General features: G+C 40.1%; 2 protein-coding genes across 2 annotated transcripts in view; both read right to left on the bottom strand.

Moving 5' to 3' along the window:
• Window positions 1–17,253: 17,253 nt before the first annotated feature.
• MRPL3 (mitochondrial ribosomal protein L3) lies at window positions 17,254–43,777 on the bottom strand. Its single transcript, XM_082277811.1, has 10 exons — window positions 43,683–43,777; window positions 41,736–41,914; window positions 40,776–40,867; window positions 39,885–39,983; window positions 35,909–36,008; window positions 33,985–34,045; window positions 28,115–28,223; window positions 26,342–26,419; window positions 25,252–25,329; window positions 17,254–17,817 (listed from the first exon to the last, which is right to left on the bottom strand). The coding sequence occupies exons 1-10, from the start codon at window positions 43,751–43,753 to the stop codon at window positions 17,668–17,670; spliced, it is 1,017 nt and encodes a 338-aa protein (XP_082133937.1). The 5' UTR covers window positions 43,754–43,777; the 3' UTR covers window positions 17,254–17,667.
• Window positions 43,778–50,405: 6,628 nt separating this feature from the next.
• Window positions 50,406–72,089, bottom strand: part of CPNE4 (copine 4) — a gene marked incomplete at both ends in the record, with an annotated part of 190,701 nt that continues 169,017 nt past the window's right edge. Inside the window, 4 exons of the mRNA XM_082277487.1 lie at window positions 50,406–50,537; window positions 57,076–57,312; window positions 59,787–59,920; window positions 64,281–64,332. Coding sequence (XP_082133613.1) covers window positions 50,406–50,537; window positions 57,076–57,312; window positions 59,787–59,920; window positions 64,281–64,332 — 555 coding nt within the window. The remainder of the gene's footprint in view (window positions 50,538–57,075; window positions 57,313–59,786; window positions 59,921–64,280; window positions 64,333–72,089) is intronic.

The raw sequence follows: 72,089 nt of genomic DNA on the forward strand, positions 1-72,089 counted from the left end.
TACATACACCTCTTCCTCTTGGCTAAATCTTAACAACTGGCAAGAACTCAGATGCTAGAAATGTTTCCTGCTCCTATTTACTCAACCAAAAATAGCTGTGAATGTTAAACCACCCTAGCACTTCAACCTAGCACTTCTGCATTCTGTACGTGTGCATATATAAATATATAAATATATATATATAATGGGGGCATATTTTATATGTATTTTTATATACATATGTAAAACACATATGAAACAAGCATATGACATACAGATGTGTAGATACACACATACACACAAGTAAACACAAACACACACTCATAAGTGCTTTGTGGTGCTATTTTGCATGAAGCAGAACATGCAACCAAGAGCAGCCACATAAAAAAAATTCATGTATTATGTGAAACTTCCTCCAGAACTAATGGCTTATATGCATGGTGTTCACTCCAACTTCTGTAACTTTATAGAAGTTGAGCTGTCCTTTAAAGTATCTTAGACTAAGGTTATTAATTCCTCTCCCCCCACCTGCAGTTCCAAAGCAGCACTTGGTAAGAGCGCGGGTTCGTAATCATAAAGTATTGATGTCACAAGCATTTATTGCCAGGGTAATCAGAGGAGGAAAGGTTACTGTCTATGTATGTGCACATTCATATGTATGACTTCTGCCTATTCTTTGTGTCTCTCCCTTTGATTCCCCAACACATCAAAAGGCTTGTGGAGGACCCAGCTGAGCAGCCACCTGCAGCGGGGAGGCGCTTCAAGATAGTTTGCCATCTTTTGACAATGGCCCAGGGAAGGCAGGTGGTCTTCCCAGCTGGGCTCTCTGAAAAGGACTACCTAAAAGCAATTGTTTGAATTTCAGTGCTCCCCAGGAAAATGTTGAGCCCTTCCTCTGATGTGCCTGGGTTTGTTAACACACCATCCCAGGCTGCTGAGCAGTGCCAATCCTCTGTCATTTCATGCAGGCTCGGTGCTCATGTGTGCCTGCCAAGCACAAGGGTGCCCAAGGGCAGTGGAGAGGGAACTGGATTTGTCCCTCTGGTCCTGCGAGAGCCAAGCCTGGCTGTGGCTTAGAGCTGCCAAAGGAGGTGCTCTGGCCTACGTCCCTGGCAGAGCATCTCAGCGGATTTCTGTCCCACCCTGCCTTCATTTGTCCCATGTTTCTGGTCTGTGAGACACACACCACTGGGATTATCCTTGACCCTTCTGATTAAAGTCATGCCTCTTTATCAAGCCAGAGCATGACAGATCCTTGACCATAATGAATCTCAGACTCATCTCATTTTGCGGATATCCTAGGCCAAATGAAGGCACAAGATCTGGGGAGCGTGAGGGCGCCAGAGAGAACAAGGCAAACCAGGAGGGTTTTGTTTCACTGGGGTTAACATGGACTGGTGCAAATCATCCTTTCACATATTGTGGTCCAATGTAGTTGGTGACCCCAGTAAGATGATGAATACATCCTTCTCTGACTCGTCTTTATTCCTGAAGCCTCTTTTCCTCTAAACTGGTTTATGGGCTCTCTGTGCAGTTGGGTCACTTCTACAAGGATCACTGCTGATCCTGGCAGCCTTCAAGTGGGAGCGTTACTGTACTCCAGGGTGAAAACAAACCTTGCCTTGAAAAATACATCATCATGAAATAAAAAACCAAACCAAACCAAACACAATTATGTGAATCTCAGAACTGCTCTTCTTGAAACTGGCTTTAAAACAACTGATGATCACATCCAGAAAGTTTGTGACTGTAAGTTATGAGAATGGAAAAATTTCTTCTGTTTCAAGAAGTCCCATTCTCTATAATGGCCTAATGCAAAGGCTCCAGGAATCAGAGAGAAGTATTTACTGACTCTAATGAGAGGAAGGCAGAGGCACTGAAGGCTGTAAGGTAATATTTTTTTAATTTGACCCAATGAACTTAGACAAAGAAAAATATTTTTCTTTTAAGGAAGAAAATATGTGCATTATCTGACACAGCTGACTCTTAAACACTGAGCCACTGTGCTCAGAACCCATGCCATTATTAGTGACATGAATGAAAAACAAGAGCATGAGGCAGACATAATTCTCAATGATTTTTGCATACAACCATAACAACGGATGCATGGAAGAAACCTAGCCAGACAGAATTCAGAAATACCAGAAATACATAATTATTTCAAGTCTTGTAGAAAAAAAAGTTGTCACTCAGTGAAAAATAGTAACATCTCTGGTTTTGGTGGGGATAGGGGGTGGATGGGGGGCGTGACACACAACAGCCTCCAAAACTTCATCCTCACTATAAAAAAAATCTCTGAAATGCGTAAGAGCGAGATGGAAACACAAACCCTACTATCTTCAGAGACATTATATGGATTAATATGGTCTTTGAACCACAGCCCTACAACAGAACTCTCTTAAAGACAACCCTTCAGGCCAGTGGTCATCAGTCTGTCTTCATGCTCATCTAGATGAGCCTCTTCAGCAAAGTGAGTTTCTCTGACCTTCTGTCCTGAATGGGTGTGTTCCTACAACAGGGCTCTGGGAAAGATATCTTTACAGTCTCTTTCAGCTGTGTTTTCCCAGCTGTCTCCACATGAGTGGGATCAAATGCCATTTGCAAAAAAAAGAGGCAGAAGCCTATTTAAAAACACCCGAGCTCCTTAAAGGGCTGCATCTGCACCGACACAAACTCTGTCCTTTCTCAGTGACCCAATACCATTTAAAGAGTTTTCACTGCAGCTTTTTCGAATGTCACAACTGTCAACAGCTCTAACTTCAGCTCTGATTACAAGCCAGACTGAATTGCCACCAAAGGATGCAGTAAAATCAATCCCCACACCAAGCAGGTCCCAGTTAAATATGTGAAGGGAACATCATCCATCTCAGCAGACACCCCACAGCTGACTTCCCCAGGTACATCTGCATCCAGAGCCCTCCACTGACAATGGACACTTTTTAGGCATTTGCAGTGCACAAGGGTGGCAGTTGCTTGTTCTGAGATAGATGGGTGAAACCCCACTCTCATCTAAAGGAGCCTGGCAAAAACCTTGCAACGATCCCACAGAGCATTTCTTCCTTTAGGGCATCACAGAAGAAGGTGGTTCCTGAAGGGAGAAGAGGAAAAGATGAAATCCTTGGGAAAACATGAAGTATTCATAATTAAGCAGGGCGTTCACTAGCAATGACCGAAGTAACAGAGACAATTAAAGATGCCTCTTCAGAAAATTCTTTACAGTGCAATTTCCAACTAATCCATGCAGCAAAAATGCTTTTAGGATCAAGCTTTGAATACAGCCATAGTTTACTACCAATTTATTACCTGTTCCAGTGTGTAAGGTTGCACAACACATAGAAGAAGTTACTGTTTTACCGCACCAGGTCAGTGAGGAGGCATAAATCATCTGTGTTTTAATTATGTGTTGATAAGCCTCTTGCTCATCAATGTTTCTGTACTATGCAAAAATGAGACCATTTAGTCATATGCCCACCTCTCATCTAGCGCTAATAAAAGGCCTGGCAGCAGCACAAGACACAGCAAATCAAGGTTATATGTGTGGGGGTGGAGAGGAGCAGGGACCATCAGCTCCATGGTCCCACCCACTCAGTGTCTGGAGTAAAAAGGCACCCCTGGCACACACCAGCCCTGACACAGGGACACATCATAGCACCAGTCCCAGGTGGCCTCACAGGATGTCCCCTTAGGCACAGCCAGACTTTCCTCTCTGCTCTACCATGATTCCAGCTGATACTTTTGCATGGCTGAGCATCAGGAGCTTGTACCGCATGTTTGAGGTTCAGGTCCACGGGAGCAGAACATTCCCCAGGCTTTGGCCGCTCTTCCCTGGTGCAAACACAACCACCAAGAAGAGCCAGGGAGACGCTTCATTCCCCAGAGCCACACCAGGTGTCTGCCTGACACCTTCACCTGAGGTGTCCATCCCACTTGGCACAAATCCTTCGTGTCCCCTCAGAGCTTCGTTAGGGCCCCATGTAACACACTTCTGCAACCCCCTTCCAAACCCTCCATCTGGACTTGGCAGGAAGTGTATTTTCCTGTCGGACTTTGTACCATGTATATTTCTCATCAGGAACTAAAAGTAATTGCTATTTACAGAGCAGCCAAGCTGCAGAGGGCTTTTACAAACAACCAAGGATGGAAACACACCCACTCAAAGTGTTTACGGCTTTAGTTGGGAGTACACAAACTGTCTGCTGAGGTTGGCTGAGATTTTCTAAGGGGGGAACCAGTGTCCACTCACCAGGGCATGACATTTTGCTGTGCTTCAGGGCAATGGGTGCACTGTGGCACTCAACCTGCAGGTTCCCACATCATCCTCCAGGGCTGCCTGAGTCTGCTCTGCAAACCCAAATACTGCCCCACACCTGAACTTTTCTTTGGACTCTGCAGACAAGCTGTGGGGACAGGCATCTCAGCGCCCCCAGGCCCACCTCCCCAGCCCCCCACCCTGGCAAGGCAGGTTTTTAAAGAGACTTCGAAAGTGGCTTTGGTAATAATATGCACAGCAATGACTGAGAATTCTCTCTCTGCACCTCCGGATTGTAAAGCCTAAATTGTATTGCATTCTCCCTCTTCTGCTCATCTAAGAAGAATCCCAGCAATCACCAGCACAATGGTGCTTTCTGTTTTCTGATCAGCCTGTGGAGGAAGCTAAACTGCAGAATGAATGGAAATTTAGCATCCAGGCAGAAGAGTTTCTCTGCGTTTTTTAATATTAACTGTATTTTGATTAATGTGGCCAGATCCGTCCCACAACAGACAGGGGAGTGCTGAGCTGCACCAATGGAGCCAAGAAGCAGCAGCTGCCTTCCTGTTATTTCTATCTCTCTAAAGCCTCCCACACCTCTCATGCAGACATGCATTTGAACTCTGCTTAATTCACAAGTGTAAAAGGGGGGGAAATGGACTTTGACTGATGCTATAAATAGTTCACAGCCAGCTATGGGTGAAAATCAGAGAGAACAAATCTCCAGCTTCTGTATGTTAAGCTGAAGTGGTTTATCAGAAGAGGAAGAAGTAAACATTTGGAATGAGGGGGAGAAGTCGAGAAGATGGACCAGTGTGCTGACACTACACTGAAGACACTGAAGAGGTAAATGTCTGGGGATGGGAGCCCTCTCGCGGGACACTCACTTGGAGATGTTACCAGTGCTAACACAATACAGGGTGGCTAAGGGTGTATCCCAACAATTCACAGTGGCCCAGGCTTTGCCATCCAGCCTCACTCTGTGCAGTGCAGCAGGACTGTTCATGAGGGCTGTCAGGCCCTACTCCCATGGGGAAAGAACAGCTCTCCCTGGGGGAAGAAGCTGGTGCAGTGTCTTGGAACAAAAACTTTGGAGTCTGAACACAACTCAGGACTTGACAGCTCAGAGGTGACAGCTTATCTAAGGATTGTCACAGGAAATGATAAGTTATCAGTAACATTTTGAGGGACATATCTCATGGCATCTAGCAAAGAATTGCACACCTTGGGAATTCTACAGGTGTAAAAACCCTTAGGAGCTGCCCCAACCTGTACACACGTCCCTCCTCCTCAGAGCAGGAACTCACAGCAGCACCACTGCTCCCCTTCACTCACACATCCAATGAGCCTGGCTGGGGAAGGACCAATGAAAACCTGAAGACAGAACCCAGTGGAACAGGCAGATCCTTCAAGTGTTGCTGAACATTATTGGCAAAAACAAAGCTAACTTTCAGAATGAGTTTATGTTTGAAAACATGATTATACCACATGGCTTGCTCCAGTAAGAAACATAGCAAGTGATTAAGCTGCAGCTATAGTCAGGAACAGCAAGATTGGCTTGTTGGGAATGGACAATGCACAGCAAGGATTTTGATAATGCATTTCACTAAAACCCAAAATATTTCTTTTCTGAATACATAGTAGAACAAGTATTTGTGTTGTTTCTTTCTTAGCCATGAAGATCAGCTTTCTGCCTGTATTTGAAATATAGCCAGTCTAGGGTAGTTTTCAGAGTCCCAGCAATGTTGGCTGAGCACCACCGGTGCTCAGAGCAGTTCCACCTCTCTGACTCTTCCTCAGACACTGGTCTAAACCAGACATTTAACTTACAGCTTCTCAGTAACCGCTTCCAGTGTGGAGAAGTTTCTTCCTTAATGTCCATGCTGAACCTGTCATGCCACATTTTTTGGACATTATCCCAGCTCAGACAAGAGTTCTAGGAGCAGAATGCAAAGATCTAAGTCCAACAGAGCAGGCCAGACCATTTTTTCAAGACTGCCTTAAATTTCTTACATCTAAATTGTAGATATCTAAGTAGTCAAATCATTTAAATGCCTAGTGAGGTGTCCATAGTTGGAAAATAGCAAAACTGAATATAGGAGACTAAATTCAGGTGCTTACTGCAAATATATCAGTCACTACAAGCAGAATATGAAGTGTTTCACATTGTTCAGTATTTCCGTTCTATTGGGTTGCTTCATCAATCCCAAAACTCACATAGGTTTAACATCAGGACCTGGGCAATGCAGCTTTTCCATAGGAGCCACCAGCCTTTGGGATCCTTCTTCACTGACCAGTGGTTCAGCTCAGTTAGTTCCACAGAGAGGGGCTGACCAGCAAAGAGGCTCAGCTCCTGTGGCTCCTCTCTTACAGACTTTCATAGCATTTCCAGGCAAATATCAGCCCAGAAGTACAGCAATTCCAGGCAAAGACCACCCCAGAAATACAGTGAAGAAGGTCAATTTTCATTCAATACTGATGCTGCAGCTGTGATTACTGGTGAGACCAAATAGAAATATTAGGCTCAGAACAAGGATTTCCAGGGAAGACCCTCAACAAACAGTGAGCAGGTAGCTCAAATTAGCTTAAAAGCTCGAAAGGCAGAGGTATCCCTGGGTGAGGGAAGCCCATTCAACCTAAACAGCAGATGATGTATGAAAAGTGAATACTTGTAAACAGAGGCCCACCCTCTCCACATTGTTTTGCACCTCAGTTATACAGACATGATAAGAAACACAAGTGTGGTCAAACTGCTATAAAAAGGAATGGATTGATTATTTAGATCTGTTGTGATAATGAAGCTTGCAAATAGAGCTTGCCTCCCACTCTCTCATTTTCTTCCCTGGGATGCTCATGGGACTCTGGGACTAGGATTGGATGCCAGTTGCATTTAATAAGATACTTCATATGCTGTTTGGATTTCACAGTGTTTGTGCAAATATGAGATTAATTAAAAGGGAAAGATGGTGAGAAGGTGCTAACAGTTTACTTCTAAAAAAAAATAGTTTTGTATTCTGTTTCTTTCAAAGACTCAAGCAAATCTCCCCATCTAAGTCTATAATGGCTCCAGTGATGTGGTTCTGCTGTGGCATCAGCAAAAATCTGTTAGATTTTCCTTGTCCCAAAAGACTGCATCACTCCCTGCTCTGCTGAAGGAATTTGGATCCAGGGCATGAATACAGACAGTAGAACAAGCCTTCCTAAACACAGGCAGTGCAGGATGAGCTGCTCTGTTCACAGGGAGCACCAGCCTCCAGACTGGCCTGGACCTGCAGCACAGAAACATCTTGGAAGAGCCTAAATGGTTTGGCTGCCACATACTTGTTCGTTTAATGAAGCTGGTGAATAAGATAGCGGCAGCCAACCTTGAGAGAGCTCACAGGGCAGTGGGGGCCATTTGTGGGCTGTGAGGAACAGGAAACTGTTCTGAGCTCAGGGAAGGGCTGTCAGCACTCCTCATAAAGTCAGTAACTGGCAGCAGCTTCACTGCTGGGGCAGCAGAGCTGATACCAGCTCATGCACATCCCACCTGAATCATCACATGCTGAAACACTGGGTAAGATACAACTCATCTTGAAGGTTAAAACAGAGGCGAGGAAAATTTTCCAACAAGCACTTGTTTTCCTACTGTCACTGCCAGTGGTGCACACCTCATAATTAGATGACTTGAAATTTTTTGGCACTGAAGAATAGTTTGCTCTGACTTTCTGAATAGTAATTTTAAGTCCCTTAGGACTGGGTTGGCTTTGTTGCTTTGCAGTCTGTGCCACTGCAACTCGTTTAAAAACTACATTGCCTTAGCTCACACAGCAGAGCAAAGTACATACATGGGTCTCATGCTTTTGTTAGCAATATATTATCAGCAAAACTCTTTCTTTCTTTCTTTCTTTCTTTCTTTCTTTCTTTCTTTCTTTCTTTCTTTTCTTTCTTTCTTTCATTCTATCTATCTATCTATCTATTTATCTATCTATCTATCACAGAATATGCTGAGTTGGAAGAAAACCACAAAGATCATTGAGTCCATCTTCTGGTTCTGCACAGGATCATCCCCAGGAGTCACACCATGTGACTTCACCCAGAGGGTGGTCAGGCACTGAACAGGCTCATGTTCAACTTGTCAATGACCAGGACCCCCAGGTCCCTTTCTGCAGTGCTGCTCTCCAGCCTCTCATTCCGCAGTCTGTCCGTACACTCAGGCTTGCCCCAACCCAGGTGCAGAATCTGGTACTTTCCCTTGTTAAAAATCATACAGTTGGTGATTGCCCATCTCTAATTTGTTGAGGTCTTTCTGCAGGGCCTCAAGGCAGTTCACATAGCCTCCCAATTTTGTATCACCTCCAAACTTAGTATCCCTTCCAGTTCTGCATCCAAGACATTTATGAAGATGTTGAAAAGCACAGGGCCTAAGATGGAGCCCTGTGGAACCCCACTAGTGACAGGTGCCAGTCTGATGTTATTTTGGTCCAAAGGCTTTCCTGTGCCACAGCAGGGCGGCCCTTCCAGGATGTGAGACATTTGTGTCTGGAGGGCTTACCCCAGGTTGCACTGGGATCCGTTTTGAGGTTGAAAGCACAACCCTGCTGTCACCTCCTGGTGACAGGAAAGTGTTTGGCTGGAGAGGAGCACACATTCTCTGGAGCTGGAAGTACATGTGCTCCTGCAGTCCTCCTGTATAAGCCATGTCTTACAGTCACTGATTTCCCAGTCACTGCCACTTATGCCAGTCCCTCAGGTGAAGAGCTGCCTTGGAAAAGCCTGCCCTCCACCTTCCTTTGCTTTACTCTTGCTGTGGAGATGGTACATCCACATTCAATCCTTTCATGCAGGCTCCCTTGGTCTGACTTTTCAGAAGAACATGCAAAAATGTATATTTCTACGTACAAGGATTTTTTTTAAAAGTGTGTCTTTGCACGGATACTATAAGAAATTAGAAATTATATGTACAAGGTAAATTTTAGTTAACTTTGAATATGGTTACTTAGTCAGTGAACCTGGAGCTAGATTTTACAAAATCCAATGTCTAGCCTGTAAAATCCTCCAAGGTTGATCAGTTTAAGCTTGGCTTTTGAATACTCAAACCCGCAAAGTCCAAAAATGGTCAGATCCTGCCCTGCTGTTTCCTATTTTAAACACAAAGTAAAACTGAATGAAGTAGAGTGGGAAAAAGGCAGCTGAGGACAAGCAGGTTGCATTAATGTGAAATAAAATCTATCTTCCAGCTCTGCAACGAAGTAGCCAAGCATCTTCTGCTTCTCACAGGAGAAAAAATGCTAGAATTCCATGTGCTGAACAGAACCCAAGCACTGCTGCTGTCACACCAAACCTGCAGTGTCTGACAACAGGGATCACTGACCTGGCTGGCAGTTAGAGTGAGGTACTGAAGGGAAAAAAAGAAGGAAAGAAAAAAAAAGAAAAAAAAAAAACTGAAAAAAAGGAAAAATAATGGAAAAAAAGAAAAACCATTAAAACAAGGGAGAAAAAAAAAAAGAAAAAAGAGAAGAAAGCTGAGCTGTTTTGACGATATTATCACCTTTTAGAATTTTGTCTGTCAACAGCTTTCTGGAGACGTTAACACAACCTGTGCTGGATACGAACTGCCAGGAAGGCACAGATGTGATCAGTCACAGATCCTGTCAGGCACATGTTAAATTCCAAGTGAACCTCCAGTATTTCACTGTAGCTACTTTTGGGTACATACCAGATGCAGGATGAAGTTTTTTCTCTGTGCAACTCCTTCCACAAAACTTTCTTTTCCTCCACCAATCTAATGTATTGCACCCTATTTCTCTGCTTCTTGCTGGCTGTTGCACTAAGTTCACCAGCCATGACACACCCAGCAAGTCACTGGCAGTAATTAAGTTTGTTATTAAATGACTGGCAGGCCACTGCCACAGGGAGATGAAAGGAGAACACAGAGGCAGAGGTTGATGGACTGACTCCTCAGCATAGATCATCCTTGCATTTCAAAATGTGAGGTCTGTACATCCTGCTGGGCCCTTGCAAAATACTCTCAGTACCAAGAGTGCACAGCAGCAGACACAGCAAGCAGGGGATTACTTAAGACAGCTAAGGATGGGGCTTAAATTTAAATTCTGCCCTTAATCAGGGAATGAAAGCCTAGCTGCAGGCAGCCGGCAGGCACTTTCCTCAGGAAATAATTCAGTGCCTGGATTCCTCTTCTGAAGATTACGCACCTGAATTTCTTATTTCAAGAGAGTTGCTTATCTTTTCAGCTGGGTTAAAGCAGAATCACCAAGTGTGCGGGGCATCTTTATCTCCCCCATCTCCCTCCAACCTTGCTCTCCTGAGAGTTCATCTATCTGATTTTGTCAGGTCACTCTCTTAGATGATGCCCAAGCTGGATCCTTTCAATGCAGTCCTCAGCTGCAAACACTTCCTAGGTTTGCTACCCACATCCATCCTGGTTTTACAGCCTCTTCCCTTGTTCCCACCAACCTGCAGCACGAAGCCATGTCTCTCCTGTCAGAACTGTCAGAATTGCTTCTCTGCAAATTCCTCAGTGCCTCCTTCCTCAGTTGCACATCTCCACACCATGCCCTGTGCTGCTGGGCTGCTTGCACTCCTTACATACATCTTCCTCCTCACTCCCTCGTCGTTCCTCTCTCTCCATCAGTTTTTAGGTGTTGCCCTCAGTGCAGCACAACTCTAACAATGTGCCCAGGCCTCAGCTGTCAGGCGTTTACTCTCTTCTCCTCCAAACCCCTTTCTGAACAGTGCCTTCTTCTCCAGGACCTCACACACTCTTGTCCTGTGTCAAGTTTCATCTAAAGTCCACAGTCTGTGGGATGAATCTTGCAGCCTACTGACATCTCAGACTTGTGCTCTCTTGAAGCGGCTACCTACTAGTATAAATCTAAACACACATTAATAGCATTTGGAAAGGTAAGAGTCTGGTTTCAAAAACACTTTGTAAGTGAAGAACTGGGCAATAGTAATGCATTAGGTTTCTTACATGTGAATTAACAAATGAGATACTTTCATATTTATACAGCAATTATTTTAACCTGATGATTAATTACTATGAAATTGTTTGGTCAAAATCTCTCTGTGCTTGAAAACATGCAATTGCTTTTAAATAAAGCTCATTAAGTGATTCATAGAAGAGGACCAGTTAAGCACTGGCTTCAATAAGAACAGATGACACCACCTGGTATTTCCGATACAGTCTGCATTTCAGACAAGAGCAAGCTTTGTGTTCACATCAAAGCACATATTCTGGGCATCAGTAAACATGCTAAATCTTACTGGGGGGATGCATAATAGGGGAGAAGGCCAATGCTTTTGCTTAAGTGTCTACACTGAGGTTTCAGGACTCCATTTGATTCTTTTTCTTCCTTCAAGGAGTGCAGAGAACAGACTGTTTCACCAACTGGAGCAGTTGCACTGAACTGTAAACAGGTGATGCTTGAAAGCCTGTCACTGAGTCTCCTGATCAGAAATTACAACCAGCAAGCACTGGAGGACAGGCACGTACACACACGCAGTGTACACACCGCGGTGCTTGGGTTATTCAGCTGCTAACTCAGAGCTGGTAATAGTTCACAGCTCCAACAGCCACTGTGTAGGGCACTCAGCAAACTGTGCTTCCAAAAGAGCTCCTTGGCTTTTCAGTAGCATGAGGAGACAAATCCTCCCCCAAACACTTTCCACAGCGTGTGTAAGGTGGGGGTGGGTGAGTGCCCTCAGCGCAGCCCCTAACAGGCAGGATTCAGCAGCCACACCATTAAAGGGTCCAATAGCTTCAAATAACAAGGCTTGAAACATTCTGTCTCTGGTGCTTGCTGTGCCTGCAGGATGATAACCTTTGGGCTCACAGCCACGGCTATATGGATCCAAGATTGTGTGACAAAGAGCCGAAGGACATTTCACGGCACCTTGTCTGTAGGGGTGAAGTAGCAGGTTAGAAACCAACTGGCAATTTCACAAAAAACAATTGATTTTCCCTTTAAGTGCCATACAGGGAAACCATTTCTCTCTCAACTCGTGATCAAGGGAAATGAAAGATGAGGGAAGTGAAATAAAATGTTTCTTTCCTATCAAGTTATTTCTCATATGCAGCTCTAAAAGAAAGGAAATATTCCAACAAAGGAAAATTTCAGGCTAGCCTAAGGAACAACATGGTAACTCCAGAGAAGTAGCTCCCTTGGAAAGAGGTGGTGCAATTTTAGAACAAACCAGTAGACAAAAATGCCTTTCTTGCTTGCTGCAAATAAAGGCACCATGATTTTGGAATATGTACCATGTAGTAAAACTCTCATTGTCCACTGCCAAATTTTCATGCATATTTTGTGTGGTGCTGGGTAGATGTATATTAAGCAGGACTGAGGCACCAAAACTGTAATTTTTGCTCACTACCGCATGCAGCAACAAAAGATTTCAGGCAGGATATGGTGAGAATCTGTGGAACATCACTTCAAGAGAGGCCATGTGCAGAAAAGACTCTGATTCAGCAATGTTGATCTTTCCTCTTGATCTTTTAGAAATAAAAAAGGAACTTCTATAAAATGACTCTTGCCTAGGAATGATGAGTCATTCTGCTTTTCAACAGAGCAGCAAGTTGCCAAGGGACCCTCTTCAAGGTTTTGAGTGCCTGAATAAAACCCACATTTTTAAAGGTTTTCTACTACTTAGAAAGGAAGTGAGGAAGGAGATGAAAACAGATGAAAACTTGACTTAGCTGACTGTATGACTGTGTCACCCAGGGAAATGTGACACAAATTATACAGCACAACTTGGTTGATACGAAATTGGTTTAAGTCAATTTTTTGTTAACACCCCCCCTTGCAATCCTGCCTCTTCCAAAACCCCAAATCTGGATTTGTGCATAATTTGACTTCAATATGTACATCTTATGCCAGAAGATTTTACACACAGGAATTTGAGAAGCAGCAGGAAGTACCACAGCAGAGGGCCCAATCTCCAGCATTCACTCATTACATTACAGCAAATAATTCAAGCCATTTTCTGTGTTCACACTAAAAACTGCACTCATTTTCTCAGCTGACTTTCTCTTCTGGGTTCACTTGTAGTGCTCAAAGTTACTGCCATGAAAGTGATTACTAATTTAAGCCCCAAATGGAATTATTCCCAAGCAGTGATTTTCAATTCATGGGCAGTAGGTGCCACTTGGATCAAAAAGCAAGAACGCAGCTCAGGTCTTTGGTATTCCAACAGAAATGAGTCTATGGCATATCAACAATGCATAAAGGTGGCACACCATATGTAATACCTTACTGGAATGAGGAAGAGCTAGGATGTTATCACGGATGTTGATGCTGCTGAAAATCTTTCTTGATGCCCACTCCAGTGCCACATTCCCACTTACCACACACACACTTCTGGGAAACAAGGGGAGAGATGCAAGGAAGATGCACGGACAGAAGGGCAGGGGACTGGACCAGTGTGCTGGTCTTCTCCAGTTCACACCCCACGTGTTTCTGGGGGTACTTCATGAGGTAAAAGTCAGCAGCTGCATTAATTTGGAGGCTACCAGTCCTAAGGTACCTCTTTCCTACCTGACACCACAACTTGGCTGTGCACATTCCTCAGGAGAAACTGCCACCTGTTCTGCTGCCATGCTTCAGACACAGCAGAGCTGTACCCATTGAAAGGAATTCTTTTTCTGGCGTGAAAACATGAAGGTTACGTGTAATCAAATTCCTCCACCACAAGCTGCATGCTGTCTCCAAAACCAGTAAACACCCAAGGCCAAGGTCAGCATTCCTGCATGTTCTTACAGCTGTTAAGTGCCATCAAGCTGTTACACAAATAAATGCTATGCTACATGCTAAGGTGTGCAACAGAGCAGGGCAATTTGCTGCAGGTGAGAGATGCTCATTAAATGCAATTAATAAGCACTACCTGTGCACTGAAGGGCAGAGGAGCTAATTATTGGAAGACACTGTGTACAAATAATGTTTAGTTATGAAACCAAGACATTCTCACACGAAATCTCAAGGGGAGGGGGAAATGACATAAATCAGAAGAATGATCCAAGCCAAGCCATATCTACAAGACACAGCAATCCTAAAATTAATGAACCCCACCACTGTCCTCACTGTGGTTATTAGGCCTCTCTGTTAGTCAGATTTTATGAAGCACCCTAGGATAGGGCCAGCAACTTCCTTTTAGTACTCACTTTGGCATTCCAGGGAAGCCCATGCTGGAGCTCACAGGCATGGTGCTGGCAACAGGCTGCCAGTGGGAAGCCTCTGACAGGGGTTTGGGCTACATTCATCAGCCCCCTCACAGTTTATATCCTCATCAGTTTTCTTTCAATCACAGAGTCTTCAAGGCTGGCAAAGGCCTCTAGGATCATGGAAGTCCCCCAGGACTTCTAGAATTCAGCAAGGAAACAGTAAAGAAGGTGGAATTTTACACATAAGCTCTTGTCACCCCTTCGGTTTACTAGAATAATATTTCTTAAATGCTAACAGAGCAAACCACAATCTTCCACGTGAAGTGAAAATAGCAAATGAAAATGTTTATCGGTCTCACATAATGACAGAGCAACGATTTGAAAGTATGGTATTTCAAGAGAAACAAACTCTCCTTGTTTATCATCAATGGCTGCAATTATGTTGTCAAGTGATACATGAGTGTTTTGATTTCCTCTTCCTGCTGTCTTTTTACCTTCAACTTATATTGTAAGCTTGACACTGTTTATTCATGTACTATTACAGAACCACTGAGAAGGGTTATTATTGAAGAGTATTTATTTTTCAAAGCAGTCACGTCATGAAGCTGCAGATACAGCTAAAGCTTAACCCTACATCCTCCTCTGAAGCAGCATGGCCGTGATGTTAAAAACACCCCACTAACCCAAACAAAAACAGCATAAGGAGGGGGTTAATGACCACCTGCACATGCCGACTCCAGCTCAGTGCCTCACCCACAGCACAAGGGCATGGAATTAACCCCTAGAGTGAGTCCAGAAAAAGGCCACAAAGGTGATCAGATGCTGGAGCACATCTGCTATGAAGACAGGCTGAGAGAGCTGGGGTTGTCCAGCCTGGAGAGAATAAATCTCCAGGGAGACCTTGTAGCAGCATTCACAAGTTATGGCACTGGTAGCGGAGCTTGACAGCAGTTACTTCCTTGGGCAGCAGAACAGACCCCCACATTGGGTAGGATGTTGTCCTATAGGATTCAGACTCCAGGTAACATGTTCAGTTCCTTCTTATTTAATAATCTAAAGGTAATATGGAATAAGAACTTACGTGTGTTGCTGTTGTTGCTTGCCTGAGCAAATGTTGCCTGATGGCTCTAAACTGTCATTACTCAGCCATAGCAACAAAACACACAGATACATCTACTTGCAACAGAGCCCTTGGTTTGCCTTTGGAAAAAAATTAATACATCCTTTTGCATGAGAAACTGTTGGCTCATCTGAGACACCAGGACTTGGTATTTGCCTAACTTTGTCTCTTACCTGAAGCTTAAAAGTATCTCCATTAGCCACAACCTTCAGCCACATTGAAGAACAAATACCCAGCTCCAGCACCTTTGGTAATGTCTAAAAATAGTTCCATAAACACCCTTAGCCTTTTCTAAGAACAAACTTGTAGGTAGGCTTAAAGCATTTGGTGTCATTACACTTACGAACAAGTTTGCTCCTTGAACTAAATTCAGCCTGGCTTTCTTCTGCTCAAAGTCCCCTCCTAATCCAGAAGAGCAGAAAACAGAGATAGGGACCATAAGAAAACTTGAAACACCATAAGCCTTCTAATACCTGCTGGAAGAACAGGTGTAATGGATGTTTATGTTCCAACCTGTGTTGCACTACTCTGAGCTCACATCAGCAGGTATTGCCCATCTCATTCTGAATCTGCTCTGCAGAAAATACTTTGGGACATGAGTCTGCAGTTGAGCTATGAAAGCTCTTGTCTTTGGTATTCAAGCACTCTTATAAACAAAGATGGAAAAGGTTTCCCCTGCATATCTCAACAAAAATGAGACCTGAATAAGCAGCACCTGGAAAAAAACATACAGCTCACACCCAGCATGCATTTCAAAAGCACAACTGCAGAGACTACTGTGACAGAATGTTGGCTTCAACAGAAACTTTAAAACTGAACAAATGGAAGACAACATTAACCACAGCATTCCCTGAATGACTGAAGTCATTCCCTGGAATAGCATGATCAGATCATTGGAATTTCACTTTTTTATGCCAGAAAGGGAAAAGTTCTCTTACTGAAGAAACAGGAATTGAAGTACTTCATTGATATTCCCCCCACTGGGATATTATCTGATACAGAATTCACCTTAATGTGCTTCCACAAACCTGTGGCTTCCTTTGAGCTCACATCTTGTGATGAAGCTGCAAAGATGAGTAGACAGCACTGCCAGAGTATTACTGGTAACAGTGTATACAAATTCTCGAACTACTGCAGGGCTTGTGAATGCCCTGATGGCACTGACAGCTATGCAGCAGGTACTTCTGTACGTGAGAGGATTTACAGAACACAAAAGATCAATCTTATAAATAGTTAATCATGCAAAATGAGAAGTAGAAGGGGTATAATGATCCCAGCTACTATTGAAAGGTGGGGTAGAAGAAAAAAGCAAACACTATCATAAAGACAAACTCCTAACATCTGGCCTCTTTTCTTTGAAAAAGCTTTCCTGTAACACTGTAAGAATCCATTACAGAGACCATGGTAGATGCAGAGAGACTTCTCCAGAGAGCATTCAAGGGATCCTCGGTGAAGCTCAGAACAAGCTGTTAGCAAAGGCAACAAACAGGTGGCCCCTGCAGTCTTAGTGCTGCTTTGTTACCTGAATGTTTCCCACGTGACACCCCCTCACCCTACACATGGCCACCATCACCCTCCCTCTAGAAAATCTGGTATCTGCTACATTAAACTCAACACAACACAAAAGCAAAAGGAAGAAAAAAAGCTCTGGAGAAAAGAAGGAATCAAAACATGCTCATTCTGCAAAACAATGCTCAAGCATTTTCTTGTTTTATTTTGGATTAAGTCTTCATGGATTCCCCCCCCCCCCCACCTCAGATGCCAAGGCAGATTTGGAACCTTTTTCTGATTGATCACAGTTGCCCAGTATACTTCACATAAAAGAGAAACAGAATTTGTTCACGTTCAGAAAATGAACTGGAACCATCTTCAAAACAACAGTTTTTCAGGATTGTGTAGGTTTTCACAGCCTGAGGCAGAGGACAAAAGGTCACTGAAGACACACAGTTTGATGTGCTTTACAACCTGTCCCTCAGACTTACCTGTTGCTTTAAGTACAGGTTTGACACTGACAGTGGGAAATCTGATTACTTGACCAAAATGGCAATACCTGAAGTGTTTAAGTCAGTTGGCCAGACTGCAATTCATAGGCTTACTTTTATACATCATTGCAATGTTCATGAAAATAACAAAAGTGTGTTTTCAAAGATGCGAAGACCATTATGTGAGTTTGACAGATGGATCTTTGAACTGGAAAATCTCCTCATCAAAAAGGTCTTCTGGCAGTTCTTCATCTCCATCAGCAAAAAACGTAGGGAATGGAGGGTTTTTATTGCAGTCCTTGTAAGTAGGCAATTTGCTATCTCTGACCTAAAAAGCAGGAAAGGAGAGAGTAGGGTTAATAAATCTTCCAGAAGGTTTTCAGACAGTGATACACTAGAATTTAAAGAACTCAGCTTGCATGCATAAGAAAAAATCCAACAGCATTCACACTGCATTTATTTAAAGAATTCCAGGTATAATATCAGTTACTTTAACATCAACCCTAGCTATCGAATTTAACCTTTTGTACTCATCATTAAAAAGATTTTCAAAATCAGCAAAACTAAAAAAAAAAATCCAAAGAAAATTTGTCATTGCAGCGAATCAAAACCTACTCGTATGAATTCACTGCTCAATATTTTAAAACGTTATTAAAATAGAAGTACAGCTTGTTTAAGCAGTGCTTATTTCCCACAATATGTTCCTACCTGACATTCCAAGTTACATTATGCAGTGTAATCACCTCTTCAACAAACAAGACACGCATTTGTAGGTGTGATGCAAACTAATTATGGCAACTAATTTTGCAAAGATATGTGCATGTGCTGTATTCAATCCCTCTGGCTATTGCAGAGCTATTCAGTGACTGCAGAGTTAAACATCTGAAGTTCTTCACTCGGGAATCAGTACCTAAGTTTGTCCAACATGAGCCCTTAAGACAGTTCATTTGCAAGAACTGTGGAGCCACAGAGAAATTCCTTTAGTGACCTCTCTACATGTGGAAAGATTTAAAATCTAGCCCCTGAAACTCCAATCTCTGAAGCAAATTAGTAGCTAGAATTATCAGCAAAAAGCAGTTTGTCTGCAGTAGCAGATAGAAGGCTGGTATCTCTGAATAAAAAAAGAGCTACAAATTCTTCAGCAATGAAATTTGATTTAAAATTAAATTCTTCTTTTCTATATTGTTACATACGATCTTCCTCCTCCTGAGGTGTAATAATCCCTCTCAGGCACTATACTCAAGTGGATTAAAAAAAAAAAGTGCAAATAGATTAGACAAAATTTTAGCAGAGGGAAGATAAGCTCTTCCTCTTAGTTTTTGGTGGGCTTTTAAAGAACAGGACTCTTGTTCTTACTTAGCTGGACAAAGACCTCACATAGGGCAATTGTGATTTATGCCAAAAATTAAATAAAACAATTTTATGCCCACTGAATGCTCTCTTCTGACAGCACTATATTTACCACATACATATCTGTTATTACTTGAACCTTTCCCAAAGTCCATGAGGATTCCTGCAGATGGCATGAACAATAAATTTGACATTCCAATAGTTTTCTAAGGACAGGCTTGATAAACAAAAGAAAACCTTTTGCTAAGAATGAGGGTATGAAGGGCTCAACATGTTGCACTGGTTAGGATGGCTAAGTAGCTTTCCAAGTAGATCACTTCCCTTCTACAGAGGTGTTCTCTACAGACTCGTGAACTGCCAGACCTGCAGTTCCCAATTTACACTGTGTATCTGGATGGAATGAACTAGGCTGACGTCCAAGTCCACAGACCTTTGCTGCAACAGTTCCAGCAGCAGTGAATTCAGAAGAAACAGTCAGACAGCTTCAGCAATGCCACCTGAAGGATGGCATTTTCAGAGATGTTATCCTTCCCTTTCAACATGCCGCGGCCGTTTCTTTTACCATATGAAAACACGTTTTAATTGCTTCTCTGGTTATCTATTATTTCCCTTGCTAATTTCTCCTTTACTCTCTAATCCTATTATGCACCATAAACTTCTCTGTCAACAGCAAAACCCCTCATGGTCCCTACATGAGTGAGTATGAGGAAGATTAGAACAAATTATTTTATTTATGATAACTTACTTATTTCATGTATATCTTATTTAAATGTTTTTCATGTCTAGTTTTTGTTATTTTTGATTATTTTCATCATGAACTAGTATGTGCTGTTACATACAGGCTGTGTCATTGCAGGCAGTTCTGGATACCCGGAAAATGAAAGGAATTGACATGTTTGTTTTCCTCCTATTTTTTTTTCCATTTCTTCTTAAAACAATTTCTTATGACAGGATTTAGCAGTTAGAACATCTGCTCTTAAACTCAAGGCAAATCCAACAGTCTAATCTTAGTCCTGCATTAGTTTACCTAAACGAATTTCAGATTTCTGTCCAGACTTAACATTGTATGAAATACATATTAATGCTAAGGGGCATTTTGGAGATAGTATCTCAAGTGTGATATGGAGAATTCTTAAAATAGTTCTAAGATTCTCATGAAACATCTCCAACAGACCATTGTTGCTCTCAGAGGAGTACACTACTGTTTTCATTTTGCCCCTTCCAAACTCCTCAGAAGCTTGACAGATCCCAGAAGCACAGGCCACATCTGATATTAAAACAGTTTTCTTCTGATATGCTCTTTCTTTTCATTGGTATAATTGATGCAGTATTTCTTTTGACTGGTGAAACTACTGCTCTTTTTCCATCTTCTTCTACATTCATTGCTTTTGAATGCAATTTTAAGTAAAAAAGCACTATCTTAGAGTATCACTATCACACTCCATGAACCCCTTTCTCCTTGAAATTTAGAAAAGTTAGATATTATTATTTTATTACCAGGTATTATCATTATCATTCCTATTTAAACAAAGAACTCAACTTCATTCTACACCTGAAAGTATTGATTAGCAACTAAAATATGGTATATCTGTCTTCTCAAAAGGATTAATTACTCCCTTTACATTCATGAAAGGCCCAGCATACCAAAGGTTTCCTGTATCTATTACCTCAGATTCCTGAACCATCATTTCACGACAGTATAAAAGGATTCAATGGTGTGCAGCAGCAGCAGCTACACTTGTCTGTATAAGCATGTACACAGAAAAGAAGTGCAGGTGACCCAGCACATCTCTTCCTGTCCTCCTAGTAACCTTCTGAGAACATCCCTAATAAAGGAGTTAAGTTTTCATGCTGTGTTATTAAAATAGAGTGAATTTAGCTCTCACCCACAGCAGGAATCAAGCTCATAGTCCAAACTGTTACTGCAATCCATAAAAGCATTTGCAGTATAACTCATATAACAAATGCTTGGCTTACTCAACTGCTATATTAATAGCACTGTATATTACAGTAGACTGTACTACAGATAGATGGTATGTACAGATGATGGCATATACACTACAGGATATTCTCTGACAGGCCATTTTATTACAAAAAATTCTAGAGAAAGCTGAAATTGGAGCTGGTCGGTATTTTGTCACAAAATCCTTGGAACAGTCATGAAGGGTTTTGCAGACAATTAATAAAACTGCACTTATGTATGTCCCCTATACTGACAGCATAATGGGTAGCATAAACAAATACAAACTCAGAAATCTATCACCACAAAAAGCTTAATGTGGTCTTAAACAAAAGTTAAAAACTGATGCTTAAGTCACAACTCACACCTGTAGTTTTACAGGGTTTCAGGCTGTGTTAACAGCCACAGCAAAGAATGCAAGCTATTTGCTAAACAGAAAAATGTGTTTAAATATAGAAAATGATTAGAAATAAGCTCCCCAGGTGTCATGCATCACCTAACTCAGCTTCTCTGCTATTTTTGAAGCTAGACATGAAAATTGAACCCTAGAATTATATCCATTTCTGACCAGCCTTATTTTTTCTTAAAAAATAACCCAACCATACAAAAAATCCCCAAACCTCCACACAACTCTATCAATGAGGCCCAAGGCACAGGACATAGAATATGAAAGAATTGAAGGAATCACACTATTTCTGCGTGTCCTCAACTTTAGCAGAGTACACCCAAGCCAGGCATCAACAGCTAGAAACATAGCACAGTAATACTGGGAATTGTGAAATAAAATAAGAAGAATGCAAATCACTACAGACTTCTCTTAAAAAAAAAAAAACAAAGAAAAAGGAGCCAAACAAAAATAAGCTACCTCAAGACCTAAGTTACTAGATCAAGTGGAACATCATACTAAAGCAACTTGTATACTTCAATTTAACTCAGGTCTAGCATAGAAACAGGCCAGTTCAGTATCTGACTTGCAAAGCAACTCCTATGGGCTACAAGACTTGCCAGAATTTCTGTCTTCACTACAAATGATACACTCAAAGTGATCAATGCTGAATGTCCTAAAAAAATCAGGTGCCTTAAAATTAGGGCAGGTATAAAACACTATCAGAGATAAACTATAACATCCTGAATGATAATATACCATATTACAGTACCCCCTCCACTAAAAGGCATCTACTTAAAAAGGGAATTAAGTCCTGTGCATCTCTCTTGAATGACAGGAAAGAGAACTTTTTGGTAATATACTTGGGAGAGCAATCCAGAGCCACAACCTTTTGAAAGAGAAAACTATTACAGATGGTAACTATAGGCCCTGTGATCTAAGAAGATACCCCAGAAAGAAACAGGAGTTACCTGAGGTAGGCTATCTTGACAGGCCCAACACACAAACTCACAAATGCTTACTCTGCAATGTTACTCTTGTAACAGAAGAACTCTGTGCACTCCACCACACTGCTAAGGTTTCTTAATTTTATCAGACCTTGCAACTGAGAAAGACATCCATGCTAAAGTGAGCTTTTTTCATTAGTTTTCCAGTTAGCTAGAAACATTAAGTATGTCAGTTATTTACCTGCATACTTCAGTGTGCAATATCAAATGAAAGCTGATTCTAATGAAAACCACAAATCCATCAATCCTAGTACTCTGCAATTTTATTCTGCTGAAAAGAAAACTTGAAAAATTTAAGTCTTTCATCTCTGTCTCAATGCAGTGCTGATCACGAAGTTTCCAAAAATACAATATAAATAAATATATGCTTTAAAGGTGCACTGTGGTTTTAATGGTTACCAAGCAACACAGAGTGGGCACTGAACACAAATGCTTTCCTCTTGGAGACACACAAAGAGGAGAGTGTTATGCAATATTTCACTCTGGAGCTCAAAGACAGATGGATTCAAATTCCCTAGACATTAGTCCTACTTAATTACAGGCAGGTATTCAGTGGAATGAACAGTAAGTACGACTGTTAATATCCCGTAATTCCTCTCCCGAACTACAGACCCAAACAAACATACAACAATATATTGAAAGTCGATGTCTAAAACCAAACAAGAAAACATCCTGGAAGAAAGGCACTACGCAAGCTAAAAGCAACACAGATGATAGAGCAAGATTAAATGGAGAAGAAAGCCCCCAGAAATTAGAGAACCAAATAGTATTGCTTTGCCTGAGTTTATAATTAAAGTTTTTTCTACTCTTTGGAGATATATTTGTAAAAATAAGGGAAAAAAAAGAATGCAATGTAATTCATATGGCTTAAAAGGAAAAAACCACAGAATGGATCCACCAGCTCAAGGAACTGGAATGAACTGTTGCTTCCTACATACTGCCTTCAATCTCCAAATAAGAATGGAAGCAATTTTTGGAAACCTATTTCTTAATAGCAATAATACCTACTGCTTAGTCTTTATCTCAAACAGTGCTATTTATTATTAAATGTCATGAAAATTTGAGTCTGGAGCACTTTGGTCAAGATTTTTCATATACTCTATTATCTTAAGAAAGGAGCTCTAAGAGAAGAAAAGCCTCATTATTCCCATGTATGTTCTTCTCCAAGCACAGTGTGCAGTGTCTGATCAGCAAGTGAAGAACGATTTGTTTGAATGAGATCTTCATGGTGTACATAAGGATGTGCATTATTAACACACAGAGCTTTGTTTCTAAAAACAATTTATATTACAGGCATGTAATAAATGTTTGTTTTCTTAACTCACTTAAAATCAGAAATAAAAAAAATCAGCTTATTGAGTCTAGTTAGAATAAAAGTTATAATCTGGTAGAAACAGGTATGGTGTTCACAGGCTTCATAAGATGTTGTATCCTTACACATAAAACATGTGAGATGTGTACCAGCATTTGCCACCAAGTGTGGATTTTAACAGCATGACCAGGATAACTTGCTTAAAAAGAACTATTAAGATCAAAGAATTCAGTCTGGGCATCAAACATTTCTCATTTTTTCAGCTACATTATACTGCTTGTACACCTACATTATAATTTAAAACTAACATCCTAAAATAAATTCCCACTTAATTAAATTTCAGACTGACATAGAGCAATCAGGTTCATGCCTCAGGATTAGAAAAAATACTTTGAACACAGTTGAAGAAAAGGTCATTCAGTCCAATCTGTGGATGAAAAGCCAGCCAAACTACACTCTTAATTCTATGTAATTGATATCAGGCCCAGTAATTTTGCAGAAGTTGTCCTGAAAATTACATCGCCCGGACACCTCTTAACCAATATTCACTACCTTGGAAGAGAAACACACAATGTACTCTCCAGGCTTGGGTGGGACATTACAATAAAAACAGTTTAGAGACACCTCGCTCAGGAAAAAAGGCCTTATTTGCAGTGACAGAAACAAATTAAACTTCATTCTTCTGTGGGTAGAACAGCTATTTAACAGGTAGGATTGCTGTATGTAAAGCTCAGTAGCTGTGGAGTTCTGCTCCACAGTTAAGAAACAGAAACTGGATGTCCATAATAAAACAGAAGAAGACAAACTCTTTGGAAACATCTGAACTTGATGAACTCTTTAACTTTTCAAGTCCTGAATAATTTAAATCCCTACAATGTTTCCAAGGATTTAAAACTATCTATTAGATACACAGGTACATGTAAATTAAAATCTTTACAGTCCTTCATAGCAAAGACATTTGATACCCTGTACTCTGTTCAGTCAGAAAGGAAACAACTTCCTCCAAGTAAGTGGTGCTTGCACATGTGTAGAATATACCTAATTAGAAAGAAAAATATTTTTGAAAATGACCCTTAAAAAGCACTTTCCTTGCTTTGATGCTAATTATTTACATTGTAAGAACACTTACTAGACTCTTCATTGTTTCAAGACTGTCTATGGAAAACTGAAACAATCTCCATAAAATTTGAAATTAATTCTGTAAACTGCCACAGAAAATAACAGTGACACATTTTTACTGATTTCAAAGGGAACTCAGACCTTTATTGTGAACTCCAGCTGTCTCTTCCTGTACCTCAAATGCTTCTTGGGAAGGTAACTGCTACTGGGTATGGGAATGCTTTAAATAACCTCTAAAGCAAGACTTGCTGTGTATCTCTGCTCATGAATACAACCCTTAAATAATATTCTGGAAATCTCACCACTGTGCTACTGGCTCATGTTAGCATCCAAAGGGGAGGGACATAGCCTGGAAACACTTACCACAGGGTTTCAGCAACTGTGCTGGTGTAAGATAAGGTACATGGATGCACAACCTCAGTGCACAGCTAAAAAGGGGTTTAGAGCATGAGCCACTGCCCCTACTGATCACTCTCTTTCATGGAACTGATTCCACTGTCCTTTAATTCAACAGTACAAAATTCCTCAGAAGAAATGAAATTGCATCCTACCAGTGTTCTGCCATTTGTAAATTGAGTTGTAGAGAGCTTAAGAGCCACTAATCCCAGTATTGAAACTAGCAAACATACCTTCACCAGACAATTGGTGTGACCTGGAACAGATCCATTTACATAAATAATGTCATGTTTTGTATTGATCCTCCACACCTAGGAAACAGAAAAAAAAATTAGACATTGAGCCCTGTTTAGAGACTACTCCCAGTTTTATAAACAATAGTACAACAAAGCCCAAACTAATTAATTAGCTGTGGTACTCTGGGGAAAGAAAATGTTCTGCAGACTAAACTTGCCACAAAATTCACTCACATGCCACTTGGAGTGCAGAACCTCCTAATGCAAGGGGCTGAAAACTTTCAAAGGGCTGGTGATCAGGCTGTATTTGGTAAAGCAGCTCTTTGTTCAGTGTAACACCAACCAAAGCTTCCATGTGTCTTTTCCCTCTAACAGCAACATGGTGAAAACCACGAAAAATTGAAAACCATCACAGGTGACAAAATAAAATACATGTCCTCATGAAAATGTTCCTGTGACTGTATGTTAATTTCTTAACTCAATCAGGTGCTCAACTGAACACACATATTTTATGCTACAAAAAATTAGTTGTAGTAAACAGAGAACAGAAGCAGCACTTTTTTGCAAATTAGAGGTCAACATGCTTTTTGGGCAAACTGCCTTCAGAGACAGAGAAGAGTAGCTTTAATAGACCCGGAGCTGCAGCTCTGTACAAATTTGAATCTGGAGAGAAACTATAACCCCCTTTTTGCACATGAAAGACCACGATCAAGTTGGAGCTTCAAACAACCCAGATTTGGGTTGGGTATAAACAAGTGGAATAGGCATGAAAGCATTAACTGAAGTCACCAAAAGCCTGACTGTTCTGCCTCTTCAAAGGCAGAAGTCAAGGGACATAGTGAAAAACACACTAGTTGCAGAGGCATCACCTGAAATCCCAGTTCTCAGGGTACCACAAATGCAAAGGATGTTCAGGTAAGTTATTTGTAACCCATGCAAAGACAGGAGAACACATTTTCTGCTCTGGTCTCTCCAGCTTGCTTACTTCAAGCAGCTGCTGTCAGTATCCTGGCAGAGGTGACAGACAGGACACCATTGCTTGGCAATGCCACCACCTTATACACACACTGGTATACTCAGAACTCACCTTTAATCCAAAAGATGTCCTGTAGATGTTACCCATTTTACCAGGCATTTTCTTTCCGCGATAAACTTTGGCAGCTTTCTAGACAAAAACAAGGCCAAAACCACCACGTTAACTGCAAGAGGTAGTACACTTACAAACTGAGGAGGAGCACCAGAGAAAATATGCTGATATTTCCAATGTTGAAAACATGTAATATCAAAAAAATTGAATCCTGAGAAGCATTTTAAATACCTCCTGCTGGAGCTTAGGTTTTACTCTACATGTGTTCTGAAATACTTGACCTCAATCACAAATTTTTTATATCTACAGATGCACACACACTGTAGCTTCCCTCCTCCCCTAATCCATGAGTTTTTACTCTGATGTCAATCAGATCTTTTTTAACACATGTATTCTTGAGAATGGAAATTCTAATTCCTTTCTCTGCTATTCCTTAGTTTCTGAATCACATTTTTGACTGGCTGGGTATAAACTAGGCAACAAAGGGGAAAAAAGGTAGGAAAAGTGCAATAATTTTCAATTCTACACTGCTAGCAAGGGATTTGTATCTTGCACCTCTCTGTTATTCATTAATGTTTTCGGATTTTTTTAATACTTGTGAAAAATCATGATTTTACGAAATCAGCTGCAATGCAGTTCTAGGGAGAGGATTCTGTACTCAACAGTCCTGGATTACAAAAATGTCTGAGATGGCCAACCATAGATGGGAAAGTACTATCAAGGCATTGTTTTTCCCCTATTGCATCATTTCACCTTGTTTCCTTCCCATCATACCTATTTCCAATACCATTTTCATTCTATATACTTTGTGAAATTACATCCAGCATTATTGCTTAGGAAATTCTACTTTAAAGAAGAGTAAAGAGGGGTTATTTTGTAATGATTAATACCATCTGCTAAAATAGCATTTAGTGTTCAAATATTTACATTTTTCAGTCAAAACAAGTGCCAGGTGTAGAACTCTTTTTACAGCTGAAACTGAGGACTATAAATGAGTAATGCATGCTTTTATATTCTCAATTACTTGAACTTCACTGACCATTGCCTTTTTGCTTTTACTATTCTCTTGAGCATTATTAATCTCTTTTTTGTATTTTAATTTCTCTAAAAAATTTACAGACAGTTCAGTACTATGACTCAGTTGATCTTAATTAGCTCACAAAAAATTCCTCTTAGCTCAGTCTAGATACTGTACAGCCTTTATAAGACAAAGTCTGAAATTAGCCTGCTCAAAGAGCTTTTATACTAATATTATTTATAGTTTGAAATGTAAAAATATGACTCTGTACTCTGCTTAGAAATGCATAGAAGCTTACACACTTCTGGGAATAATTCCCTACTAAATTATGGGGATCAGTTCATTAGGCAGCTACACATGCCAGGCAAGGTGATAAAAGGAACCAGGGTTCCAAAGAACAGTACAATAGCTGCAGTATAAAATAACGAGCAAATCCTTTCCAATCTATAAATGCTGTGATAAAAGCTTCTTAGAATTCTCTTTAAAGTATTAAGACTATTCCTCTCACTATATTACAAAATATGCCAATTTGCTCAGTTAAAATATGTGCACTCACCATAAATACAGAATATTCATAAATCGAGGCCTAAGAGAACAGCATTGTTCCTTATACAGGTTTCTGAACCTCCTTTGCTGCTGGGATTCCCTGCTAGCACAGAGTAAATGTAGCAGCTAGCTGTTGTACATTTGTTCAGCTTTAGTAAGCTGTTCTAAAAACACTGAAGAATGTTTTAATGGGAAATGAGAATCCTCACATTGGTAGATATTGCTCCAGGTCGTCTGTGAGTTTTTGTCTGGCCATGGCTTGCAGGCTGACCTTTAAATCCCCACCTTTTCATGACACCTTGAAATCCTTTACCAATTCTGAAAATGAAAATAATTAAGAAATAAACCTGGGTTAGTCGGACATAAAGTTTCTAGCAATAACCAATAATTTCTGTCAGCCTCATGATTTTTTACCTTTAACAATGCTTAGCCTAGGGAAGAATATACTTAAGTAAAATCTGTATTTTCTACCATAAACATATTTTAGCACAATGCTTGAAGATTGCTTTACAGAATATGAAGCACTAGAAGAGAGTCAAACAGGCAAGAAGACTAACATAAAATGCTCCTTGCAGTGACTGTCTTCAATAAAAGTTACTGTAACAAACCTTTCACAGAGTGAGCAGCAGAACAAACAAACAACCCAATCAAAAACCCAAATACCATATACCACAACTTAATGTCAGGCCTAAGCATTGAGACAGGAAAGAGACAGCTAGAAGGAACATTTCTTTTCCATATTACAACAAACTCATCTCTTGAGAACAGCTTTGTGTATAGTGACAACATGTAATTCCTGTGATCCGTACTCATCTAACAAATAATGTCTAAAACACATTAACAAATCAAATATATTTTCAGAGTCCACGACCTTCATCTTTGAGCCACATGACAACATTACTGGCTTTGGAATTCTCTTTTTTACTGCAGGAACAGACTCAATAGTAAAAATCACCTTATCATTGCACAAAGGAAAAGCCAAATAAAGTGTGTGTTAAACTGGCATTGTCTGTGTCTAAAAGGAGAAGTCTGACCACACTGTTTATGGCTGCAATGATTATTTAATTTAACCTGAAATTAGCTCAGTTGGTTAGAGCGGGTGCTACTAACACCAAGGTTGTGAGTTCCATCCCTGTAAGGACATTTCACTTAAAGAATTGGACCTTATGATCCTTGTGGGTCCCTTCCAACTCAGAATATCCTGTGATTGATTTAGCAAGAGGATCCTTTTCCTCCGATTTACAGAAATCCTTTCTCTGCTAATGCACTTTACATTAAAAATAAAAATATATAGGCACTTTGCATCTGAAATAAAGCTGGGTATGAGCATGCACAGAGCACGCTCTACGCAGGAACTGCACTTGGCTGACTCCCTGCTCCCTGCCATGAAAAACTAGAGAACATACAAACACAGACAACACCAACATTCATGAAAACTTTCGTCTTCCCACTTGAATAACTCTCCTCTAACTCCTGTCCTGGTTGCCTTGAACACATCAAACCACAGTCAAAAACAGCCTTAAAGACTCTCTAAAGCTACAGAACTGCAACAGAACAAGAGCTGTGCAACCACGGTGTCTGTTTCCCGGTCTTCCCTTCCCTGCTCAGAACCTAGGGGTCAATCCCAGTTAAATTTGGCAAAGAAACATGTGTAATTGTTTGAATAAAGAAGTTACTGGTTAGAAGCCCCTGACTACTTTTTGCTCCTTACCTACGGCTAAGGAAAAGCTAAAACTTAATGAAGTAGTGATATCTTCCTTTGACCTGACAGCTGGCCAGGGATGCCACTGGTTGTCACCAGCAAGACAAGCCCTTCCAGGCCAGGAGACAGTGGTGGGACATGAGGATATGAAGGGGGTCGGGGCCATGGGAGGAAGCTGAATGAAGGCACCTGCAGGAGGGAGGACCTGGGTTACCTGGGATCAGGAAAACAAGACAGGAATCCAAAGGATGCAAGGCTTTGTAGCACCAGTTTCTGAGAGAATTAGCTTATTTTAAAACCTTGCAGTAGTAAACAGCAATAGTTGTAAAAAATGGTTTGAAAAATACACTTTTAAGAGAGGCTCAAAACTTGTGTTTTCATATTGCTAGGGATCAGTAACTATGGAATACATGCAGAAACTAAGCTATAGGAAAACTCCTATCTGTTCTGCCAAAATGCTATTTTTCTCTATAAAACTACCTATTAGTGGCCATGTTTTCCAAGTAGACTACTTCTGCCATCTCTAGCTAGAAGATGGACTTAGCAAAGTCTCCAAACCCAGCTGCAAGCAGGTTGCATAACAGCAGCTGTGCAGTCACCAGAGTGAGCAGGTAAATGATGGAGCATGAAAAATTCTTTACCTGCAGAAATGTCCTTGCAATTCAGAGAAAACCACACAACCACAGAAAGCTACCATTTCAAAAGTAAACACTACTGTCAACCTTAGTCACAAAGAATATATCTCTGATGTCATGAAACCAACATTTCACTCAGATTGCTCATTTTTTATCATGAACAATTTATAATACTGTAAGTTTGGCTTTAAAAAATTTAAAGCACAAATACTTTATACATGCAAGAGATGTATTTTGAAAAAAGAGTTTAGTACATCAAATATTATAAGATATTTTCAAAAAGAAGTGATTATATCACAAGATAAAGAGCTGCTAGTGTTAAATGATTCATGCAATAGAGAATGCTCAGTTGCTTCTTGGTCTTTCCAATTACATACATATTTTCTGTGAACAAAGACTCAGATTTTACAATATCGAAGCCTTAGCAAATTTACAGAATGTGTGACCAGACTAAAAAAAGAGCACTCTGGTAAACCTGAAAGTCCTCTTGCATCTGTTAATCTGGAATATGAAAACGAATCTTCAGCCTCTGAAATATTCTGCCTAAAGCCAAGGAAAGATATTGCAATGCTGAAATTTAGAGTATTTTATAATGTGCAATTCTTTACTACCTATCAAGGCTTTTTCACTGTATTAGTTCAATAATGTTTCAGACTAGTTTAACTTTTTGTTTGTAAAAAGCACTCAATTACCTACAAGGGCATTTTACCTTATGACTTTCTGACATTAATTTTCTATTCAATATGACACAGCCATCATGACTGAAATAACTAAATCAGAAGCAGCTACAGGTTTTTTTCATTTTGGCGCTTTTGATTAAAAAAAGGAAAAAAAGTGTAATGTTCTTTAAATATATGCCAAGAGGAGAAACAATTGCACAGTGTATATTTCTTACTCAACTCATGCTCTATCTGGAATAAAGCTGGAACCAGAATAAGAACTACACCATTATTTGAAACTTTACATTCAATCTGGATAAAGTAAGGAACTACTAACATCTGGTTTATAATAAAATTTAGAACTGGCCAACTACACAGTTGACCCAATATACCTCAAGCATTCTAAAGAACAGTGTTTTTACAGCCTAAGTTGATGTGAGTAAGATCTGTTTTCAGACACGTGGTGGATTTCTCCACTATATGCAAAAAAATTTGAGTAAATTTTCCATGATTCAAAATTTATCTGTAGTTCTAATGCAAAGATTTTACATTCTTCCCGTTGAATGAAATGCAAAGTGCTTTTGAAGCTAGTTTGTATCTTATTTAAACTACGAAGAGAACTTAAGATGCATGCTGTTCAAGACATACTATGGAAAAATCAGAGAAGGGTTTATACAGTTCACAGTTTTCTTAAACTTTTTTTATTCTGACAAAAATAATGAATATTATGTAAGATTATATTCCTGTTGATTTCTGAACAGACACCAGGTGTCAGCTATTAATATCACTCATTTAATTTCAGGTTGTTTAATTGCCCCCTTTGCCCTTTTAAAAAATTACTAGGTGTAATACATTCAGTGAGTGCCACCAATAAAAGAAAAATAATTATTGAAACTCAACATCAGCCAGTTGAACTTTTCAAAAAACATTAAGATCTGTCAAAGTGGAATGTTAATCCAGTACTATATCTTAACTTCACAGAATAAATAACTAAAATCCACTCAGAGAAAATCAAGTTATCTACAGTATCTGAAATACGATAACCAAGAACCTACACAGAAGTAGAGTGTTTGACACCCTACTTATCCTGTTGTGATACCATGCTAAGAAATCTTCTACTTGTTGTCTTGGTTTGAATCAAGGGCTGTGTGCTTTTGTTCTAACAGTACCATGAGACACCATATCTGAACACAAAACCCCACATGCACAAGACTTATAAAACTAGATTTGAAATGTGTAATGCCCCTGTTCTTCAACAGATGCCATTTAGTGACTTAGCTTACTTGGGTTCACTGAGTGAAGCATTACCTGATTCCCAGAAAGGAATCACAGGCAGCAATGATGATATGAAAAACTAAGACACACAAGAGTTAAATGAAAGGAAAACAATCTTTCTGTAGAGTTAAAAATAGAGTTTAATTACAGTTGTTCTGGTCTCACCAGCAGGAAAGCAGATGTTCAGGTCAACCACCCAATTTTGCAAAAAACCTCGTTTTCCAGGTTTGATACAAGTAAAATGCCAATACCTAATGAGACAACTTTCATTTAGAAAGCTGCTCAAATAAAGCACTCTAATTAAGCAACAATTTATTTTGCAAGTAACTCTTCAAATGCAGTTAATTTAAAAGACCATTATTTAGATGCTACAAGGGAAAAGTATTCCAACTACTTAGTCAAATCATTTCAGGCAAATGGAGTGCTCAGATTCAGCCTCAGATTACCCTATCAACTGAGCAAAACTTAAATAAACCATGAACACTCCAGAATCACCACTCAATTCTAGTCTGTTTCCAACAAAACTACTGTTGGCGTTTTTCTTGGGAGTGACAAAATTTCTGATGTTCCTCACCACCCTCACAGTAAAGAATTTCTTCCAAATACCTAACCTAAAGCTACTTTCAGTTTGAAGCCATTTATCCTGTCACTACATGCTTTTGTAAATAGTCTTTCTCCATCTTTCTTACAGGCTCCCTTCAGGTACTGGAAGGCTGCAATTCACTCTGTATTCCTAATGATCATGTGCTTTGTTTTGCAAACAAGCTATGGTCTCTTACAGGATGCTCACTGAATGCAACTTAGAAGCAGAATGAATAATTGCCAGATTTAAGTATTGCATAAGAAAGTCTGACATGGAAAAAATACTAATTCCAGTCAATTCCTTGAACTGCTTTTCTCAATAGGGTGCCCTCATAAAAGTAGTAAGGAGTATTAGAATTGCATACTCAGCTCTATTGATATGGCTGTTTTCCCCTTATATACAAAACCCTGTGAGTATTGGACTTGAGTCTCACACATATGTGAGATAACTGCAGTACTATCTCCATTGCAGAGAAAAGACAGCATGTAATGGAAAATATTATCTTTGTATCACGACACTGGAATATGCAGACAGGAGTTCTCTTGGTCAAGGGAAATCACAGATGTACTTCAAGAGCCATGACCATATCTTTGCCACAAGATGCCAGTTTTTCTGTTGATACCCTCTACTGCTTGAGCTCTAATTTGGCATTTGCAGTGGTCTGAGAGGAAATCATTCCTCCCACATTAAAGATCATTAGCCACTGCTGGCAAGGACATGAGCTGGAATATGAGAGAAAATGAGAAAAAAGAATGTGACAGCTCTGTTACACTGCTAAATGTATTGACTATCTTTTTGCTTTCCTTTCAGTCCACATCTCTCTTCACATCTCTTCACCAAATTAAAATCAAGCAGTCTTTTTGGGAACTGATGCCTTTCAGCATTTATTCTCCATTTTCACATACCAGAAATACTGCATTATAGATCTCTGCCTGTGCTAATCAAGTGGATGTGAGAGACAACACATGTGGCAGAACCTGACCCTTAATAGTATTAGTTGTCTACCTGCCTTGTTCAAAATCAAGAGTAAGCCTCATCAAGAAAGATACTTTGATATTTTTGACCCAATGAGTGAATGGGTGTCAATTTCCTGTCACCACCCTTGTAATTGGACTTCAGCTTTTGTGAGCCATGGGTTCAAACCAAAGTAGAGGGAGGAAAAAAAAAAAAATCAACTGGTCTCTTAGGGAGAGATTTAACACACATTAAATCCCCAGGAACCTACGTTTTTGCAGTAACATCCACAAACTGCCCGGGGCGGAAGTGAGCCGCATACAAAGGAGTACCTGCAAAAGAAGAGCAGAGATCATATTCAACTAAGTGCTAAAATCCTCAAACCACTAGCCAGTCATTATCCTCCAGGGTACATTACAGTCACAGGAAAGGAAACAAAACTTGTTATTTACATCTTATTTGTTCCTCTTTATGAACCTCACTGACTGAAATAGATGCTTTGTATTTACTATTTAAGCACACTTCTCAGGTCCTAATCCAATTTCAGATAAGTAGGAAGGAAGGGTCAAGGCTTTAGTCAGATACACTGCCCTTCATACACCACCAAAACCCAGTGTCTAATTAGTTAAGACTCATAATACACATGCTTACCAAGAAAACAGATTATGCTGCACTTAGAACTACTAGCACTTCACAAGGTTTTTTAAAAAATAAATCAAACCAAAAAAACCACAACCCCCCCCACTTACTTTAAAAAATGGGGTTAAGAATAAAAAAATAAATAAAATTTTGCAATGCTTCTATTAAGATGAAGCGTTTCCAAACTAAAGACTGTGGCAAAAGTACAGCTTCATCCACTGGGAAATTGTCTACACACTAACCTTTAGCAGAAACAGTGCTACTGTAGGTCAGTGACATCACTCACCTCACTGTAATTACACTAATTCCTTAAGTACTTGCAGTATCAAAATATTAATTTTAGATTTGTTTTGTCTTCAGTGGTTTTTTTTTCATCCAAGTGCAATATTCTTTCATTTAGCACCTTAAAAAAACCCAACAAAGCAAATCTGGTGACTTAGCTCATTATAAATGAACTTTAACCTGAAGATCCATGTGGCTGCATATTTCAGTTTCTATTTTAGTCTGTTATACATCCATTTAAAAAAAAAAGAAATTCTAATTGCTTCATGTTTTTTCAATTGCTTTCATGTTTTCTCAGATCTGTATGAATGCAAACTGAAATGATGTAAACCTCTCGGAAGTCTCAAGCATAAAAACCCTCACATTATTTCATGTTATATTTACACAATCCACACATTGGGATAACTGTCAACTGACACAAACCCATGCACATAAAGGATGTTATGTACAAAATACACACCCTGCAAAACCAGTTTATCAAAAACTTGCAATTCTGCTTTATCTCAAGCTATTGCTTCCATTTATCAGTCCAGACTACCTCTTTATGTCAGATTTGATTTTTATCTGCACTGTCTTAAAAAGGTCTTGCAAAAAGCTCCACTAATGGCACTACATTAGAATTTCCTGCCCTATATAAGTCTTCAGAAAATACCTGCAACTACCAAAAACCACAAAATAAATGCAACTTAATACACTACCTAATAAAACCTCAGAAACTTAAAGCTTTTCATTTGATCTCCAAACTTCCAGTACTGCTCTTTAGTGAGAATGTTTGTTATAAAACATGTTTCAGTATGTTTTATTTTACAACCTGTCAGAAAAAGCAGCCATCGTCCTACTTTTGAATGCAGCAAGAAGAAAAAAAAACCTGCTATTTCAGGGTCCTGAGAAACATTACCACAAAATTTTGTGTCTCTCTCATTAGGATAAACACAGAACTTCCTGTAACTGTATCCATATTTATGCCCAACAAGTCAGTCAAGGTTACAGACATTTACTTCTTAACTCAATGTTCAGATCAGTAAATTTGGATTGGACTAATTTACTAATCAATGGAAACACAGTATCCAGGAAAAAGCCTACATCTCAACTAGAAAGTAAACCCCATTTTCTAATTTTCCCTATGAAAGAAGTTTGCTTGTGCTTAATGACAAAGAATTCAGCAACTTCTATAAAAAACAAAACTGAAACACACATCGTAACTTCCTTTAGGTCTACAAGTGGCAGATGTTAAAGGATTGTGCACATAATACTTGGTAGCTCAAAAAGATTACCTGGCTTAATTATGGCATCATCTGTTACATTAAATGTTGTAACTTTCTGTTTCCGTGGCACTCCAGCTTCTTTAAAAATTTCATGTGCAGACTCTGGTTTCTGTAACAAAAAGCAGCCATAAAAAAGAAGTCATCTTAAAATACCCAAGGATCAACCTAGCACAGAAAATGATTACAGACCGTCAACATCATTCAGAGAAACAGATATATCATACCAGATTTCATCTTGAGGCTTGTGTTTTATCTCTCCATAAAATTTATTTTAAAACTCCTGTGTCTGTCTTTTATTTTCTCTCAAGTAGTCACCCTACTGATACCTAACATAAACAAGAAATATGTGAAGATATCAAAGATCAGGAAAGGGAAACCAATCATTTAGAATGTAGATAAAAGATACTACTTTCTTTTCATGGCTTACAAGGAGTTTTGTAGTAATTTAAAAGTTTGTTCTCTTTTTCAAAGCTTCTGATGACTTAGTTCCACACCACAACAAATAGAATTTATTTAACAAAGAAAACCATAGAAACAAATTCTCTTCTTGCAGAAACTTTTAGAAATGCTTAAACTTCCAGAGAAGAAAATTTTCAGTCTCTGGGCAAAAAAAGAAAAATTAATGACAACAAGTTTATGATCCAAGTATTTTTAAGATACAGCAAGTACACTCAGTGTCAAACCACTGCTGACTTACTAAAGCAGGGATCTTCTTTTCAGATGAGTCTGACAAATTTAAAAGTACTTAAAACTATTCTCAGCAGTTTTAAACAAGACATCTCACAGAACATCAGACCACTGAGATGAAACCAAGCAACAGAAACAGTGATGCAGGAAAATTGTGGCCACAGGAAAAAGAGTGATGCAGCTGATTTTCCTTCAAATGAATTCTGGTAGAAAGCAATTTAAGCATCTAACAATTCTGTCACACTTGGATAATCTCATCTCTGAGGTTTGCTTCTCTCCAAACTTCTGTGTAGTTCCCTCTCTCTCAAAAATTATTTTGTGTATTTTAAGACCAAATAGTGTGAACAACTTAAAAATGTTACTTAGTTACTTATTTGAAAACACAGTTTTGAAAATCTGCACGCAGTCCTTTCTTTAGTTTTCAAACATTTGTTGAAAAGTATTAAAAGAACAGAGGGAGTTTTATGAAGAATGAGGAAGCAAGATGATGAGGGGATCTCTGATTAGAAAACCCAGAAAATTTATGAATCTGTCTTTGAGAGCGAAGTGTTTTTCAAGAGGTTTCTTAACTTGAGGTCACAGTACAAAATACACCGAATACCTTTAAAAAACCAAAATCGACTACATAAAAAAATCTTTCCTAAGACCACAAATACTTGAGGGATCAGTGGAACAACTGTATTAATCTGCAGAACCATATGTGAGAATGAAAAATAAAGAGATGGCCTTTCTAGTAAGTGCCTGTATATCAATCCTTTATTTCCAGTTATGTAAAACTGCTGCCTTTAGCTACACCAAGGGGAGCCCTGTGCTCAGCATGGGTGGCTGGAAACAGCTACCACAGCTGAAGAAAAGCTGTGAAGTCAAAGGGTAAAATTCACTTACATCTCAAGAGTCCTACTCTAGGCTGTAGCCTTGCACTTTTCTACTGTAACAGCACCTCCTCTTCAAACAGTCAAGTCAGAGAGATGTATTTTCACAAACAAAACACTGCAGTCTTTACAAACCCTTCCTAAAAAGCAATACTGAAGAGGAGAACACTGAGTGAATTCTCAGATGCTCTTAATTTTTAAAAACACCAACAATATCTTCCAGTATTATAGGAAGTCTATAAAATATTTCTGGAAAAAAAAAAAGTTTATGCACTGACAGAACTGTACTTTTGAGCATAATTTTGAATTAAAAAGTCATGAAAAATCTGTTCACCTATAACAGAGTGACATACATCAAGCAAGAAAGGAAAAATAAAGCTGTTAAAAATGCAATACTCCTTATCGGTTTTTAAAGCAATTTGACACTCCAAAGAAATACAGGAAATTCTTTGTTAGCAAAATTACTGAAGGAATCTTTTGATTGACTTAATTAAAAATCACTAGCTGTGAGGAATCTGAGGAAGACAGATGTTCCTAGGAGGAATTAACAAAAGAGAAATTGCTTATGCTAATACAAGACAGTATCATTCACCTTTCTTTTAAATCTCACTTCTGACACTTCAGAGAGAAAAGAAACACATAAAAAGGCTGATAAACATAGGAAAACAATGATCAAATCTTGCAGCTGAACCACAGAAATACATCACTTGTTAGCACCTTAACAAGTAAAACTGCTTAGAATCAGCATGCCAAATTCTTCCTTAGGAATTATCTAGTTTATACAATGATGGTATCAAAAATAATAATACAGAACTCAGTATAATAATAATACACAGTTCAGTCTCAGGCCAGGACCTGAGATTAATCACCAAAGATTACTCAAAGGATATTTAATTAATTTCTTTACTAAAATGAGTCTAAGTTCAACCAAATTAATAGGAGCTAATGTGGGAAAAGTTATGCCCAAAGAAAGTCTTTAACATAACTCACACTACTAAAACATTCTTGAGTTGACTTTTCAGGTAGTTCTGTTTCAAAGAAGTTTTCTTAGTTCATAGTGGCTGTTTAAAAAGAAGTTTTCTTTATGCCTCTTTACTTCTGGCATGTTTCTACTCTGACAACATACTGGAGTACTGGTAACATCATCTTCATGAAAAGATCAACTCTAAGGAGTCTAATGGGCAAAATACAACTTGAAAATTATTATTCCCATGACTCTTGTATGTCTTAGACCAAAGTAACAGGAAAGAAAAAACACAGCTGTCATTTTTCCAGGAAGAATGTCATACCTGGAAAGTGGAAATGGACTGAAGTGACAGGATAGACACCTGAAAAGTACAAGCTGTAATAGTGAAATGTGGCATAAACCCACTGAATAAAAGAATGGTACCTTGAAGTATAAGCCTGTTCAAAATCAGTAGAATATATTAAAAAAGCCAACACATCCATCAAATGAAAAAACGTCCTTCTTCTCTCACCTCTACTAAAGCAGAAACAAGTACACAGATTAATTTTGAGGCCCTGGACAACCATCTGTTTGAAAAAGGGAAATCTATGTCCTCAAAAAGCCACAATCACGAACTGAAATGATCTGCTTAGCAGTCACAAGCCCTGGGATTTTTTTACTGGCCTAAATCAGACAAATGAATGTCAGGACACTGCAAGAAGTGACAAATTGTATTTTTACAAAAAGAATGCATCACAGAAACTGCTATCCTTTGGGGGAATGCTTTGTTCCTGCTTGATCTATAACTCATCCTGAGGAATGACAGCTCCGCTAGACAATCTCAGCCACTGAAGGTATCTGGGAATTCCACATCAAGCAACTGGGATGTCTAAACAACTGGGTGGTTTTGATATGGCTGGTGATGAGCTACAATCATGATGCCATCTAAGTTTTAAACTTACTTATTAGCAGAACTATGGGCAAATTCAACAATGTCAACAGACCTGGGGAAAAAAATAGCACTACAGCTAAAAAGACAGTACAGAAGAGTAAGCTAGAGTACATAGTCTTGTAAACAACTGATGATGCTGGGTAAGTTTACAACAGGCCCTTAAAGTGTGCATCTTGCAGTTCTCATCTCAACTGCATCTTCACAGACACGGTGAACACGCATTTCTACACTGCTAATGGTCCTTCAAACCCTTTCACCAGCATGGGACACTGCACATCAAAGCAAATTCCTAAACCCACAGCTTTCCTGGAGAATTAAGAGGCAAAACTTTCAAAAAGTTCTTCTTGCTATTCTCTTAACCAAGACTTTACACTAACATTAGGAAAAGGCAAAGGTGAACATGACAAAACATCAGTTCCAAAGCACGCTTGTCTGCCAATTCATCTTTCAGAGAAGTCTACTTATGCTACTTTTATATTGTAATCACAACAGAAACAACAAGCACAATACCCAAAGTGGTTCACTTACAGAAAAAGGAGATGCATTTTTGCCTCCAACAAGCAGCTTAGCTGTTTTTCCACCTGACTCTTCCTTTGAAACATATCTTAAAACATGGCAATCTTGAACCTGAAGAAAAGAAAAAGTGTTTCCTTGAGTATAAGCAGATGTGTACACTTTAAGGCAACAGTAATAAAGGAAGTCAGTCTCTGTTTTCATAACAGAAGATAAAGCCTACAAGTAAGAGAGTGTTACTTTTTACCATTGACATTGCTTTTCCAGTGAACTGAAGGCTTATTTTAGAAAAAAACCCCAGTAGAATGCAAACTAATTTCTCTAGAAGTGCTCTAGAAATTGAATAAACTTTTATAATCACCTTTTGCATGCAAGATCTGCAAAATCCCTATTGTAAGCATGCAAAGCATACAGTAAGAGCCCACATTTTAGACTCCTGCTCCTTTGCCTTGTAAACCTGATGGCCTTCACAGCAGTGGCTCCTCATATGGCAGCAACCAGTCAGCAAAAGGCTTCATCACAACAGCAGCTGCCAAAGAATATGAAGAAGCAGCTTCAGAGCTACAAAGGCTCAGAAACCAAGGTGAAACTAATCCCAACATGCCTGCAGGTGGAAAAATAAAAGAAGTGAAGTGGGATAGTTAACCCCAGATTTGTTGCATCACCTAGGTAACACCAATCACAGCTCTGCAGCCTTTGAATAGCTGAGGCAGCAGGCAGGCCACTCCTAGAAAGTTCATATATAAACAGAATGGGCATGGGGTACTAAACAGGAGTGAAAGAAATCTTTACTTTCTTTCAGGACTTCCTACTCTGTACAAGTACTAAGTTTCACTTTTGCTTGAAACACCTGGTTTACAATCTGAATACAGTATAGGAGATGAAATTCATGATGATTTATTTCACCTTAAGTAGTGTGACAGCATGTTTTTCTCCTGATTTGGTCCATATTGGCATCATTCCCAGTTTTACTGCAACAACACCAACTCTGATGGAATCTGTAAATCAAAACAGAACATGGATGCAAATTCACACTTAATAATTGAAAGAGTTCATCTAATAATCTCCAAAGTCCCATTACCTCTGATCTTTCCTAAGGAGGTGAAGGAGAGAAAACACCAGTAAGTCCCTGCGGGTAGGTGGGGGGTTTTTAATCCCACCAGCAGTAAAGTTCCATCTGTTTCAGCTGTGTTTGATAGAAAATGCAACTACTTTTGGCTTGGTTTTTTTTCAGAAATACAATGCCCATGTATTAGAGCCAACTAATTGGCTCTAATATTGAAATACTTGGCTCTAATATTGGCTCTAACTATTGAAAAGTTAACTGTAGGAGGTTCCTCCCACCCCAGTCTTTGCAAAGGCAACCCGTCAAGTCTGCCACACGAATGATGTGACCCTTTTGAAAGCTCAAAAACTAAATACTGTGCTCTAGCCCATAAGAACTTATAATCACAGACCTGAAGTGGGATGTATTATATACAACACTTTTTCTTTAGCGTCCAGCAATATTAACAAGAACATTTTCAAGTTCATATACTTTATATTCCAAGGAGATTTTTTTGACGATTTCTTAATTTATTAACTTGTTGTACAGCAGTGGGACAGGCCAAGTGCTGGACTAAAAGACCAAACTTAAGAACTAAAAGCTCTTAAAAGGTTCTTAACACCTTGTAGTATTTTAAATGCTTTTTAGAGAACTGACATATTACATTTACTTATTTACTTATTTACTAGGAGATGTATTGAATGATTGATGTGAAAGCCAAAAGGAGAATACTTCACAAGACACAATCCTGGTGTTACTGAATGCAACAACAATAATAATTTAAGCATGAATCTGGTATTTCAGAAGAGATACTTTCTCACCTGGTGTCCACTCGTTCAGTGGCCATGGCTCATCCTTCAGAGGGCACAGCTTGCTGGCTGTCTGAGCTTTGTACTCCTCTGCAGTTGCCTTCTTGAGGAACTCCACATTCTCTTCAGAAAGATGCTCATGCCACCATGTAGAGCTGTTGATGTGTCTGACCACAAAGCCCAGCTGCCCCCTTTCCAGTGGCGGGAAAAGGTTTTAAGCATCTTATCAGTACAAAAAATGTCTCATAACATGTATGTTACATCTAATTTATAAAGCACCTAATTTTTTGTCATTTGACTAAGTATTCTGAATTATACCGAAGGGGAGAACCAACAACAAAGCAACCAACCACTCATTTTAAGACAAAAAAACCCCCCAGCTAGATCCATGAATAAAGAGATAACAGTAGGTACTGTTTACCTTAACTTTAGCAAGACCTTTTAAAACAATCTCTTGTGGCATCCTTCTATCCAAGATGGGGTGTTATGGCATGGATAGGTAGGCTATCAGGTGAGCAAAAACCTGGCTGGATCACTGGGCTGAAGGAGTCACAGCTGATGGTTTGGACTCTACTAGAAGACCAGTTACAAGCAGATTTCTTCAAGAGTCTATTCAAGGACTTGTCCTGTTTAATATGTTTATCAGTGGCCTCTAAGAGAGGATGAGTGCTCCCTTCATAAGTTTGAAGGGAGCAGTGGATGATGCTCAAGGGTGTCCCTCTGGCCAACAAGGAACCCAATGAAATTCAAAAGCAGAAATGCACAGTCCCATTCAGAAGTGGCATGGAATAATTTGTGAGAAAGCTACTGACAAGATCAAGGCAGGCCATGCTCACTGAGGTGCATGCCAGGAGAATGAGAAGTGGTATAAAACCGAAAAGGGGAATTCAGATTTCACATAAGGAAACAATGTTCAGCCTGAAGACAATCAAACACTGGCACTGAGGTCTAGAGGGACTGTGCTGATTCAGTCCTTGGAGGCTTTCAAGTCCCAAAACCACAATGCCCTGACCAACCTCAGGGCTGGCCACATTGTGAGAAAGAACTCAGCTTGGAACTTGGCTCCGCAGCTCCCTTCCAGCCCCAACAACACTGCTAAACAGCTCAGTGTCCTGCCATAAATTTTATGAGGGCTAAAAAAGGTGTGAATGCTCTCCAGTCCTCTGCAACGCCAACAGAAGGGTATTTAATAATACAGGTAGTGAATGCACGTGGTCAGCAGGCCAAGATGACCCAAAGCACGACAGGTCAAGTCGATCACAATGCTGCGAAGATGCTTTGGAGGCGAACACGCCTGTCCTGCCATAACTCCCACGCAGGCTGGGGCTATTTCCAAGGCTGGGGCTACTTCTACGGCTGGAGTGGCCCAGCACTACCCACGGCACCACCACCTCTGCACGAGCAAAGCTTCCAGACCGCACACAGAGGCCTCTCCAAGGGCGACCAGAGACGGCGCCCAGCGGCAGGGAGAGGCCGCCGAGGGACAAGGGCCGCTGAGGTGCCCCTCACCTTCCAGTACCTGAAGGGAATTTACGGGAAACACGAGGCTAAACTACTTATAAGAGCATGTAGTGACAGGACAAGGGGGAATGGGTTCAAACCGAAAGACAGTAGGCTTAGATTAGATATTAGGAAGAAATTCTTTACCGTGAGGGTGGTGAGGCACTGGAACAGGTTGCCCAGAGAAGCTGCGGATGGCCCATCCCTGGCAGCGTTCAAGGCCACGATGGATGCAGCTCTGAGCAACCTGGTCTAGCTGAAGGCGTCCCTTCCCACAGCAGGGGGGTTGGAACTAGATTCTCTTCAAAGTCCCCTTCCAACCCCGGCCATTCTACGATTCTATTTACTCGGGGCTGCAACACGGGCCAAGCCACGCCCTGCTCCCCGCTCTTCCTGCCTCCTCTTCTTCCCCCCCCTTTCCCCCGCAGCAGCCCCTTCCCCTCCCAGCCGTGCCGCTACCTGTGTCCGGGAGCCGCCGCCGCCGCCCAAAGGCGCCCGCCGAGCCGGGCCAGCCGCCCCCAGCCCGCCATGCCGCCACCCCGGCGGAGCCGCCGCCGCCTTCCGGCCCTGCCGCGTCCGCCGCTGGAAACCTTCCGTGCTGCCCCGCACAGACAGTTCCGGCCCCGCGGGCGCCGAGCTGAAGAGTCGACATAAAGACTCCCGAATCACCCCAAAGGCGTGGGCTGCAGCACCCGTGACCGATTGAGCTACTCTGACTCGGGGGGAATAGCTCACCCAAGGGCGAGGACATGCACAAATAGCCATGGACAGCCTCTCCCCCCCCGCAGCCTTTCCATCCCTTCTCTGCCTGTATTCCAGCCGCCAGCCAGTAAAATCCAACGCACACGTGTCTAAAACGGGAAAATGCCAGCGGCTGGTGGGGTTTATCGCTGGCAAACACTACTTAGGCACACAGGGTTGCGGGACGATGGACTCAAAACCTTCCTGCGGGTGTTGAACAGATGCCTTCGGGGATGTGGTGGTGTCTGGGAAGAAGCGACTCTGCTGTGTCAAACCTGTGCGGGTCGCGGGGTTTAACCACGTCAGGTCTTTTCTCCCAGGAAAATGAGCGACAGGACGAGAGGAAACGGCCTCAAGTTGTGGCAGAGGAAGATTAGATCGGGTATTGGTGAAAATTTAGTCACGGAAAGGGTGGTTAAGCATTGGAACAGGCTGCCCAGAGAACGTAATGGGATAATGGGTGGACTCGATGATCTTAGAGGCCTTTCCCAACCTGGATGATCCCATGGCTCTATGATTAGGGGCTGTGAGCAAGTGGCTGGGCGGGAGGACAGCGTTTATGGGAAGTGTATTTAATAGTGTAGCCAGGGAAGGTTACGGTAAAGTTAAAGTAGGTGGGTCAGGCAGAGGGTTCTGGGCAGCCTGGCACAGGGATGGTACCTATGACATTCTGGCTTTAGGGAGGTCTGGCTTTCATCAGTATTCAGAATTGACTCACCCTTTTTTTCCTTTTCTGAGCAGGCAACCAGCACAGCCGAGAGAGCAGTAGATAGGATAGCAAGGATTCCCTTTTGGTGTTGGCGGAAATCTCTTTTTATAAAGACACATGAGCTTTCAGCATGGTCAGCTGGAATCTGTCCTTGCTTCTCTTTACCCCACTACTCCATCTTCTCCACCACTGAGGTACGTGTGTGGGTGTTGCCCTTGAGGCTTATAACTGGGTGCTTTTGGTGTTCACACCCAAAACTGTGATCCAGAAAATTACCAGTAGCTTTCACACACACTCCTTGTCCTGTGTTTACTTCTTGCCCTTTTAGGAACTAGCCACACTGTGTTCAGAAATGCATCTCCCAAGTTTACAGTCCAACTGACATTGCCTCTCTGAAGCTGGTTAATCTCCGCTATCACAGACATCACTGCATCTTTTTGCTCTCTCCCTGGCATCAAGAACAGCAACAGGGATGTTGCTAAATTTCATGCAGATGTGTTTTCTAATGGGGTCCATTGGTAGCTTATGCTGCTGCTCTGACAGAGACCGCTATACCAGGAGGAAGAAAGGGTCTAAAAATGATAAAGGTTTTATGTCCCAATTTCTGAATACTGTGGCAACCCTACAGTGGTGCTAACCCTACCAAAGTCCCCAGGAAGTAGCAAAATTCTATTTGTCCCCATTTCAGAGATGTGGAACCAAGGCACATAGCAAGATCAAGTAACATGCTCCCAATCAGACAAGAGGGCTCCCTTGATCCTAGCGAGCCTTGTTGCTCCAGAATGATGCTTTTCTCATGTAGCATCCTGCACAGCTGAGGTGACACAGGATTTCATGCACCAGTAACTTGGAAGTAATAAATGGGGGCACACATTTTTGAGAGAAAAGTTTCAGTGCTGTACTTTTCCCCTTTTTATCATGATGCAAAATCAACCTTTTTGTTTGGTTGGTTGGTTGGGTTTTTTTTGTTTTTTTAGGTGCATGCAGCTTGTCATGGTGCTAAAGAGGCATGAACTCGTCAGGTGTGTGTGTGTAAGGGGGAGTGGGTGTAGCAAGATGGCTGCAACTCTGGATGCAATCAGATGGCAAACTGCCTGCTCTAATCAGTGGGACAAGAATTCAAGTGCCTCCTGAACACAGCAGTAAAAGGCTTTCTGCACAGCAGTGGAAATGGCTACCACTTTTTTTGGAGGAAAGGAACAGAAAGGTAGAGCACCTATTACAAAATAACCTTTCCCACCAGTCTGCTGCCTTGGGTATTACTCAGAACTGCAGTAAGTGGAAACACCACTTTTGAACTGGCAGCCTTCACAGGAAAGGTCACCTGAGTTTCACCTGATCTGTTTGGAGGGTCTCCCCAACTTTGCAGTGAAAATGGAAAAAACAAAAAAGAGGGGGTGGGAGTGCAGCCAGCTGATGGTTTGCAGTGAATGCTGCAAGCAAACATGCAGCTGGGGTGACTGTTATCACTCATATAGCTCTCTAATTGCTGAAATTGTCTGTGGCATAGTGCAGCTCCTCAGCTCAGGACTGCAGGTACAAATAAGACCTCTGTGTGAAGGAGAACAGGTGGTGCTATAAACTCTGTTTTTCTTGTGGCAAAATGGCACTTCTGCAAATAAAAGGAAAAAAAACAACCTGAGAAGTGTAAACTTACCCTAGGAATCTTCCAGCTCATCCTTCCCATTAAAAAGAAAAAAAACCCTCAGTGAATATAAATGTAGCAATACTTTGTGACTGAAATGTTCATGCTACTCAGGGGTAGGGGGAGTTTGTCTAGTAACTCCTTCATGCTGGAAAGACTGCACATAGGGTAAGATTTACATAGCAGGTGTGACTGCAAGACCCATAATCCCAGGTGAGGAATGTCAATCTGAATAATGAGTTGAGTTCTTTCTGGGAGTTAGCCATGACCTGTGTTAGCAGCCAAGAGCCAGACTGAAGGATGGAGCTCTGTTTAGCTCACCAGCAAAGACCCTAGGGCAATACAATAATGAGGCTCACTTTAGCCACGTGCTGTTCTATCACAGTATTTGGTGTGTGGGTAAACCCAAGGGATGCAGTTGAATATTGCAGAGCTGCAGGGCTTCTGTCAAGCAAATCTGCACAGAACTGGGGCCTTCCCTGTGTGTTTGTTGGAATATCACCTTGGCAACCTGCAGCAAGCCTTGGCTTAGACCACTGCTCCCCACGACCCACAGCAGGTCTCTAAGATACCAAATTGTAAACACTTTAGCTGTCTTAAGTTATGTGCCTTTGATATCTGGAGACTAAGAGAAAAGATATTTTAAAGTAATACTATTATTATAATTTCCCTTTCATACCTGTAGACCCTTCCATCAAAAAAAGAGAAAAAAAGTAGAACACTGCATTGTTCATCATGGTTTTACCTTAGTGTAATAAACACTTAGCAGTGTATTAGTCCTTTTTAAAACCTCTAGAGACTTAGTTTCCCTTACAAACTAAAAATACAACTCATCCCAGTATCTGGCTCAAGAATTATAGATGTTAATGTGTTTTGGGCTAATAGGGATTATGAATCTCTTTGAGTTTTCTGCGATTTTTTTGGGTTTTGAATTGGATTTGAGATAAAAAGGAAGGCAGGGTTGTAGTTGGCAGAGAATATATTTTAGATCATTGGTTATCTCAAAAAGACAAGATGTAATTTATTTTAAAGGAGTTTTCAGAATTTAAAATGATCCATTGAAAGGCACTAGAAATTTAAATTTGCATTAAAAAATCTGCAGGAGAAATTGATGGCAGTTCAGCCTAAAGGCAGAATGGCCTAGCTAAAACCTTAAGTAGATAAAATAGGAGAAAAATATCCCATTTCAGAGATATATTCATATACTTAATGATGTTACCCTGCACAAAGTCCCTAGTATTTTATTGCAGAGAATGGCTTGGAGCAATGAAAATAACATCCAAAGCCTCATTAGAAAGCCTTTACCATATGGCCAGTTTTGTCTTCTGTGCATCCTACACCAACTCACCACACTATTATGTGTTTGTTTTACATGCTGAGATCTGTACAGACTGAAGATTTCCAGTTGATTTTTCAATACCATGAAGGTATCTTTCCAAATACTTGAGGGCTGCTACAGAATTGCTGACTTATATCAACCACCGATAATGATTTGTTTTTAAGTAGACAGCATTTATAATCAGGCTTGTGTAAAGTAAACAGAAAGATCTGCAGCAGCTGGGGTTCTAGAGACACTTATATAGACCACCTACACACATGAAAATGACTGATGGTTTTTATAGCTCAGCATACAATAGCCTGTTGCTTTCTGCATTTTACATGGTGCTACATTACAGAAGCACCTTGTAACACCTCTGGTAATGAAGAGCTGTAACTGCCCCATTCTATGTAACCATAAACACTTCAGAAATCAGTGTAGTCAAAGATCACATGTACCAGAAGAACGATTTATGTGATTCCTAATTTTTCTTGCTGAAAGCTTTCTTTTATTCTTTTATTTCTTTTATTCAGTCTGGCAAATGATAAAGAAAAGGCTGAACTTCTCAACTGCACATTACATCCCTAAATGCTGGTCCCAGGGTAATGTAATACTCTTTACATGGCAAGAGCACCATCATGCCTCTGAGGAAGGATCTCAAATCACTTCTCAAGTATTAAAGTCCCCCAGTACTATTGTGAGATATGTATGATACATGACAGTGACCTTCATTCTACAGATGAAAAATCTGAGGTGCAGAAAATTTAAAAAACTTGGCCAAGAAAACAAAATGAGATACTGGAGGAGAAAAGAACAAGGAGCCATTGGTTTTTCAGTCCTGTGTTTTAACAGCTAGAAAACGCTCCTTCTGAGAATAGGGAAGGAAAGAAAATAGGGGGGAAGTGGGAATAAGAAACTAGAGGTGTGGTATGTAAGAATTAAGATTCATCGGCAGAGTGGTGTATGACATGTAAGGGGAGATCACAGTAGCTTCTGGATGAAATACACCCACACAGGGAGAGATGTGCAGCCTGACAGAGTAAGCTCTCAAATGAAGAGTCAGCCATTTCATGGAGATGTGGATTTGAGATCTATCAATTTGGACATCTCCAGACAATTTATACCCATAACCAAGTAATAGTGGCTGCTGCTCAGTATCTGATCCGCTGAAGAAATCTTTACAAGCAAGTGTGAATGATGGCAGTGCAGGATAGAGATGGGGCAGAACTGAATGTGCTGGGGAGACAGCCCCATGCATCTTGGCTATCCCACTGCCTTCCTTTAAGAGTACAAAATCATCAATCAAAGCTGATCCTATGGAAGTTACTTCTAAAGAAGAATCAGGGAGCTAGACTACTACATTAGCAGCAAACTCATTTAAAAATATGTATTTCTAAACCAAAACCCCTTGCTCACAGGGGAGGGTTTCCAAAATATTCAGCGCTGGCCCCAAACAGCTTCTTCAGGAACTAGCAACAAGAATGTTTTCAAGTCAGTGGGAGCACAACTCATCCAAAGCTGTGCCTTTTGGACAATCACACACAGATTACTTTTTGTCAAATTTTCTTCTTAGTTTCTAACAAGTCTCCATTCTTCACAATTGTTTTTTAGCTAAAGAAGCAGCCAAAATTCGAACACAAAAAGTAACATCGATCTAATTTCTTCATTTATATACATAAATATTTCAATGCAAAGTGCATTGAAAAGTACATTCCATTCTTGTGTGTCTTCTTCTTTTTCTTTTTTTTTTTTAGAAAGGTGGCTTCAATATTCTTTTGGTAAAAAAACCCAGTTCTTCAATCACACACAGGTGATCTGTGTGAGGATGAAGTTACAAATGACTGCTTGTCACAAAATCAGGCAGTGCAAAATTTCTTTTGGAAAATGTGCCACACACATACTGCATGTGAGATTAAAAAACACAAATGAAACAAAGTAAGAATTCCCAGACAGAAGAAATTATAAATTTGGATAGCCAAAATACATCCTGTTTGAAAGCCAGCCAGACTGTTGGGATTAAGTAGGCATGTTTTAAGACATGCAATCCTGATGGATCATGCTCTCCAAGCCAGATCTGTTTACAGCTATGGTCTGGACACTTCGTGACAGCTGGGTTTGTCAGGCTTTGGAAAAGTTACTACTCAGGCCACAGACTGAGTGGGCTTGTTTGGTGCCCATGCTATAATGTGCTAACATTAGAAATGCCCATGCTTCAGGTATCTCTTGAAACACTTCATTACCCTTTCCTTGGAATATGGAAGTTGAAAGCAGGCAGCCTTTTGGCAGAGAGAGAAATAAAGACAACTGCAAAACTGTGTTGTTTTTATTTTAAACATGCAAAATACAGTTCATGCATCTGCCATTTTGAAAAATCTCTCAGTTCATAGCAGATTAAACCAAAGACATTTTGGCTATCGACTCTCAATAAATATTTCAAAATGCTTTACAGTGTAAATATAAGAAATTTAGCAAAATTTCAACAAACCTGTATAAAAACCAGATACAGATAACTTTTTATTTCAAGGCAACATGCTGTAATGTAAAGAGTTCACTTTTTTTTTCTGGATTTTTTTTCTCATAAAAAGTTTTCAACAATACGACCGCTTAACAGATTTAAGCCCTTAGGCTACACATGCAAAAAAAAAAAAGGTTATTTTAGTTAAAAATCACCAAAACGTGCTATTTTTTTGTTTCATTTTTTTTTTAAATACAGTAGTTGTAGACAGTAGCATTTTTCTTTTTTAATTTTGTAAAAGAGTGCAGGCAGGTTCATGGAGCTAGTGTCCTGGAAGACTCGTACTCTGACACACATTTTGGTTTTATCCCTTTGCCATTGTAATAGTCCACGACTTGGTTTGGAACTTCAGCCAAAACGCTTTTTGCTAGAGCAGCTGGGGATGCCTGCAGGAAATGGTAGAAAACACAAGCGTTAACCTGGCTCTCTCCTACAAGTGCCATGGGTTTTAGAGGCATTGGTGCCATGAGATCAAGGGAGGAAGTATGGTACAGAAATGGAAGGCAAAAAAGACTCAAAAGTGAACCATACTATTGCTGGAAACTCACTTTATGAGTCAGTTTAGGTATGAAGCCGTAGCTGCCTAAAAGTACACTAAAGCCAGAAGTGCTCTGTGTGACTTCAGGTCCATTTGGACTGTTTTAAGTTCAGGGTAACTAAACTTCCCTGCACTCTGGGAGAGCACCATATCACAATAAAAGGCTGCAAAGACTTCATTCATCAGTGTTCAGCAAGGAATCCTGCAGAGCTTCTAGCTGAACATGAAAGGACAACACTATAAAAGGGAGGCCTTCATCACCATTCTGCTCTTCAGAATCTGGCATGGTGTTTTAATGGCTGGGAAAGTTTTTAATTCAATAAAAAATACTTTGTTGTTATTGGAATTAAACCATAGTTACAAGAAAGCTTCAATCCTAGGCTTGGTGGAGGTTTTAAAGCTCTTCCTGCAATGTAAAAATGGCAGGTGTCAATCAGATTTAAGAACTGATGACCCTGAAAGGTAGAGATGGATATAGAGATCGATATAGAGATGGCCAGTGGCTTTCACCCCAGGCAGGGAGGTGCAGTGAGAAACCCTGCCCTCCATCAACCACACAGAGTTACTGCCTCACGCCCTGACATTGCTTCATTTTAAGCAGAGGGGCCTGTGGATGTTTTGTGGGCAACCAGTACTTGCGTGTGCTGCATGGATATTCCTCAGCCCCTGAATTCAGCAGTGACAAAACTGGACTCCTGTTCTCCCATGCACACTCTTGCCCCATGTTTTAGATTAGATTGTTTCTAATGTTTGGGGAGAGCTGGTTCCAAGTCCTCCGGAGCCAGCCTGCTTGGCCATGTTCCCTTTGAGCCCAAAATGCAATAAAAATGCAAATACTTAAATGTCATTTTGAGAGGTTTAAATTGATGTGTTTATCTCCAGAGAACGCAGACTGCAGATCAGATGATGCATGGGAACTCAACTGGTGGCTGGATTACATTTCTTCTGCACACCAAGTACTTTTTCCCAAATTAATGAACACTTTCCTCCTCACTGTCTGTTGTGTTATCAGCCAGGTTTCAAAACTACCATGTCACAAAGCAGTTGTATTGACTGGTTTTTGACCTCTTCTGTTTCATGGGGTGGCATCCTTATCCTTACAGAGTTTAAAAATTTGGTTTAGATAGAATGTAAATGGTAAACTATTTGTAGGCATGCTAATCCAAGGGTGATGAAAACACCAGGCTATTAGAAATTCCAGTATCAAATGTTATAATACTGCAAATACAAAGATAATGCTAGCAAAATCAGACACAGAATTTTTTTTCTTTTTTTTTTTTTCTTTTTTTTTTTTTTTTTTTTGTATTTTTGTATTTTGACTCACGCATGGGATTAGTAACAAATAAAATGAACTGCTATTTCCCTACTGTGACATTTATACCAAAATACTTGTGCAGGCAAAAAAGCCTGGAACATTTCTGCGTGAACAAACTGGCAAAGCATAGAGCATACTTTGTGTGACAGTGCAGCAACTGTTCTAAGGTGTTACACAGTAACAGAACCCATTTATTTTAATCCTGAAAAGTGAAATGCATGGTTTTACAGAGTTGCCCTGTTCTTGCCTAAACTTGTTTTATAGAACCATGGAATGATTTGGGTTGGAAGGGACCTTAAAGTTCATCTAGTTCCAGCTAAAACAATCAGAAAATACCCCTTGGAATCATACAAATGGCTTATTTCTCCAATGTTATTGAAAATTACTGGTTTTTTAAATCTCCTTCCCAGTCTATCAAAGCTGTACATACCTTAGCCTGCCTCTGTGCTATCTTACCAAAAATACAACCCTACACAGAGGTAAGTGGGGGAAGAACCTTGGGCCAGCGCTGCACACACGAGCCGTAGCAATCAGGAAACTTCACTCTGCTCTGTCTTTAAAAATGCTGGGCAGGAGCACTGGCCATCAGCTTCTCTGGATCCGTGTGATTGACATGTCAGAACACTGGGCCAACAGCACCCACTGCTGTGCATCATCCTCCCTCTGCCACCTCCCTCTTCTGACACCACATCCATTCCTCCTGAACGAAGGGTCAGCCTTTCAGAACAGGCTCTGTCAGGGCTCAGATGCACAGCTAAATCACTGCCACTTGAAGAGCCCTCAACTGAAAAGCCTTTCATTGATGTTTAAGCTAAAATATTTACTGTGTCCACAGGCTCACAGGCAATATGTGGCTCCACACAGGGTTGTCCTGGGGTAGCTGGCTTGACTCTGTGCTTCAGTTTGAGCATGGGCAACTGTTGCTTTACTGAGTTTCATCATGCCAGTGATGTCTCTTGGTCCTGGGGCTCTTTCCAGCAGGGAACATCCCAAAACCAGGGTTGGGGTGAGTTTCCTCTCTGATGATTTGGACCACCTGTAACTTACATACTTTTTGTGGTGGTGAAGCACTCTCATTTCAGATGGTGCAAAGCAGCATTTGTTTAAGTGAGAATTACAGTCAGTAACTTTTAAGCTGAAACACAGACCCAGTTCATCAGTGTTGTGTAAGGATTACCTTTGCTGGGTCTTTACCACAGATGGGACATCAAATTAATGATTTACTGTATTACCTGTATTTACTGTATTATCATAATTAATGATTTGCTCCACTATTTAACTGCTTGAAGAGCATCCTAGCAATAAGCACCTCAAGATGAATAGTTCTCAATTGATAGCTAAAACACAACAATTAGATCACTCAGCAGCAGGAAAATGATCCCCTATGATTCCATAATTGGTGTGTACTACAAAAGACTGTTGGTTCGGTTCTATGGCTTCTCAATGCTTAACCTTTAACTACAATGCACAGTGCAAAACATTGCTCCTTGCAGTGGTTATGAGCTGTGCTTTCCACACTCCTTTGTGATGTATGTGTTACTAAGTCAGAGCTGTTAACCTTTATGATTAAATACAATGCAGAATGGAATACAATCTATCCGTGGCATCAGATTTGTGCCCAGTAAATACATCATACGTCCCCAAGGCAGAGAATTTAATCTCTTACAATATGACTGTGAATGGATTGAGGCAGGTGATTTTCTTCAACTGCATTTCAGTGACAGAACATCACTGTTCTACAGTTCCAGGTGAAGGACACTCACATTACTGGGGTGATGATGATTACAGAGAGAAAAAAAATCACTTAGGTTCAGGGAAAATAAGTTTCCTTTGTTTTCACCTTTAGTGAATGGCATATGTCACCCACTATACAATGGGAAATTTTTTTTTAAGCACTAATGGTTACCTTGATTTTATCAAACCTCTACAACTGCAGGATTTGCCAAGAGTCACTACAGTTGCTATTATTATTTTGATGGCTTCAAAGATATTCCTTAAAGAGAGAGAAAGAGCTTAGCTGTTTTACTGAAGTACTTCTGATGCACTGTATTGCGTAGGAGATTAAACCCCTATAACAAACAGAGCCTGCTGTCTACACTGAGTCTTAGGCCAGTAAAACATTGAAGTGAGTATAAGATTTTAGGTATGTGAGTAACTAATTGAAATGTGTTGAATGCCTGCATGAGTGCTGTGCAGGCTCAAAACCTTCTCTGAAGTCAAACTTACAAAATAAAAGGGATTTGTTCTATAGATTATTTTTACAACTTCTTTCTCCCCACCTTCCATTTTCTCAAAGCGGAGGGTTTTGCACAGATTATTTTTGATCTCTTTGTATAGATATGAGATTTTGAGTTCCAAGCTGACCTGAGCATAGAGGTAATGAAAAAAAAATATTGCTTGGGTTGACTACAAGGGAATTTTGGTTTACTCTTCCAGCAAAATGAAAAATAAATGCTTACACAACATTTTCATCTCTCCTGTCATTAATTGATATAATATGGATTTAGGAACAAACAAATACTGGATTTATCAGAAAAACCTATAAACCTTACACAATTTGATTTTTAATCTTTCTAAAAAGATCCTTCAACTTCTTTTTCTACTTAATAAATTAACACAAGGTACCATTGACAAAAGGAATGGGATTTTTACCTAAATATATATTTTGCTTAAAGCTGTCAAAAGTTATATGCTGATGTATGTAAATTCTTATGCTTGGTCAGAACTGATCTGACAAAAATCTCCCAAATGTGTAAAATCTGCATTTCCTCTGTGGGGAAAAATAAGTTTGAATCAAAACATCACACTCACTTCTCCCATGAAAAATTATTTCACTAGCTGATGTATGGTCTTTTGTTTGTGCTAAGTAAGCAAGGAAGCTGTGAATGTCACTTTGTTGATAGAGAGAGATTATTTAGGATATGACAATAAAGAAATTAAACCAGAAGTGGCTATTTTTATGAGCACTCATCTGTTACACTGACATTTGTTGAAAAGCTGAAAAATCACAATAAACAGACTAAATATCAGGTTGCATAAGATATTTTGACTTCTCTGATAGAGCAAATACAAATCTATCTCTGTACCTATATTATCTTTGCTACTGAAAGAGGGAAAAAAATATCACTATTTAACAAGAAATATACATTAAGATTGCTTTCCTCTCCCAGTACTGGGGAAGTTAATCTAAATCAGCTAAAAAGATATATGCTTGTCATTTGACCAATGCTGGCAATAACAATGCTACAAATACAGTCACAAGTTAACACCAGGGGCACAATATATTTAGAGCCCAGAACTGCAACTGTCAGTGTTAATCTATTAAATCCAGGATGATTTTAGCTTTATTATAAAATACAAAGTGAAACTAAAAATAACAAATGTAGCTGGCTCTGCCAGTTCCTTGCAGAAACATGTTTTCACCTAGTTAAAAGTAACTCTCCCACTAACCCATAAATAGCTCTGGACACTTTTCCAGTGACTACGGTGCAGGACTACGCACTTGTGATTATCTGCTGAAGGAATCACAAGTTATGAGGTGGTCGTGCTCATACTTTGTTTCAGCAGGTAGGTGGCTGTGTGCCACTGTCAGCACAGAAATGTGTGTATCTACAACTCTGTAGTCAATCTGCAGCTATTCAGCATGGTGTCACCAAACTAATAGCATAAGGTGAGTTTTCCCTCCTGTCTGCATCCATTGTTTACATAAAGAAGAAAAAGAGGAACAAGTTTGTTTCTCTTGCTCCTCAATAGAGTTTTTGAAAGTAAGAAGTGTGTCTAGATGTAAGACAAATATTGCAAAATTGGATTTTGAAATGAGAAAAAAGAGCTACTCTTGCAAAGAGGAAAATGAAGGTATTTTGGAAGTAACAAACAGGAAAAAAAAGCTCTTGTGGTGACAAAAAGCCCAGAAAAACTAAAAGAGAAGCTAAACTAAAAAAGAAATGTAAGCAGTGCGAACCCATATGCAGATCAAAACTAGCCCAGAGCTGAGATTTTGGCTGTGACATATCCAAATCTAAGGATCTCTAGTGTATGGGAGCAGACTGAAAAGAGCAATCTCATGAGGAGAATGAGTCAGTTGCACTCTGAGGTAAAGAAATTTTAAAATCAAATACTGAGGATATCCTTCCTAGACAGAGCAAAAACCAGCCTGGAGAACCATGTAAATGTAACAGAAGTGAGAGGAAAGAAGGGAGAGAAAAATGTAAAAATGGAAGGAAAGGAATGTGATCAGCATTGCAGAGGAACATAATGAATGCCTCCATATGGAGGAAAAGGGCTCTGAAAAACCCCTCTGTGCGTGGGAAAGCCCCTTCTGCTGGTGAACACTGCCCCTACCCTGCTGCTGAAAAGTCCCTGGAACAGATGATGCAATGTAAGGCAGGTGACTGAGAAAGTGCATGACCAAAGCTTTACTTTAGATTTGTCAATTTAATGCTGGTTCTGTTCCCTCCTTTACTACAGAGTGTCTTCTACATCACACTGGCTTCAGTCAGGAACAGCTGGGTGAGGGCAGAGGGAAGCTTTCAGTAATGCCACTTTCTTGGCTTTGTTCTTGTACCGAATTTGGGAAAGGGTTTGGAGGCAACCAGGATGCTGTGGGTGGATAACCTTGCATTTGAGAACTCAGGGACCTAACTTCAATAAGGAAACAGCCTCCTAGGGAACACTGTGAGGACAAATTCACAGCCATTCATCTGCCTGTGGAAATGAAGGAACGGAAAGCAGAGCACAGTAGTCCTAATAGAACAGATGCAAAAGAGAATGAAGAAGAGACACCATGAAAAATGAGACAGGGAGGGTAACCAAATTAAAGCAGGGAGAAAGTGGAAGCAAGGACTGGCACCACAAAAAGCACATGTATTCTGCCTCATCTCTTCCTTCCCCACCCTCACCAACTCACTAATGGAGCACATTGCATTCTGATTCCTTTTTTTCACTATTTCTGACACAATAATGCCATAGACTTACTCAACACCTCATGCATATGCAAAGTTAAGCCCAGCCCCGTGAATCATTCACTATACACATCCACACTTCTGTAGCAAGGATGGAAAAATCAGCTTACATGTTTGAAGTTCCTAAATGGCACAAACTGGACAATGTCTCGAAGCACAGGCTCGCCCTTGGGAGACCTCAGGATGCCATCGTCACCATCCAGCATCTGCATGTCACTAAAGTCAGCGTTGCCCACCCCGACGATGATGACTGACATGGGGAGGTGAGAGGCGTGGACAATGGCCTCTCTGGTGTCAGCCATGTCTGTGATGACACCATCCGTCAGGATCAGCAAGATGAAATATTGCTGAAGTTGTTGGACAAGAAATGAAAAATTATGTCATTAGTTAATATTCCAAAGCTGCTTCAACTTTTGCAGTATAAAAATGTTTCTGGTAACTCATTCATGGACCTTTTTGAAGAGAAAAGAGCCTTTATATTGACTATATATAATTTTTCATCCCAAACTCCTCAGCAACTAATTTCTCCTCTTCTGGAATTTAGCTCTGGTTCAGGTAATTTCCAGGAGCTGGAGAGAGCCAAAGATCCCAGTGTAGAAAAGGGGGTGTCTAGCTGCTAGGGCTGGGAGAGTCAGATCTTGGGCTGAGAAGTCTGGAATAGTCCTGAGATCTTCACTAGCTCTATCTTCCACCTGCTGCGCAATCACTTCTGACAGTTTCCATTTACCTTTTTTCCCTTTGGGAACCAGTGGGAGGCAGGGAGGAATGGGCCACTGGAGCATTACAGGCCTGTAGCAGATCTGCCAGGGGGTTATGACAGCTCTCTGCAGAGGAGCTTTGCTAACAGGCAAGATGGGTGGTTGCAGGTGTCTGCAAACTGGGGGCTGACCCACTGCTGCCTGTCGGGGAAGCACCACACCATGGCAGGTCTGCTGCGCTCTGCAGAGTAATGGGGTCCCTGAGGAGAGCAAGGCAGGAATGTATCCATCTTCATGCTCTTCATACAGAGCCCAAAAGAGAGGTTTTCTCATTCTCCAGAGGACAGCAAGCAATTTGGTGAACTTGTAATTTCTCTCCCAAGTCTCCAAAACCCACTGAACTGGGATCATCAGCTGTGACATATTTTCACTTGGTAAAGGTGAAGAGTGGCCCTTACTTGGATCCTTTATGAATTGTTAGGCAGCTGGAGTTGTTTAACACATGTGCATTAATAGGAAAAATGAACAAATCATAGAATTTGGTCACTCTGCATGAGCAATACCAACACATTAAATATCAATAATGTTTATGTATATACAGCTGTATAAACTCAAAGTGATCTGATCACACTGTCCTACTATGACTAAAACAAAACATGCAGGGAGAAAACTTCATCTTGAAGATTCATGCTATAAATTGTTTTTCAGACAGAAAGGGGGAAGCTTAGGTATAGAAGAATGAAGGAACTTATTCAGTATGGCATATTAGATCAGAAGCAGCACCGGGAACAGAGTGAGCCACCTCAGGATTAGGTGGGTATGGAAATTCAAACATAGCAATTCCGCATTTTAGGACTGGGACCCTAAATACTATCAAGGTTCTGGAAACAACAGTGGAATAACAATCATACAATCATAGAGTGGTTTGGATTGGAAAGGAGCTTAAAGATCATCTAGGCCCAACAGATGATGAGGCAGGGACACCTTCCACTAGACCAGGTTGCTCAGAGCTCCATCCAATCTGTCCTTGAACTTCCAGGGATGGGGTATCCTTAGCTTCTCCAGTCAACCTGTTTCAGTGCCTCACCACTCTCACAGTAAAGAATTTTTTTTTCTAATATCTATTCTAAAGTTGTCCTCTTTCAGTTTGAAGCCATTACCCTTTGTTCTGTCACTACATGCTCTTGTAAATATCAGTCAGAAGCCCAGACTCATGAACAGAAATATTTGGGAACTGCTGCCCTAATAGGACTTTAAAAAGGCCAGCACATGAAGAAAGCTTAGAGAAAGCTCCAGGCCTGGTGATGAAACACACAGCAATGCACAGTTCTATTCTGTTCTATACATAGGCACTTTTCTTGCTGCAGTACACAATGTCTCTCTTACATCCTTCACTCCCACAGCGCTTCTCTTGTAAAGGGTTCAGACCTACTCGCTCACATATTCCCTCCAATTCTCTTGTCCTCCCTTTCTCCCATTCTGTCTTCAAGGCAGGATCAAAATAAACCTAATGCATCTCAAAGATGTACATTTAAAATGTGATCTATGTGTAAGTCTTTTAGCCCAAGAAACCTGTCCTGGGATTTTTATCAGGTGCAGGCTAACAGACTTGTCTTCCGGTTTCTAAAAGGCACAGATTACTTCATCAGTAATAACAAGCTGAAAACTGTATCCTTACCGTTTTCAAATGAATGGTTGGAAAAAATCCCCTAGGTGAACAGAAAAATTTTAGTGCAACCTCTGCAGGAGACATGAAATTGAGTAGTCTGAGTAGGGAATCATTTGAACTCATCTCTTGGTACAGCCAAGACTTTCAGGGCTTTGATGCTCAATTTTTTAACCTTAGTAGTGCCATTTCTATCTCCACAGTGAAGAACTGGGTGTGCTACAGTAAAACAGCCCTAAAAGCAGGAAATAGATCAGTGGGGAAAGAGTTTAAAGTTGTGGCAATAGAAGCTATAAAGATTGGATACACTGTTCCAGCTGACACAGGTTAAAGCTGCCTACTGTGTTAATAAAAACTGTGAAGGCACAATCTGCATTAAAAGGTCTTGTTTTGATGGCCTATGAGAGATCCATCATAAGACAAGAAAAAAAGGCAAACACAGCTTTTTTTCCCTTACCGAGGCCTCCTTGGTGTTGGTCTCCTCTGATGCAGATTTTGCCACTTTCTGGATGATGGGAGCAATGTTTGTCGGTCCGTACAGCTGCAGCTTGGGAAGGCAGCTCTGATAAGCTTCCACAACACCTTGTATTCCTGGCATGAAAAACCACACAAAAGACAAATAAAAGTGGAGCACATTGCCAATATCAAGTTTGTTTTAAATGTAAATGAAAGGTGGCTTCTTAAAGAACAAAAAAAAAAAAATTTACATGATTAGCAAGGACTAGAAAATTCAGATAATTTCCAGGAAGCTGTCTGTAGGTGCCTTGAATCTAGTTTGTAATATGTAATTCATTACACCATGCTTCTCCTTCCCAGCAGCTTTTAATGTCTATTTTTCATGTATGAGCTTGCAATGCAATAGCTTCCATCTTCTTGGTTTAATATGTGATGACTTCCTGACCACCAGCTAAGATTCATGCTGAAAGGCTAGACACACATTAAGAAACACTTCAACACTTCTTTCTCCTCTTCAGAGAAATATTTTTGTTTATCATGGCAGTTGCCAACAAATTTGTCCTTTGTACTTATGTGCTAAAGCTGTTAAGGAATCCAAACATCTTTTCAAATACCTGACTCCCCTGTGCTAAGAAAATAATTTTTCAGGGTTAATTTGCATACTCGCTCACAGGTTGAATTTGACTATGACCAAAAGCTGTGAAATCTTGGAAGAAACAGCAGGATGCTTTGCAGCCTACAGAAAAATGAGCTTTAGCTGAGAAATTTTGATGGAGAGCTATTTTTGGCTTTTTTCATTTCAAGATATATAGTCAGACCAGGGAGCAAAGACTTCTGCTGACACACTTGACAGATCACAGAATGGAAATAGGTATTTTCAGTCATTGAGAAGAAGGATTTCTTGAAGTGATGCACATTAGCCTCCCCATTCAGAAGTCCCAGTTTACCAGACCTAAAGGATTAGAGGTCTAATGTTGGAAAGAAAGCGATAGACTGAAAGCTTTACAAAGGATGCTGAAGAATGAAATTACTTCGGTAAGATCCTAAGCCAGTTTCAGTTTGCACTGAAGCTTGCTCACTCATGAGATTTTTTACTCAACCAAATTTACAGGATAGATAGGTGCAGAGTGGTTACTAACAAATTACAGGGAGTTGTAATTGTTTTACAATGACACACATATATTCCTATTAAAAAGTGGTAGAGAACAGTCTTCTCTCTTTAGAGACAGATACATATATATTTTCCCATTGCAGTGCCAACAGACAAAAGAACTTGCTCCGATTATAGCTGTGATTGGCTGAAATGTAAAGTAGTGTTACAAAATTTCCCTTGGTAATTCCAGTGACTAAACTGCACGTTGCAAAACTGACCTTTTGTTAACTCCCAATTTTAAACTTGCTAAGGATTTCATTACATATACTTAATGATCTTGCAAGAAATTCTCATAAATCTTCCCTAAGATGATGACAAGATACACTGTACTTCTATTCTTACGCAGGAAAATTGTGTGAGATAAACCTTACTCCCTGCATTCCACAGAGATTTAGTGTTGTTAATGTCAGAAAGTTGCCCTCATCTTAGAAAGAGACATGTTCTATAAACACAATTTTTAAATTTGCTTTCCCAGATTAATACATTTTAGAAATATCTACTGTCCATCCAATCCCAACTGAACAGGGTATGTGAGTGGATTACTTTGTAGCTTGCTGTTCTTGTACTCCTGTCTTTTAAACAGAGTCAATGTGCATTTTTTTTCACAATTCAACCTTTCCAGTTTTATTTGGAATCCACTTTCAGCATCTCCAATGAAATACAGTGTATGGATAGATATATGGGTTTAAAACAGATGTGTAGAAACATTCATTCAGACTAGAGGTTGTTGCCTACTTTCTTCCTCAGATAATAAACTAAGTATTAATTATAAGACTATAAAAGTAATATACTATAAATATACTAAATATAAGACTATAAAGACCAAAATTTTCAAGAATGGAAATGATAACAGGTGAAGATATCCATATTTTATCAATTCCAGTGCTCTTCATCTTAATATACAGTCCCTGTATGTAGAGTGATGCTTCACACTACTTTGTGCCAACAAAAGCTCTAATTCCACGGAGAAAAGGATTTCATTCTTCAAAGGCAAAATAGACACATGCTTTTTATATTGCATCCAGCTGCTGTTTCTTTGTTTAAAACAAGATACTCTTAAGCAATTTAACTCTATTTTCTGGCAAGTATGCTAGATAGTACCAGGTAAAAAAGTGTAATCACTAAGCACTTTATCTCCTTGTCACTCTTGCATCTTTTCTCCATGTGACATGCTGGTGTTACTGCTCCCTGTGCCACCTAATCCAGTGAGAGCACCTAGAGAACATCACAGAACAACTGAACAACTGGTGGTAGGAAGTAATCAAACACCCATGACAGGCAGATGAGCAAGCTGCAGCAAATGACTAAACAATGTATTTTCTGGTTTGTCTCTTTTTCTTGCTTTCACCCAGATGGATATTATTTAAAAAGGTATCATTTAAGACAAACAAGTGCTTTTTATATCTTGCAGATACGGGTGCAAATGCTGCAAAATGTCTTCTCTGGCATTCTTTCATGCTGCAACCATCTTTTTATGTTTTCTGAGGCCTAGAACTCCTTTCAGGTGAGGGGCTAACTTATCAGATAACTGAGTTTTAAGCAAAGATACGAATAAAGTTTAAATTATTAAGTGACACAAGCCAAGTCTCATAAAACAGCTCCTTCCTTTCTTTTTTTACCCTCTTTCATTTCCATTGTTACATTTAATTTTGCATACATAGTGTGGTTTGGATAGTAAATCTGTTGCTTGCAGAGGGTTTGTCTGTCCGAACATTGCTGCTGGCATCACCTGGATGTGGCAGCCTTTTCCATCAATAAAAAACATTATATAAGAATGCCAGTGTGGTAAAAGAATTATCCTTGAACTCAAAAGAAGCAGCAAAGGGGGCGGGGGGGGGGGGTGGGGAATAAAAATAAGTATTCTTTGCATGGACTGCTACAGCTTTTCTCTAGTTTGCAGAGGGTCACAAATATTCTGCATTTAGACTGAGAAACAAAGCTCTATTTGAACACTACATGCATAAATATGTTATCACCTAATGCTGACCACTGTTAACTGTCTAAATAACATATTATAAAATATGATGGTCCAGACAGAATTCTGAGGTCTCTTTTGCTTCCCCACCCCATCCCCACACCGACAGTGTGACTGAAGTATCAACATCAAGCTGGTTTACAAGGTTACAGGCACTTCTAGATGCATACATGTAACTTCTGCTTCTTTGGACTCCTTAAAAGCAATGTAAAAAGCTGTGTGAGCATATCAAGCAGCTGTAGGACTTATGCCCAATTGCATTTCAAGCATGTGACCTGCAAAGGCTGGGGCAGTCCAACAATTCAAGTGCAACAACAAAACAGGAATGCCCACTGAACCAAAAACAGGTCTTGCATTTAAGATGCGTGAACTCTGAATTCTTTTAATGTCTCTTTCCCTTGGATTGCTTGTCCTCTCTTTTCCTCACTTCATTTCTTTGCATCTTAGTTCTCATCTTGAACTTACTTACTGCCTATGCCTGAAAGAAAGCCACTAATAAGCCTGAGAAGGGCTAAAAGGAGCAGCTAGAAAATTTGAACGGGAAGAGCATTTTGAAATATCCAGTTCAGTATTTGGATGGAAGCAGAAGGATAAGGGAGAATAACAATCTGTGAATTTTAGACAGCAATGATCGCCCGAGCAAAACTCTCAACTGCTTCTCTGTTTAGAGGTTATTCTCCTGTTCTTGTCTTTTAAAAAATGTGTGAATTGTGGCAGGAGACTTTAGAAAGACAGCACCAATCACTGCAGACCTCACTTACAAATACAAGACATACAGCAGCATCTGCAACATGAATCTGGCCTCTGATTACCAAGGACTAATGACGGTTGGTAGAACACACCAGTATCTTACTCTGTGTTAAAACAGCCTCCTGCTCTCAGGAAAGTAGGTTTCTTTCCACCACAGTAGTCCTCAGCTGCTTCCCTGCCCTTGACTTGCAGCAGGCTACTATTGCTATAGGTCTGGTCAAAGAACTGGCTCTAAACTGAGGGAATTTTTGATCAAAGAGTTTCACAGCCTGCTTTTTCATATCCTGCCCTTCTTAGCTGCACAACCTATGATGTTGAGGTAGCTGAAGATTTTGAATTAGTCTAGGAGACACAGCTTTGGTTCTCAGAAATGCCAGTGATTTCAGGAAGTCTGAGTGCTCAATGTCCACCAAGGGACCTACTTTTCAGGAAATTAATGTATGGCACTTTCCAAGATTTCTAAAGCTAAGCTCGATGGTTTGGAGCCTGTCAGGTCCCAAAATCCTAGCTGCCTTCTTTAAAAAAAACAACTTTGAATAATACTCAGGTGATACAATAAAAAATGCAATCACATTTTGCACACAGAAAAACTATGGCAGTCTGTCCTAATGTCTTACCTGCACATTCTGGGTTGTCTTCATTAAAATTGATTGCAAAGTCATGAGAGACCTGCAGATACATGGAAAGAAAAGAAGAAGACTGTTGTCAGAAAAATTATTCCAAGAAGACTTGTGGTTAAACACTCTTGACATTTTTCCTATGGTAAACCTGAGACCTTTCAAGCTTTCAGCCATTAAGTGTGAAATACAGTCCCAGCTGGAGCTCCCCACAGAACCAAAGTAGCAAAACTGGAATCAAACTTGTCAATAACAACAAAATAACAACAAGATGGCACAAAGAAAACCCGCCCAAATACATAAAAAATCATATAAATGTGGTGACAGGATTGGGCTATCAGTGCTGGGCATAGAGGAGGAATCTATTCCAGAGGTGATTTCAATGCCATCTCTCCCTAGCTCAGCATCTCAGACTGCAGGAGAGAGAAAGCAGGTTATAACACAGCACTGAGAGCAGAAACTCAGGTCTGTTCTGCATCCTGACCTCACTGTGTGAACAGTTCCTCATCTAAAGCCAAGGAGTACTGGGAAAGTAATTCTCCAGAGAAATCAAGGATCCACTGTGGAATAGTAGTGTAAGAAGTGTAAGGAGCCTAAGTTGGTTAAAAAGTTAGATTAGTCTGGGGGGTAATAAATAAAAAAACCCCCTGAAGACTCTTGGTTTTCCTTGCATGTAGTGAATATTCCAATCTCTATCTCTCTCTCTCAATCTATCATTAAATCCTACAGAGCAGTTTTCTAAAAGAAGTCACTGTGAATACAACAAAGTTGTTAATTTTCTAACAAAACAAAGTATTTTGTCTTTGGTGCTCTGGGAAAACAATACAAGACTTTTGTATGCCTAAATAATGCTAGGCACTGTAAGTCTCCAGTTCCAGAAGTCCTCTTTAATGTTTATTCTTTCCTGCAGGTTTTTTTTTTCAGATTCCTTTTTATTTCTTTTTTTGATCACTGAAAAGTCTTGAATCCTTTTAATCTCTTTGGTTCTGAAGCCCAGTCTCTTAATTTTGTCTTAAATTTTCTTGAATGAAAAAACCCAGATTTTGTCTTGCAATGCATAATGTGTGAAAAAAAAAAATATATATATATTTGACTTGCAAAAAGTGGATATGACTGAGAGCTTAGACGGTAATTTGCATAATTTAAAGTTGTATTTTGGTATATCATCCCAGATTTAAGAAGGCATTTATACATTTATACATATATATATATAGCTAGCTGCAATTACACACATTTAAAGCTTTATAGATCTCTGTAGGATCTTCACAGTGATACGAAAAGCAACCTCCTGTACAATGGAACCAGGATTATTTGCAGGAAGGGATTTATTTGTTGGATGTTGCTGTTTCATTTGCTAGTTTAGACTTGACAACACAGTATGGAAATTGGTCTATGGCTAAGGGACCCGTAGATACAATATGTGACTACAGAGAAGCTTCTGTGAAAGTGAAGTGGTGTAAGTTAAGTTGGCTAATTACTGCCAAAGAGAGATTTTTGTAGAGAAATTGAATTTCCCCATCATATGGTAGCCTTACTTACCACAGTGATGCCTGCCATTATTAAGAGGTTAAATAGAGCAGTATTTCTACCATGATGGGAAAGGAATGAAGCAAAACTTCACTGAGAAGTCTGCAGTTACCTCAGCCCAGCCAGGAATTCAGTATGCCTACACCAAGCATCAGTCTTAGAGAGGGTTTTATGTGGGCCATTCAGTCTACCCTACTTGGCCATGGAAGATAATGCAGAAAGTCCCTATCTATGTTCCTCATTGAGCAGCACAGAAGATCAGGGCTGCCAGATACACATCAGAGGTGCTCCAGAGCTCTTCTGCCTGGCTGCTCTGGATGTCTCTCAGTGCACTTTGCCCAGCTGGTATCTGCCAGTCTCATGATTAGCTGCAGGCCAAAGGTAATTGCATCTGTCAAGAACTGTTACGGGAGTTTTCAGTCATTGATATTTTTTGTTGTTGTTCAGTAGCCTTTCTTCTTCCTTTAGAGTTTCTGTATTTTGCCTTAACTGTGTTATAAAAGCAAGGATGGCAATGCATGTTTATGTATTGCAGACTGATTCTTCCAACACTGTGCCTCTTGAGTGATTTTATTTCTTTATTCCAAATGCATTTGAAATTATACCTAAAGGAAAATACTAATCTTTTCAAAAGCTATGAATACAGTGTTTTAATCTCACATGCAAGCATGATTTGGATGCTTTTGTTGCCATACCTCTTTCAGAATCACATAATGCAAACAATTTGTCTGGTTCAGGGCTACGGCACCCAGGTTATTACTTAAGAAAAATGCAGACAACACTTCAGGCCAATAAGGAAAGCCCAAGTCTAGTCAATGTGCACAATGATCCAAAAAAATAATACTATCTAAGCATTGGCTGCTATCCTCCTAAAGCAAATGGCCCTCATACATTGTGAGGGCCATTTGCTTTAGGAGCAAGTGTTAAAATGCACCCTGAAAGCAGCACAGGAAACACAATGAATGTGCAGAAGCATTGGCTTGTTTCCTATGCTCTCTGAGCAATATATCACAATTTAAACAAGACTTAAGTATAATGTGAAGGAGAGAAGTTCTTTGAGCAGCTCAATGATGGCACAAACAGGAAATCATGATCCAAGGTAGGTAAACAGCAGTTATTTTTAAAGAAGAGCTTCTCCAAATGCTCAGAACTCATCCCCTACTCTCTTAAGTAAAGCCAACTGTGCTTTAACCCGCCCCTTTTCTGTCTTCCCTGTGGTGGCCAGAACAGAAGTGTCCAAACCAGCAGAGACTTGAGACTCACGCCACATACTGAAGGTCTTACTGTACTTGGGCTGCTAGCTGATAGGACTCCATGTAAAGCTCATCCATATCAAAAGGTGGTTTGGATCAAACATTTAATGTTTTTGCTTTCTAAACAGTGCAAGGTGATGAGTTTCCCTCCTTTTTTTTGTTTTTTCCCCTGTTTCTAATTAAACATGCAAGGCTTTTTTGTGGCCAAAGGGCAAACCATGCAGATGACAGAGAACCAAAAGCTGGTAAATGGCATCTTTCTGATACTGAGTGACACAGCCCTTGAATGACACTCCCAGAACTTATAAACTAATGGCAAAAAGGAGGCAAAAGTGTGAACACCTAAGATGCTGAAGCCTGAGAAAGCCTTGGGGGAACAACAAAACACCTGGCTGTTCAGAGACAGGCATGTTTATATAATTTATGAGGGTGGTTTGTATTGTGGATCAATCTAACAATCAGGAAATCCTGGAATATGTCAGGTCACACAAATACAGAATGACTGCTTAACATCAGTACCTGGCATAGAGAACTTTGCCAAGAACTGCAGACCATGGTCTGTGGTGGAAGTCAGCCTCACACTAAGGAATGTCCTCACAAAACCCTGAGTGTGTCACGGACCCTGGACTAAGTTTCAAATATGAAGCTGACACTCTGCTCAGCCCTCCTCTCTTACTATCAATCCATAAAATCAATCCATAAAAGGGAAGGAGAGAGAAAGGCTGGCATGCTGAGGTGATTACATGGGATCAGCCTGGCGTGACTTGGGCTGCTGCACAGAACTGCACTCAAAGCCTGTAGCTCAAGACATTCACATGCATTTGGCTCTGTATTTATCTTTTCCCTCTGCAGGGCTCCAGATACATTCTCTAGCAGATACCATCATGGATGCAGGATTATTAAACCACAGCTGTCCAGGAACTTCCTACACCAGGAACATACTATTTCTCAGGTAACTCCTGAAAGGTTTTTAACAAGTAAAATAAGTAGCTCTTACATACATTATGATACCGATTACAGTGACAGCATTTCTGAGGATATGACAATTAAATAAACAGTACAGAATATTTTTGCTAAGAGAGGCTATAGAAATGTTGTTTCTTACCACCATACAATGCCTCCATTGTCTGCACATACACAGTGACAAACACCTGCAGTTTTCCATCAATGTGATGGCACCCATGAGTCTCTTGGAAGAATCATAACCATACTTCCACATGCTTATGACCACTTCAGTAGAAAAATCACACTGATTTAACATAGAAGGTAACTTATTTCCCCTATATTGGGATGCAGTGAAATTCATCCTCATAGCATGGCCCTTGCTAGAAAGGTTTTTCTAATTTAGGCTGAAAGGAAAGGAGAATTTCCTAGTTGATGAGAATTTTTGAGATTTCTCAAAAAATTATTTCATGAACTCAGATAGAAAGTTCAAGTCACAAACAAAAACCCTACCTTGGAATCTGAAAAATAATAAATCCCCCAACATTGATAAAGCAACTTGCTGGAAAGCTTTTGAACTGTGCAAAGTCGTTCTATTTAAGTTTCATTGAAACTTGTTATTCTATTTTGGCCTACACATTTTTTAAACCCCTTTAACTGAATTTCCATTTTTAAAATAAGAAGCTATGGTTTTTATTTATTTTCAAATGCTGAATATGGATGCATGAATTCTGAAAATTAGTAATCCTTTCTTCCCCCTCTCTAGAATGTTGAATTCATTTAAATTAACCTCCATGTCCCAGATAGCTCCAGCCTTCCTCTATGCTGATGGTACCAGGACTACTTGGCAAACAATCTGACAAATTCAGACATCTAGGAATGCTTTCTTAATAATTTAAATAGAGATTGTCAAAAATCCGTGAACAATAGATGCATACAAGTGTAAATGCCAAAATTCACTATGTTGGACACTTATCTGTGAATAAACTGAATGCTATTAAGCCACTGCCAGTCAGAAAACTAAATATGAAATGCCTGCATATTTTGCAAAAGTTTAAGACACAAATGAATTTCAAGTACTCTTGCTCAAAAGCTATTATTTTCAGAATGCTCATTAATCAAATAGTTTGGGAGCTGGACAGCTTGTGTTTCTCGCTAAGATACATTGTACACATATCTTCTTGGCAAAGCTGGGCCATTTATTTTCCTTTATACTTCATTTTTGTGCATGCTGTCCAGTTTCCTTGTCTAAATCCGAGTTGCATGGTTAAGGAGACAAATTCTGTTTTGTCCCTTGGTGTGTTACACATCCTTCTACTGGTTCTTTTTTTTGTCAGGTTTGCATTTATTTTGGCCTTCAGTCTCCTGAAAAGTGCAGGAATCGTAAAGACCACAGCACTTTTCAAGTCTCTTACCTGTCCAACAAATCAGTGCAGGTTAGGGTTGTAAAGATGCTGCACTGCGTCTGTAACTGCAGTGAGTTTGTCTCCAGCACACATTCATGGCAAAATCAGGGAATGAAGCTTTCACTAAAAATACAGAAATAACCAGGGCTGTCTTAAAACAAATGGTAAATTGCTTAATACCTATTCATGTGTCAGCTTGCAATTCTTCTTTAGGAAAGAGGCCTTCACTAATGGCAATACACCTGTCATAGGGTTAACACAATTTGAACTTGCTTTTAATTTTAACAGTAAGTCTCGTGCTCCTGTGTGGTTTTTCAGCTCCTTTGAGTCCTGCCTGCTAAGAAGTCAGTGTGTGTGGTTTGCTTTCTTTCTTCCTCTTCACTGTGACCTTTCACCGCTGTGTCTAAGCCCATATTATCTGCCACCTCTTCACTTTACATCAGACTTCTCAGATGCTTCCTCTAATTGAAAAAAAAATAAATAAAGGCATGGGTTGTAGACACTGCTGTGGAATAACTGGCACATTCTGCAAGTTTTGTATGATAGAAACTCACAAAGGGAATATTTCTCTCAGAGGTTTTCTGAGAACAAGGAGCAGGGTGACGTGTTTGTCAGGTCTTGGTGGAAGAAGATCATATTGTCAAATATTAGATGAAAGATCTCTAGACTGATGAGGAATGATATATATGGCAAGTCTTGCTTCCTTCACTCCCACAGATTCCTTATGCCACTAAGAAACTGCTGGTTTTCTGCTAACAGTTGAAATGTGTCATTTGGAGTTGAAATGAGGGAAAATAAAGTCAACACAACATAGCAGTGTGCACTTGAAATGGAAATTCTGTAGAAAACATAAATAAAAACAAGATTTAAAGGGGTACAACATCAAGAGATTTATGAAGAGCCTGCAGAGATGGATACTGACATAGTTCAGGAAAGAAGCTATGTTGTTTACATTGTATGGAGGCTCCATGGTTACTCAGGAAGCCTTGGCAGTGGGAATAATTTCTTCCATAGCCCTAGCAATTTGCTGTCTACTGAAACAAATAGAAGACCAGATGCTGGAGTGCAGAGACCAACATGCTATGAGCAGGTTAGATCCCTTCATTAGGACTGGAGGCTTGAAAACAGACACTCTAAATTAACGAGAAGCTGATTTATCCACATGATGGGGTCAGAGCTTAGATGTTCTCATAATGATTCAACCTAAATTTGAAGATGTAAATTATTACAGTGGCACTGCTCTTCCTTTAGTAAAACAAATATATGGTATGTATGACTTGTAATACCTGTGACTGAAAACATGAAAAGATCATTTGAATAGCACAAGATCTGCACCACTGCTGCAGTGTCTGTAGTGTTACCATATTTTTGCAGCAGGAAATAAGAAGTTAAGGAAGAAACTTGGGAGTGCTTTTTTCCTACAGTCTCTGTTACTTCTAATTTTATCAGTTTCTTCTCTGTTTCCTATGCATCTTTGCTATGTTCCATATCAAACACCATTGCTGGCTTTGAATTAACTTTATAGCAGTGTAGACTAAATTACTGAAGGATTTTCAGGTTTATTGGTCTTGACTTAATAATGCACCATGATGAGGCTGACTCCTCACTCTTGAAGGATGTATCTTTCAATTCTGAAGTGCATTCAAAGCCAAGCAGGGACTCAAAAGTGTTGATATTTTAAGAAGACAGATACTTTTATGGACTGTGTAGAGTATCACAGGGCGGGACTGAACAGTAGCACAGATGACTGTTAACTCTTCATGTGGTTCCAGCTGGATGTGCCCATGACAGACATCGAGCTGATTATTTGTCCCCATCTGTTGCCCAGAAGAGTTAGTCCCCTGCAACATGGTTCTTGTCTTCTTCAAGGTTTTATTATGTTTGTAAGCTGAAGTCATGTCATTTTGTCTTTGTCACTTTCTGTCAGAAGTTTCCATAGCAGAGATTAAAGATGTTGTTCTGGTCTTCACCTGCATCTCCATTTACTTTGGGACTTTTTTATTTAGTCACATATATGTAATTCACAAGCAAGCAGCCCCATCTTCTAAGTTTACCCTTACTTTTCAAAATCTGAAGGCCCTCAATCATCCTTTTCCTGCTTTGAGAAGTTAGCAACAGGCAGACTGTTCAGGAGAGCTCATGCTATGGGATAAAACTCTTCATTCATGCATGCACTACTAAGTTCACCGCAAGTCTCTGAGTTTCTTAAGGGTATTTGTCAGGAAATTATCCAAACACTAATTCAGCCAAAGCAGAAAATCAATTGGTGTTGGTGATTTTAGGAATGAATATCTGATTACACAGACCCCCAAAGTTACTTTCTGGCAAGACATCTGTTTTCCAGCTAACACCTGAAATGTGCTCTCACAATCAGTTGAGAAGGATGATACTGGGGTCTAAGAAAACTGGTATGTTGCCAAAAGGCTCATGTGATCTGAAGCATCAGTGCCACCAGCTGATTATTCTGGCTGGGAAGAGCAGTTTTGTGCTGTGAACTTTATTATACTTCTGTCACCTGGAAACCACTGAAAAGACTTCAGCTGGCACAGTAACACCTTCCTTCAAGCAGTCCTTAGATAAGGATGGCTCTCTACAACTGAAAAAGTTGCAAGTTTTCCCCCATGCACTGACAGTCACCTCACAGATGATGGAACAACCAGGCCCTGGCACACCACCTTAAA

The sequence above is a fragment of the Coloeus monedula genome (genome assembly GCF_965178545.1).
Source record: "Coloeus monedula genome assembly, chromosome: 1".
Classification (NCBI taxonomy): domain Eukaryota; kingdom Metazoa; phylum Chordata; class Aves; order Passeriformes; family Corvidae; genus Coloeus; species Coloeus monedula.

Bases quoted from the DNA above. Each gene is read 5' to 3' on its own strand.
- MRPL3 (XM_082277811.1), bottom strand. From the start codon at position 43,753: ATGGCGGGCTGGGGGCGGCTGGCCCGGCTCGGCGGGCGCCTTTGGGCG. The intron at 40,868-41,735 runs GTGAGAAAGTAT...TTTGATTTACAG, and splicing joins ACTGAACGAGTGGACACCAG to ATTCCATCAGAGTTGGTGTT. The intron at 25,330-26,341 runs GTGAGTTCTGAG...TCTGTTTCCTAG, and splicing joins GGACATCTTTTGGATTAAAG to GTGTGGAGGATCAATACAAA.